Consider the following 71,016-nt stretch of genomic DNA (forward strand, 5'->3'; position numbering starts at 1 on the left):
GAGGCCAGGAATGTACAGAACACACAGTAGGATGGACCTGGTACCTGGACCACCTCCCCATGTGTCAAGAATGGGCCACCGGCTGAGCCTTGGGGAGGGGCAGCCCTACCTCCTCCGGAAGAGCTTCAAAGGCCTGAATTTGTTCTCCTTAGCCTAAGCAGCTGGATGGCAGCAGGTGCCCAAAGTTCAGATGATGGATGCTCCCACCAGCGATTTAGGTCTAGAGTGAATGCCAGCTAGTAGCAGGGCAGGGCAGAAGTCCTGCTGCCTGAGGTGACATCGCTGTCCCTGGCAGCAGAAGGGGGCCCGTGGTGGCATCTGGTGTCCTCACTGATGACCACAGCGTCCTGTCACATGACCTCAGCCATCTTCCTGGCAGCCTGCAGTTCATGCCTTTTTCTTCAGCCTCCCTAGAGTCTGTGAGGACCCATGTTCTGCTCCAGACAGTCAGGGCCCAGGTCCATCGTGAGCAGTGCAGAACCCTGATGTGGGAGGGGGGAGGGAGGGAAGAAGGAAATATGATGGGGTAGATCCTTCTGTGGCATCTGGGGGGATTCAAGGCTGTTTTCCACCCAGTTCCCACCATCCCAAGCAGCCTGGACAGATGGTATCACGCCCCTCTCACTGTGCGTGTGCTCCTGGCATACGTGTCTGCCATAACACCGGTCACCTTGTATTGGTTACACGTCGCCCCCCTTCATTTGCTTGTGGGTGTTTGGAGGGCAGTTCATTTTTCCTCTCCCTGGGCCTTAGTTTTCCCATCTCTGAACAGGAGATCAGATAGCATCACCTCCAAGGCTGTCCCACTGATCATTTTACGAGTTGGTTCACGCATTCAACCAATTAGCCCAATCAGCCCTCCTGGAAGACTCTGGCTGGGTGAAAAACTTGGGGAACCTTAAAGCCCAGAAAGAGGAAAGAGGACTCGTCCAAGGTTAAACAGAACCAGAAGTGCAGATCAGAGGAGTATTCGTATTACTTTAGGACTCTGAATTCTATAAAAATTGATGCCCGTTCTGTAAATAGAGCCCTCTTCTCTTGCACTTAAGCATTTGTTTGCAGATCAATACCCATTAACAATTGGGGGAGATGGGCAAAGACTCTAGCAAGGGCCCCAGGTCTCCCTGCGTGTGTCCAAAATAGCAGGGAATCGCTGTCCGGGTGTTCTGTAAGACAGCAGAGGGGCTGTCACTCCCCCATCCGGTTCTCTGGGACCCCTCACCGTACCCCTCCAGGACCTCATGGTGAATCACTAAACACAGAGGCCCACTTCAGAGGTCACTTCACTTCTCTGTAACAGAGCAGGCACAGTTGTTGACCGAATGAATAAATGAACCTGAATCGTTTCATCTCTAAGTGAGAAGGTTAGACTAGATTAAGACTTCTTGAAATTCCTTCCAGCTCTGACATCATCACCATTGATAAGTGGCTGTGAAACTGGATTATGCAGGGTCCTCTGACCTTATCAACTGTTTTGAACAATCTTATCTTTTTCCCCAGGGAGATAATGATGTGCCTGAGGTCAGGGAGTGGGTGCAGGCCTGCTTCCGTGTCTGTGGATTGTGTGGTGGGCATCTCAGGGCTGGCCCGCGGGGTCTGCCCCTTGCTGTTACCTCTAGTGCCCATCTCACACCCCCTCAGCTTCCCCGCTGACCGAAACTGGGCCGGCCTACCCCCTGCAGGCTTTCACCCCCTCTCCTGTCGCAAGGCTTCTCTGACACCGTGATACGAGTCACATGGACAGCCTGTCCCACTAGCAGGCGTGCACGCTCCAGAGGTAAAGGGCAGTTAGGGATCGTCAGAGCAGCCCAGGGCCATGGCACGAGGGTGGCCGGGCACAAGCAGATGCACATCCCAGAAGCTTCCAGCAGACGGGAGACCAAATCAACGATGTACCCCTGATTTGGCTTTTCCTCCTCCCCCTCACTGAGCTCCCTGAGCTCCCCCGCCAAATAAACACATGCACACACAGCCGGCCTGAAGCTCTGTCCTCAGTGGGACTCCAGACTGAGGCACAGGCCCGGGGGATCTGACCCGGAGCCAAGAGAAGGCAGGAGGGCGGTGGGCTGCCCCCAGGAGGGCTTCTGGGGTGCCGTAGAATCTCAGGCAGGAGAGAGGGAACCTGGTGTGGAGCAAGGAGGAGAAACTCTGAAGCAGAAACACTCGAACACAGATTTCTCTCAGCCAGCCACAGAGGGGCTTCGGTTCATCAGGGTTTCTCAGTCCGTAGATGTCTGTAACTGGACAGTTCCTTGTTAAGGAAGGGCTGTCCCGCGCACTGAACATCTCTGGCCTCTACCCACGAGATGTTAACAGCACCCTCCCAGTCAAGATGACCAAAATCGTCTCCAGACATTGCCAGATATTCCCCGGGGTCTGGGGTGGGGGGAGCAGTGAAATTGGCCCAAATGAGAGCCACTGGATAAATCGGAAATGATTCAAGAAACACACCCCAGGGGGGCAGTTTGAGGGCTATTCACTAGAAAGAGTAGGTAAGCCTGTGGACTCTGGAGTGCCACGGTTTCTTCAATTATAAAATGGTGGTGATGGTTATGGACCTAGCTCATGGGTTGACCAGAAGGCCTTGATAAGATCGTTAATACATGTCAGGACACGCACGACAGAGCTTGGTACACGTAAAGGCCATGGAAGTGTGACATTTCATTACTTGTCTTTCAAGGAAAAGGACCCTAAGGCAAAACAGGAGTGGGAGCTTTCTTTAGGGGGACCTTGGTTTCTCCTCACTGATTTCTCTGTCTAAAGAAAATACGTAGGCAGGGGCGCCGGGGTGGCACAGTCGGTTAAGTGCCCAACTCTTGGTTTCAGCTCAGGTTGTGATCTCAGGGTCACGAGATCGGCCCCATGTCGGGCTTCACACTCAGTGGAGAGTCTGCTTGGGATTCTTTCTCCTTTTCCCTCTGCCCCTCATGCTATGTGCGTGCGCTTTCTCTCTCTCTCTCAAATAAATAAATCTTTTTAAAAAAGAAAAGACGTAGGCAGAGTTAGCAAACACTCAGCAAAGAACAATGGCAGGCTAGTCTGTGGGAGGCAGCAAGAGGCATATGGCCGCTTCTGAAAGTCTGACTGGAGAGACAGCCACAAAGCCGGAGGTGGGCTGTCTGAATGTTCTGGAACCAGAGCTTCCTGAATGTTCAGGGGCTCATGTTTTCCTGGCCAGTCCACACAGCAGCTTGCCCCCAGCCATTACTGGGGCTTATTCAGCTCAGCTTGTGTGTCGTCTGGCCCCCGGGACAAACATAGCCTGCTCTCTTTTCTGAGCCTCCGAAAAGCATGCCCCCCAAAGTAGTGACAAGGCAGGCGTTCCAGACAGGCACTCACTGAGGTCTGGAAACACTGGTGCATAACTGACATGTGGGTGGGGCTGGAACAACTTATAGCAGGATGTCCCACAGTGCAGTTTCTAGAAAGAAGCTCCTAGATCCCACCCCGTTTCAGGGACCCCTTTCTTTCCAGATCTTCCTCCTATCCAGCCTGGAGCTCTGACTTCACACTCTTCCCTTCCAGGTTGCCTGAAATTCAAAAATCCCTGTTACTTAAAATGCAGGACAATTTATCTCCCATGAGTCTGGTCCCTCTGTCCCCCGCAGTGAGGTGAGGGATTAGAGGGGAGTTTGCCTTTTGTGGCGAACTGGGGCCTTAAAGGTGGCATCCCAAAGGAGCAGATCTCTCTGTCTCTTTGAGAGAAGTTCTGCCTTCCTCCTAGCCCAGGTGGCTCAAATTATAGCCTGTTTTCAAAAATAATGTATTTCTTCTCCTCATTAAAGAAACATCATCATGTACCAATAGGAAAGAAATGGAATCTCTAAGTGGTGAAGAGCTTTCAGAAGAGCAGAGCTCAGGCCCCAGCTTACGGCTTACGGGTGTTTAACTGTGGCTTCTGCGTTCCTATATCCTGGAGGCTGACATCCAAAGGGTTGGAAAAGGCCTGGCAAAAAGGAGCATCGCAGGCATCATGGAGACCCATCCTGAGCCCCCAGGTTTTATACCTGCAAAGCTTCCCAGAGTGCTCAGAGCCATAAAGGGAAGCCAGAGGCCCCTCTCCTTTCCCACCATCCCCTTTCCCTATCCTCCTCTGCCGCCCAGCTCCCCCTGCAGTACTGCTACCCCCACTCGGCCTCTGGTGGCTCATCCCTCCATGGCTCTGGCCTTTAAGAAGCGGGATTTTATAGACTAGGAAGCCAAGTTTAAATTGGGGCCATCCCAGAATGTCCAAGCTGTGAAGGCCCGTGAATGTCTTCAGCTGTAACCTCAGTGCTCGGAGCAGGAAATGGGAGCAGAGAGGGCATGATGATGATTAAGTCAAAGGCGTATGGGCCCTTTAGGGACCCCGGGGTCCCCGCAGGATGCAGAGCTTACCTCCGACCCCAGCCACGGCCTCGAGTACCTACCTGCTCAAGAGGGTGTGTGGCGGAGACCACCCTCCATCTGCTTCTCACGTACAGGGGCCCCAGTTTACGGATCCCGAAAGGCTACCACGCACCACACAGCCACCACCTTTCGCTGGGGGCACCACGTCCTGACCCCGCGCACACAGCCGCCAGCCAGCATTTGCCAATTTCAGTGCATGCCTTTCTGAGAGGGTTGGGTCAACAAGCTTTTTCTTTAATGAAATGGAATGGAATTAAATTCAAAATATCAGATATCATCCCATGTTGTAAAGGTAAGCCTCGTCTCTAAATGCTTTTGTTTCAGTTATGGATCTATAATCTATATTTAAGTGGGTCTCTACTGGGTCAGATTGTACAACCCTGCGAAAAAGCCGGAAAGCTATTGCCTTAGACCCACGTGACAAGTCAGCCACCCAATAAAAGCTTTCGAAAATGAGTATTCGCCAACCGAAATCGATGCCTTGAGCCAGGAAGAAGTCTCCTCAAGGGCCCTCCCCGTAGCAAGAAAGGGTGGAAGCCAGATTCCCACTCACACCGCACTGAGCTCGGCAGCCCCTAAAGCACCGTCCGCCACATGACTTGGTTTGATTCCCACTGTTAGAGGATCAGTGTTCTTGCCTGAGAAATGGGCAGATGGAGGACCTTCCCGGAAGGGTGCCAAAGACGTCAGAGGCAATGAAGGCGGAGAGCCCCGCCCCAGCCAGTGAGCATTCAACATCTGGAGGGCCGCTGGCGGGTGAGGGGGCCCAGGGTCAGGCAGAAGGAACTCCAGGGTCTTCTGGGCTGCCCAGGATCCTCCCCTGCCCAGGCCAAGTAGGACCTCTGGGCAGGAGTGTTTAAGACCAGGCTTCTGCCTCAAGAAAGCGCCTTTGGGGGCTGAGCAGGAAATACGGTCGTGTCTTCGGAGCATGCGCCACAGTGGGACGCCCTCAAGGAGAGAGGGCAGAGCCTTGGAGTAGGGTCAAAGGTGGGGACACTCAAGTGGGGACCATGCAAGAGACGCCCCTCAGGGTCAGTGCCTAAAATATACTCGAGGAGGGAGGTGTGGGGCACACTCCTTCTATTTTTCTTCTCCTCTTTTCCAAAACGCCCTGACTGCCTCTGCGCCGCCCCCCTCCCCGCCCCCGGTCAACAGCTTGATTTGAGCACCTGAGGGGATGCTGTCCTCCAAAGTGCATTACGGAGGCCTGTGGTGAATTTTTCAGTAGCTGCTTGTCTTGCTAATGGTCTGGGAAACCAGTGCTGGGCCTCCACCCCTGCCTAAGTGCCCAGGCCTCCCCCGCCCCAGCCCTACTTGGGCAGAAAGCCCGGCACTGCCCCGCAGCCAGGCCCACCACACGGCCATCGGCTCCCGAGTGTCCTCTGCCAAGGACTTGGGCCTCTGCCGTGGCGCCTGGCATCGTATTTTACCCGTAATTGTACCTGGTCCTTGCGTGATAAGCCCGAGGAAGTGAGAAGTTGTGTCTTATTTCACCTGGAGAACCAGTCACATTCCGAAGTAAACGCGGCTTGGGAAGACATCCCAGGGCTCCAAAGTTGATGGGAACAGGAAACTGGCCTTCCGGGCCTGGAGACTCTGCGCTGTCACCAGGGCCGCAGTCAGGATGCCCGGCCCTAGGCAGCTCTGGCTATTCCTTCTGCCACCACTACACTGGCCTCAGGGGGTCTTCACCACGCTCTGCCTCGCCAGGCCCCAGGCCAGAGACCGGGCTGGAGTATGTGGGTCTCCAAGCCCATTGGCCTGTGACCCCCAAAAGAAAGCACCCTTGCTTTCAAGGCTGAAATCATGGTAAGTCCCTACCACCGTCTATCCAAAGTTACCTGCCCCACCCCCACCACCATTTCTTTAGAGTGTTTCCCAGAAGAAGACCACCTGCAAGGGCTTCCGAGTGAGGCCCTTCCTCCAGCATCTGGTCTTGCCATCACGCTGCCAATGACCACATGAGATGGCCATGAGCCCACTTGTGCAGGCCTGGCTCTGTCCACAGAAACCACTGATGCCCCCCCTTGAGGGGAAACAGGATCCCCGAGGGCCCATAGCACAACCAGGCCCAAGTGTCTCTGGGCAAAATGTCCCGCAAAGCTTGGAGTTAACCCAAGTCCAGCACTCTGGGCTCACACAAGCCTCGGGAGGACCTTGCCACTCCACTCGTCAAGCCCGTGCCAGCGTGATTCCCTGGAATGTAAGGGTGGACCAGGGGGTGGGGGAGAGCTGCAGCTCGATCAGTAGGAACTCTGAGTTTTCAGGCCAATGCTCTCCAGGCCCAGAAGGGAGCTCCTTGCCCAATGCTGAGGTCCCCTCATTTCCCACCCCAGGGGAACGACCGGCTAATAACAACATCCATTCTCAACAGCAAGAAAACCACCCAGGTGTATGGTCTGGCCTGCACGCTAGCTGACTTAAGAGTGACAAGTATGCACCTTAAAGGCACGCTTTCCGTCCTTCGTGTGAACAGTTCCAGAGCACCAGCCAAGCACCAGGCCCTGGGTCTGGGAATGGAGGGATGGCCCGGGGCTCACAGGTGAAGTGGACGTGAGCCCCACTGCAGGGGGGCCCAGGCTCTATGCGGCCCCATGCCCACACCACACACACACACACACACACACACACACACACACACACACACACACGGCAGGGCATTTAATTACCGGGGGGCACAGTGTTGGAGCTGGCAGTCGTGGGGAAAGGGCGCGGAGTCAGCATGGGGCAGCCTCAGGCTGAATTCTGGTTCTCCTACAGCCAGCTACGTGCCGGGGAAATTCACCGCACTATCCAAACACACCTCACTGTCCTTTCCTATGGAATGAGGACGTTGACCCAAACCAGACCATCTGTGCCTGGAATCGACCTCTCTGGTGTCCCTTCAGTACCCCTGGTGTCTTCTGCACAGCAGGGCCTAGGCATGGGGGGGTGGCAGCAGATCCATAGTTGCTGGTCTCCTGCCTAAGCCGGCTGAGAAGGGACTGTGCAGAGCAAAAGGAAAGTGGTGGGCCTCTCCCTGTGAAGTCCTCAGAGGCCTTAGGCAAAGTCAGAAGTGACAGGGGCACCCCATCCCCCACCAGCCGCCATCCCAGGGCACCCAGCCTAAGGCCAGCTACATTTGCATGTTGTTTGCATAAATTTGCATAAGCACTGTATACGTGTATCTTGTAGCCAATTATTTCATTCAGGCATCACCGCATTCCAGGAAAGGGCACCAGGAGAGATATGGCCCCAGGGGCTTCAGTGTCAAAAGGGCACCCAGAGCCCCTGCCCCATCCCCCCCTCTTCCCGCACACACCGTCTCCCCTGGGCCTGCACCTCCCCTCCCCTAGCACCTGCTGACCCTGAACCCTTCTCAGGAGCTACTGCCTACTGCCTTTGGCTGCCACCACCAGAAATTCCAGTTTCCTGGGGAAGGCAGTCTTGACGCCTCCAGTCCTCTCCTACTCTTTAGGAGCTCTAATCCAACCAAATGGGAGTCCTAGAGGTGAAGGGGACTTTTGGGGTGTCTAACACAGGGATGGTCAACCTGATCCCACCTACAGATAGGCAAGAGGGCCCCTGCTCTAGATAAGGGGTGGGACACACCCCACCCTTGATCTAAGCCCTCACCACACAAAGGCATCCGCAGAGACCTCAGGCTCCTTGGGGCCTTTGCGACCCACTGGATTTTACCTCTGGGGGAATGGTCTGAGGAGGGGAAGGGTCTTGGCCAAGGTCATGGTGGCTGCAGCAGAGCTGGAACCAGAACCCAGGGGGGCTGACACCCTCATGCACCCAGCAAAAGTGGAGACCATGCCCAGGAGCCAGCAGGCCTCACGGAACAACTTCCAGAATCAGAGCAGCCAAATGGGTCTGGAGCAGAAGTGGGAAGACAGGGGTTCATCCTCCCTTGTACCCTGGGGGAATAAGGGTTTCTGGAACTTCAGGAAAGACTATGACCCTGAATGGGAGAGTGGAGGGGAGACTGGACCTTGCTGCCACCAAATCAGGCCCTCCAGCCCAGGCCAGCCCAAGGGACAGAGTGTACCCAGGGGGGTAGGTAGGGCCTACAGTCTGCAGTCCCACCTTTGGCCTAGGCCCAGGGAATTGACTGTGGCAGAGGACAAGCAGCCGAGGGAATCTAGGTGAGGGGATGTAAGGACTTAACATGAGTACCATCTGTACTTAGCTTACTGCTTCTGCCTCATCCTCCCCATCTCACCGATATGTTGACCGACAGGAGTGGGAGGCCCAGCAAGGGGAGATTTGATGGTCAAATCTTCTGGGACAGGGGATACGGGAGGGATGGTAGGCATTCATTGCTTACTGGTTCCTTGCCATGAGGTCAGAGGAGAAAGAGTTCCCCGAGCACTTCTCCGAGGAGAAGAGGATGGAGATCAGGGTGCAGGACAAAGGAAGAAGACTTTTCCAAGCGGGAAGAAGGGGCCTGCCAGCAAGTATATTTCTCATAACTGGCTTTTTCGGTGGGCTGCCTTTCGTCCCTGAACACACTTTCTTTGGCTCTCAGATTGGCGGGCGGCATTTTCATGAATACCCACTAAGGGCCGGGCACTTTCCTGGCAGTTTCTCACTTAATTCTCACGCCACCTGAGTTGGTTTATTCTCTCAGACTACAGCGGAGGGGATTGAGGTTCTGTGGGGAGACCACATTTGAACCCAGGGCAGTGTGTTTCTTCACCCTACAGATGCCTCCGGAGACCAAGCCCAGGCCCCTCCTCCTCCTAGGAGACCCCGTGCCCGGCTGACTGTGGCTCCTGGCCTTTGGCACAGATCGCCACTCCTGGGCCATCATCCACCTTATCCTTTCTTGCCAGGGCCCAGCGAACATTCGAAGGTGGCTCTGAGGATGATGACAGAACTCGCGTGCATGCCAGTGAAACCAGCGGCACACCAGAGAGAAGCAGGCTCTGGGCAGCCTACCTGGCCCTCCACAGACCTGCTCCAGGCTCTGCAAACCTCAGGGGGACAGAGTCGTGGAGCTGCACGGAGGAGGCTCCGTGGAGGCTGGGGACAGCGGCAGGAAACTGCTGGAAACTCACCTAGGCACACCGGGAGGAGTGTTGGGGACAGAACCCCACTCCGTGGCTCATGTCCCCTCTGGTCACACCACACAGACTGTCCCTGTTCTGACCCCCCACCACATTGGCCCCAGTCTTGGGCGCTAATGGGGGTCACCAAGGATGTGCTGGCCACTGTCCACAGGAGCCTTCCACTTAGTGAGGCAAAGGTAGTGGAAAGATCCAGGAGTCAGGCCTCTGTCATTTCCTCAGTGCACGAGGCCAAGCAGGTCACTGTCCCCATCTGAAGAATGGAGCCGATCCCATTCACCTGGCGGGGGCCAGTGAGGCTTATGTGGGGTGATTGAAACGTGGCACAGTGCTGGCCTCAAGGTGGGCCCTCAACAAATGTCACTTGCCTTCCCTCACCTTCCCTGGAGAGCCAAGACTCCTGAAACAGAAGGGAGCAGGTTGAAACCCAGGGCGGGTGGGGGGAGGGGGAGGGGGAGGGCTTATCTCAGTGCTTACCACAGTGTGTTTGTAGATGAGCCCAAGGTCAGTGACCCCACCTCTGCCCCGCAGAGCTGTGACTGCCATCTGTCCCTCCGAGGAGTCAGGAGGCGTGAGCAGCCTCAGCTGACTCTGTTCTCCACCCGCCCCCTGCCCGGAGAGAGCCGGGCGCACAGCACCCGGCAGAAGGGGGAGCACGTGGAGAGATGGCGGAGGCCTCCGGTGAATGGGATCCCTCCACCCCAGGCTGCAGGGAGTCCCCTGGCATGAAGGACAGTACCTCGCACCCCCCATCAGGTGAGACGGACGTGCGGATGGACGGAGAAGAAGCAGGGAGGGGCACGGTGTGAGCACCTTATCACTATCTCCCCCCATGTGACCCCCTAGCTGGCTGGATTTCCTTTCCTCAGGGAGGCCTGGCTGAAGTGCAAGGCACATCCTTCTCCAAATTCCAGCAGAGGACGTGCCACGACCCTGCTCTTGCCAGGAAAGGGTGATGGCCGCCGAGGGGGAAGAGAGGACTGGCCACGGTCGCACGCAGACGTTTCCTATTTAGTTTGCTTACACAACTGGTTTTTCCAAAAGCAACTTACGATAGCTTATGGTGAAAGTTTAACGACAAGGCTTATGGTAAACTTGACACCAAAAAGAATCATGCGCTAGGGGAAAATAAAGTAGAACTTAAATATCTTCAATAAGGATCACAGAATCACGACTATGGGGCTGAGTATCCTAGTCACCAGGGTAAAAAGAGAAACAAGATCAGTGACTGGAAAGGAGGAAGCATACTAATATTCCATCTTTCTTCTTGGAGCTTTGTATAATAGGCATTGAGTGCTGGGAAGGACAGAGTCACTTACTCCCTATTTATAAAGATTCGGAAGCAGACTAGGTCAGGCCCGTTGGCTCATAAGAACCCTGAGAAAGCAAGGGGCACAGTATTAAAGTGCCACCCAGGGAGGCTGTGTGTGGCCTGGTATAGACTCCCCATTGTCAGCCGTGGCCCAGGTGTTCAAGGGGTCGCTGCTTTCATGTGTACGGTAGACCAGGGCTTCTCAAACTTGAACGTGCACAGAATCTCTGGCGGATCTTGTGAAAATGCGCCTCTGATCCAGGACACCTGGGGCGGGGCCGAGACTCTGTGATTCTAAACCCTCCCTGAGGCCACCACAAGCACCGCCTTTGGAGCAAGAGATTAAAACCCAGGCTTCTCCAGTCGTGTGCCTTGGCAAACGCCCCCAGCTGAAAGGGAACGTAATGCTACCATAGCCCAACAGGGAGGACCCGCTTCTGGGCTCACTGAATGTTCCCTGGACGTACTGGGCCAGCTTCCTACATTCTCATCGGCCACCGGCGGTCTAGTCACAAGCCAGGACACTTGATGTTACACAAAGAGTTAAGCACCTACTATGTGCTAGTGAGAGCCCTTAGAGGAGTGGTTGCTCCTACCCACCCCATCCCCCGTCCATTACCCACACTCCCCTTTTAGGGCTTGCCTTTAGAACCTTCTCCACACTCTCGTGCCGGCCGCAGTTAAATCTCCTGGGGAGGCACAGTTCATTCCACCAAGCTCACAGAGCTTTTCCTCTCGGGAGGGCTCATGTTTCCACAGAGGACTAGAAGAACGGCAGCCTTATGCCCGAGTGCTGAGCTCTGAGGTGCGGGGGTGGGGGTCCCAGTGCCCTGGAAGCCACCCCTTATCATGTCATACAATACTGGCTCGAGGTGAGGTGCCAAGTGGAGACAGTTTGTAAACTTCAATCCCAGGCCCCAAGCACACTTTTGCCAGCTTGTCTCCCCATTCGGTGGCTCTTCCTCACAAACTGTTCCCACCGTCCGTCGCTACCTCAGCTCTGGGTGGTTCCTACATGGTTTTACCCGGTGGGTCACACTGTGGCCGAGAAATTCCTCCATTTGCCCAGATCACCACCCTGAATTGCAGCCTCGTTCCCTCCCTCACGAGAGGGAGCAGCTCCTGGGGGCCCAGAGGCCTGGAGCCCCTTCCCTGGGGCTGGAAGGCCAGCCCAGCAGCACCGGATCCGGGAGGCCTGGCTCCCAGCCACCAGTGTACACAGCACACGTGGCTTCTCGGGGCCGTCTCCTCATGGTCAATTAGGGGTTTATTCTGTGAAATGATGTCCTCTGTCTTAGCCTATAAATGCTGGATCGATCCAAGAAGCTGAGAGTGCACAACGTTCTTCTCCTCTCTGGCCCAAGAAGGAGGTGAACCCAGATTCTCTTCCAGGACGCTCTTGTCTTCCTAGCCAAAGGGCTGCCCTGTCTTCAGAGAAAAGGGCAATCTCAGGAGGCTGACACCAGGGGCTTTGTAAACAGAATATTCAGCATCTCTAGGCCCAGACAGCCAGCAGAGCGTGTACCGGGCACTTCCTCTGTCCCAGCACCACGCTGGCTCTGGGGCAGGTGAGCAAGGGTAGCAGAGGTGGTGAAGAGCCATGGGGGAAGCTTCCCAGAGATGCTGAAGGAGGTAGGGTAAGTATGGGGTACATTCACTCAACTGTGTGCCAGGCCCTGCTCTGGGCACTGGGAATACAGAAGCGAACGACGCAGAGCTAACTCCCAGCCCTGGGGGAGCCGACAGTTAATATGCAACAAAAGGGAAAAGTGTGTAGGAAAGAAACGCCTTTAAAAAGCAGAAAAGAAATAGGACATAGGTACCTGGATGAGGGATGGGGGATGATGGGGTGGGTCTCCCAGAGATGACGATATTTCAGCAAGGACCCGAAGGAGAAGGGAAGGCCACAGGGACGCCGAGGGCCCAGGCAGAGGGAAACAGCAAGGGCTGTGGCCTGAGGACCCTGCCTAATCTATATGAGGGAAAGAGAGGAGGCCAGCAGGGGAGGATGGGGCGGGAGGGGGGTGGAGAGGAGAAGTAACACGATCTACCAAACATCTTGAGAGGACGCCTCTGACTGCCCTGCCCTTGGCCCGATCAGACATGAGGCTGGCACACAGATGCTGTTTAGCCAATGTCAACGCACTGTCCTCCCCCTAGATCAGGACAGAGCTCCTCTGCTTCCAAAAGCCTGGCCCTCAAAGGATTCAGGAAACATTTCCTGAGCCCTCTCCCACACCAGACCCCATGCCAGATAGGCTTCTCCCAATCCTGGGGGACAACAGACCAGCAAAGCGACAAGGCCAATGGAGTACGTGGTGCTCTGTCCACTTAAGTTCTTGGCCTTCAGCAGGGCATTCAGCGATCTCCCTCCCTGTCTCCTTCGGGCCCCTGGATGTTCTCTTGCAGAAGTTCATGCTCCCCTTAGGACGTTCCTCCCTCTATAGTCAGGCCAGCCTTCATCTCTCTCTCTGCATCTCATGGGGAGCCCCACAAAGAGGCCCAGCAGGTCTCTCTGGAAGGATGCTAGATGGATCCAAGGGTCCTTTCAAGAAGGCTGGAAGACCTCTCAGTGCCTCCATTTCTCAAGCTCAGTCTCCTTGTGCTGCTCGCTAGCATTGCAGGAAGGATGCTCAGAGATCACCATCAGCCAGAGATATTTAAAGAGCACCCAGTGTGGTGGGGGGCACCCAAGGGTGCTAGCAACTAGTTCTTGTCTTCCTAAAATTTACAACCCACTGCAGCAGCAACCCATCATCCAAGGGCAGGGACCAGGCATTGGGCACCTGGGACCCTGACCCGTGGAACGTTGTGTGGTATGGCAGGATTCCCTGAGTGGGGAGCTCAGAGAGGGTGTTGCCCTGGGGCAGAATGGAACAAAAGGAAGTAGGAGAGGAGCTGGGCCTTGGGGCCTGGCAGCAGAGAGCTGGGGACAGAGGGTATTCTAGGCAGGAGGAAACCTGTGGAGGTGAGCAAGCATAGGGTTCATGGGTGGATCTCAGGGGGGCAGGGTAGGAGTGGGGAGAAGAGACCCTCCACAGCAGCAACCCCACCACCACGGGACAAGGTCAGAACTCTGCCTCCTCACCCCCTATTGTGCTCTTTGGGGTCCATTTGTAGGGCCCAGTCCCCTGAGTCTGGCCTCAGGGCTCAGCTAACCCCTCCCTAGGGTTTATCTCCCCTGCCCAGCTGGGCTCCCTAGAATAGTCTGAAACTCCTCATCGGGGGCTGGTGGAATATGCCCCCCAGGCATTTCCTAGATGGAGTCCAAGGGTCTGGAAACTTCCAGTCAGTCTCCCAGAAGATGAGGGACCTTAATGCCAACGGTGGCCCACCGAACCAGAGCCCCTCCTCACCTGTAAAGGGAGGGGAAAAACTCAGCAGCACTTGCTGTGAGGTTGTAGGTGAGAAAGGGCTTCAGATGGGCACACACACTTCTAGAAAGACACCCCAAACATATTCTCACCTCACTGCTGTGCTGTGATGCCACCCGCATGGGGCAAGGAAGGGCAGCAGGCAGTGTTGGGGGCCTAGGAAATCTAGACAGGAAGGCAAGCTCCATTGTCCCCAGCAGCTCTTCCCAAGAGCCCTCCACCAGCTCCCAGGCCTCCAACCTGAGAATTATGGGCAAGGATCAAAGGTTTACCCGATGCGTGGACAAGGGACAGAAAGTAGCAGGACCATAGTGCCAGGGATGCTGCCTTGTTGAGAAGGGGCCTCTGTTGCCTGCTGCTCCTGCCGCAGAAAAGAAGGAAGCAGTATCCAGTCTGACACCTTGGCCTCTTAACCATCCGTGCAAACCGGACCTACCGCTTACCCTTGGTGATAAAATGGCAGTGGATTTGAGGTTGTCCCTCAGATTAAGGAAGTCACCCTGGCCTCCACGCCCTCATTGTCCCAGCTAAGTGGCGGGCCCAGAGTTCTGCACACTTCAACCCGGGTTGGAGGAGGGGACGCGGATCAGGAAGTGGGCGGGCTGGCTCTGAACGTCGGGCCGGGGGCGGAGGGTCGTCGGTCGCCGCCGCCGGGGCTGCAGGGCCAGGCGGGGATGGGGGACCCTGCAGCTCCCCGATTGCAGTCCGGGGGGAGGTGGCCGAGGCGGATAAGCTGCGGCGGGCTGGCGGGCGGCCACCTCCCCCGCAGGTCCGTCCCCGCGGGCGGGCGGGGCGCGGGGAGAGGAGGAGCCTCGGGACCCGGCCACCGCCTCCAACGCGGACCTTCAGCCGCCGCCGCGGCTCTGAGCGGCGGGCCGGACTGGTGAGTGACCCCTCCGCCGCGTCGCCGTGGGGCTATGGGCTGCGCCCCGCCCGGGACCCCCACGCCACCGCCGCTCCGAGGCCCGGCGCCGCCACGGGTCTGCAGGCGACCGGGGCCGCGGGGATCGAGCCACGTGCGCCCAGCGGCAGAGAACCCGGATCCCCGGTCGCCCACTCTGCGCGCCTGCCTTCCCCGGGGACGCCGGCCGCGTGCGCGGTGCCGGGAGGCAGGGCCGGGGGCGCCCTGCGCGGGGCGGGACCAGGGAGAGCGGGCGTCTCAGACCGAGGCTGCAGCCTTGCCGACCCGCCGAGGGCACGGGTCCCGGGTCCCCGAGGCTCCGGCACGGCACGCCCGTCTCCGGGGAGGGCGGGGAGCGGGGTGGAGGGGGGGGCGGGACCTTACCGTCAGGCCTCCCAGCCGCTTGGCAGCCCCAGCAAAGCCCGCGACAAGGGCGGGGGCGCCCGACCTTGAACTGGAAGAGGCCAGGCTGACCATTGCCCGCCCCAGCCCCCCGAACTCTTGCCTGGCAAACTTAACCCTCCTGACCATTTCCCCGAAATTTGGGGTCAAGGTTGCCCACAGGGGTGTGGTTGGAACTTTGGGCACTCAGGGTAGATGAAGGGGAAGGAGCTGAGCGAATGTCGTTTTAGGGGCCAAGAGGCCGAAACCAGGGAGAAAATGCGGGCAGGTCCTGCTGGAGCCCTGGCAGAGGGCACCGAAAGGCCTCCCAGGTGTCCAGGGCCGCGTCTGAAACAGGCTCCAGAAGTGGGGTTCTGGAAATAGCCCCAGGGAAGTATTTCTGTCCATCGGAGTGCAGTGATGATATAATTAATAGCAGACATTTATTGTGCATTTATCTGTGCCAGGCAGCTTGCTTTGCACACACTGTCCCAGTTAATCCTCAGGGCAGGAAGGCACCGCTATCGTCTCGTTACAGATGGGGAAACTGAGCCTCAGAAAGCCTGGGTATTTGGCAAAGATACACAGGTAGCAAGTTGCCGAACTAGGGAGTTGTGCCCAGATTCATGAGACTTGGGAGCCCAGAGGAGCCTGCTGGTGGGACAGACAGGACATGTTCTCAGAGGTGGTAGCCCAGAGAATGCAATGTGGGGGTCCAGGATATCCACAAGACCAAAGAATCTCACATGGGTGTCCCTTCTGTCACCTGCATGGTTTGTTAAAAATACAGATGCCTAGATCCTACCCATGGCTGGCTGAATCTGAGTCTCCGTGAGCCTTCCCCCACCCGCCGCGCCGCCCACCCCCCACACCAGCCAGGAGCACTTGGAGGGCTAAGACCGTCTTACTCATCTCTGTGCCTGTCGCTATCCCTCCTAGGCCCACAGGGATGGGGGGAGGGGGGGTGCGAGGACAGCTTGGAGCAAGTGCTTGGTCATCGTCTGATGGATAAATGGCCGTAGTGGGTCAGGGGGCATCACTAGGGTACAGAAGATTTCCTGGAGGAGGCCTTGAATGATGGGCTGGTGGCCTCAGCCAGGCAACCTGGAAGGAAGGCCTCAGAGCCGGCCAGGAGCTCAGGCCAGGCCATCTGTTCACTAGAGGGTCAGACAGCCAGTCCCAAGCCTGCTGAGTTCCCCAGGACCTGCGGGCACTCTAGGACCACAGGTGTGCCCTCTCCAGCCTAGAGATGCCAAACAGGGACATTGCTCTCCAGTTCATGTTTCCTGTCCTTGCCCCGTGGCCCTTCCCTCCTTGTGCTCATCAGAGTATTGGGCAGGGCTCCAGATAGTTAAAAAGTGAGAGTTCATGACGATAGTGCAAAGCTGCAGGGAGCTGCCTGAGGAGGTGAGGGCCCCTGGCTTCGCAGTCCGATGGAACCGGGTCGGAACCTCAGCTCTTTCCCATGTGACCTTGACCAAGTCCTCAACTCTGCACTCACTTCTTCATCTGTAAAACCTTGCTAAGGACGCTGCACCTGAAATCTCTATAAAACAGTGACAGTAACGCCCGCTGGGGGGATTAGCTGTGTGAAGGGCTGAGTTTTAGGAGTGCAATAAATTAAATATCAGAGCCCTCCCTCTTCCCCCGGGATTTGAGTGTTAATCAGCTGGGGACCTTCTAGGCTCATGGCTCTTCTAGTCTAAGCCCCTCAGTTCCCTAGAGAAGGTAGCTAAGGCAGAGAGTGGCTTCTTCTCCGTTGCAGAGCTGGCCGTGGGCCCAGGCCTCGGGGCTCCCTGCTTGTTTTCCTGGCCAATGCCTTCCAGACTGGGAGAAAAGTCTGTGTTCCTGCTGCGTTCCCTGGCCAGCCTGCAAAAGAAGCCCTCAATGGCCAGGGTGATTTTTCAGGTGCATTGGGAAGGGCCAGGGAAGCAGGCGACGCAGTGATGTCCGGGCCCCCTGAGGCTAGATCTACCCCTTCTTACCCTCCCCACCAGTGTAGTGGCTACGACTTCCTTGGCGGGGTGGGCCAGGCTGGGTCAGACGAGCACTCCATGAAATTGCTTTCTAGCATCTGGACCGAGAATGCGCCTCTTGATTCAAAACAAGGAAGCTTGCCTTTTTAAGCCGTTTTTTTTTTTTTTAAAGATTTTATTTATTTATTCGACAGAGATAGAGACAGCCAGCGAGAGAGGGATCACAAGCAGGGGGAGTGGGAGAGGAAGAAACAGGCTCATAGCGGAGGAGCCTGATGTGGGGCTCGATCCCAGAACGCCGGGATCACGCCCTGAGCTGAAGGCAGACGCTTAACCGCTGTGCCACCCAGGTGCCCCATTTTAAGCCGTTGTTAAAACTGAAGTTCAAGCTGTCTCTTTTCTTCCCTCCTGGGGGTTGGAGGGGTGTGTGCCTCTTTTTTCCACTCATATTCTGTCCTTGCCAGCCCAGCCCCAATCCAGGAGACCGCGGAGTTACGGAAGTTGGAGAGGGGAATTAAGGGGTGGGGATGGGCCACTCTAGGTGGTTTTCAACCATTCAACTACAGAATTCTCACTTCCTCCTCCTGCCGTCTGCAGCTGGGCCCGCCAGCTCTCCAGTGTAACAGGTAGGCGCTAACTGTCCTGCAGTCAGACAGTAACTCCTTCCTACCTCTCTGTCCCTCTTCCTGGGAGCCAGGTGGGATGTAAGCAAACACATTCTTAAGCCTTCCAGATCTATCAGATGAGGAAATTACAAGATACAGCCCCAAGATGATAAATGCAGTCCCAGGGAAATGTAAAGGCATTTGGGGACTGGTGGACGGGTGGTCTCCGTTCCCGGGGGACAGCAGGTCTCCCAAAGCCGGTGTGCGGGGTGTCTGTGCTGGATGACCCTTGACTGTAACATCTGCTGTTTGTGGTATGGCCGTCAGGCTGTGGGGTGGGTGGGGTCGGGAGGTGCCAGCGTGCCCGGCAGCCGGGGTGAGGGTCATTCAGGGAATCATTCAGGGAACACAGCGGGAGGGGTTGGGTGTGACATGGGCCCTACGGATGCAGCGTGCGCCAAGATAGGGTGACCCACCGCATCGCTAAGGTGGCCTTTTGGAATGCGAGGGGCCTGAGCTGGGGCACGGTGACCAGCCAGGCCTCTACGTGGGCCATGGTGGGCCAGGGTGGGGAAGCTGGTCACCACTGTCCAGTGAATCAGCCCCGACGAGAGGTGGGCCGAGAGGTGGAACAAGGCCCCCCCAGTGGTTGGTCGCTGCAGGTGGCTTCAGGCTGGCCAGGAATAAGGCGGTGCCCGGAACTGGAAGGGAAAGAAGAGAACTTGTGCTGGGCGGGGCAGCCAAGGATTGTGTTAGGAGTTAGGGACTTCTATCCAGGAAAGCCCTGCCCTCCCGGTGTTCCTGGATTGGAGGGCTGACAATAATCTGTTGTGTGTCGCCTGTTGGGCCTGCCTGTCCTCCTGTAACCTTTGCTACAGTTCTTCTTGAATGTTCTGATCTAGCATGGCTGTGTGTGGCGAAGGGAGGGGAGGAGCTCAGTGCACAGCTGAGGGCTCATTGAAAACCCCAGAACACGGGGGATCACAGCCGACCTGGACATGGGCGCACCCCTGTCCACTCATACCTGGAGGGTTCGCTTTCATGAGAAAGGGTGAAGTCCTGGGACGCCTGGGTGGCTCAGTCAGTTAAGCGGCTGCCTTCAGCTCAGATCATGATCTCAGGGTCCTGGGATCGAGCCCCAGGGCTCCCTGCTCAGCTGGGAGCCTGCTTCTCCCTCTCTCTCTGCCTGCCACTCCCCCTGCTTGTGCACATTCTCACTGACAAATGAATAAATAAAATCTTGAAAGAAAGAAAGAAAGAAAGAAAGAAAGAAAGAAAGAAAGAAAGAAAGAAAGAAAAAGAGAAAGAAAGAAAGAGGTCCTGACAGGACAGCTTCTCCAAGGGGATGGGAGACCACCCAGAAGCTTTGATAGGGACAGAGAATGCTGAGTCCATCCCAGCTACTGAATCAGAGGCTCTGGGGGGCTCTGGGGCTGCCTGGAAACCTGCAGCCTAAGCTCCGCCGGGATCCCATGTCTGTTACTGTTTGAGGGCACTGTCTGAGTGCCCATGGGCCCCAGAGGCACCTACGGGTGTCCCAGTGAGCTGAATACCATGAGCAGGGCTGTGGAGATGCCTAGGGGTGCAGGGCACCAGGTCCCTGCCTTTGGGGAGCCTGTAGTCCCACTGGGAAGCTGAGTGATGATACAAAGTACCAGCCGGTAGCAGAGGGAGAAGATACCAGGACAGCAGGCAGTGAGGTGTCCACAGCAAAGCATAGCACTGTGTGAACCAAAGCGGTCCAAAGATGTGCTTTTGGCGGCTTTCAAGTTCCCTGTTTAACTGGGTCATCAGAACAGAGAAGGAAAGGCATCTGCTCGAGGTCACACTGCCCTCTATGTGCAGTGGCCTCTGCCGGCCTCAGGGGATTCAAGAGTACCACTGCCCACGGGAGGTCTCTCTCCGGCAGAAGAGACAGGACATGGGCTCAGCGGTCAGACGACCATGCAGGCCCTGTTCTGCCCCTTGTAACAACAGAGTGAACCTGCCCAGAGCCCCGTGCGGTGTATTCTGGTTCTCGAAATGCACAGGGTTACTCAAAACTACCATTTTCTGAGATCACCGGTTTTCAAACAAGCTGAAAACAGTTGAATATACTTGTCCTAAGACTGGACATGGTATAATTAACTTCAATGGTTTAAAAAAAGCCTCCAAACCTCTGGCCTCCCTTTGGGCTGCCAGCGTGGCCTCCAGGGTCACTAGAAAAGCTGTCGGCAGCAGGCAGGCACACGCCCATCCAGGCTTCGCCCTCGTGACAGGGTTGTCTTCTGTCTGTGGGTCCTCCTGTCTGTCTTTCTCCTTACTGTGGGCACTGACTAGCAAATAAAGACGACCACAAAGCCTTTGTTGGCACAAAAATGCCGGGCAAATGATCACGAAGCCGATGACAGCCACGGTGATTGCAATAAATCGCCCCCACAGCCATTGATAAATTGCCACTTTCTGCAGCCATTATGTTTGGTATTGTAACCCGAAGAGTAAACACACCTCTCTCTCTCTCTCTCCCTTTCTCTTTCTCTCTCTCTCTCTCTCTCTCACACACACACACACACACACACACACACACACACACGTGGGGAGGCAGCCTCTGCCCTGCCCTGGATGACATTTATTCACTTTATGCGTCCTGGGTTTTGCTGGCTGTCCTGCCTCCGTTCCTGGGAGTCTGAGCCACTCATTAGCACCAGTGAGGTTTCCTCCCCAAACAGGAAGTGTCAACCAGAACGGCTCTCTGTAACCGAGCATCAGTCACTGCTCCCGGTCCAGCAGCCGGTCCCTGGGGCCAGAAGCTAGAGTGTAGGCTGAGGGGGCAGCAGCCCAGCTACCCACGCCTGGCGGGTTCCCTCGCTTCTGAGGGTCAGCCTGAGCCCTGACTTCAAAGACAGAGTCAGGCTGCCCACACATCAGAGGGAGCCCCGAGCAAGACGCAGAGGCCGGGATCACATTGGGGTTGTCGAGGGGACTCATGCTTCAGACGCTGGCGTCGGCCAGATGTCACAGCAGCCCGCCGTCGGTAAGTCTGGGGAGGGCACAGATCCATGACAGCCCCGGTGGGGGGGCGTGTGAGCCTCTCCCACCAATGCCGCCATCCCCTGGCCTGCTTCCATGCGCCCCAGCATCTCGGGGAGTCCGAAGAACTAGAGCGTCATGGCCGGGGTGCAGGCACCCCTACTTTGGAACTGGCAGCAAAAAGCGCGGTGTAATGGAGTGCTTGCCAAAGTAAAGTGGGAAATATGATCATCTGTACGTTAAGTCGGGAACCTTTTGCAAAGTAAAGGGTTCGAGGATTTATGGCACATGGTGCTTTCGGTGAGTGAGAGCAACGGCTTTGTGGGTTCTGGTGTATTAAAAAAAAAGATGTTAATGTTTACAATGCAGGTCTGTGGAAGGCTGGACCATTGGGAATTGTAAATTTTACTTATTGGTCACCATTTCTGGGTTGGTGTAGCACAGACCTGCTGCTGTAAGTAATCGAACCGGATTTTTCTAGAATGATTAAAAAATGTAGATGTTTGTAAAGAGCCCTATAAATTATTCATTCACTGTATTTTGCAAAGTGGTGTAGTGCTAGACCTCTCTTTTCTGTCCTGCTACACTTGCATGTGTGGGTACTTGTGTGTGCGTCGGCTTGTGTGTGTTTGTGTGTTTGCCCAAGCTTTTTGTGTTCTCTTTTGTAGGAATTCTTCCTTTCTTTTAAAAACATAATGATTTTTTTATGATGTCTAAATAACGATTCCAGGCAGTATTACAAGAAATATAACAGTAAAATGTTTGTAAGAGTCCATCAGAAAGGGAAAATGCCCACAGAGAAAATAGAAATGCACCAATTAAGATGTGTGTGGCTGTAACCCAGCTTTTAAACCCAGATTTGAGACTGGCATCCTCTATCCTGTCCCCCCTCAGGTCAGCCTGTGAGGGATCAGAGGGCTGAGTGCATGGACTCCAATGGAACCTTCCTCTTGCCCCCTGAACCCTCAGCCGGAGATAGGGTGGGCCTGGGACCCGTGCTGCTGTGGTTTGGAATCTAGGATAGAGGGCGGCCCCGGATTTGCAGAAATAGCTGAGAACGAGAGGCTGGAAAGTTTGAGTTTGGGCGGCTCAGCAGGGCCGAGGGAAAGCGGGGCAGAGGGGAGCAGACCACCCCAGAGCCGCATGTGACCAGGTGACCGGCTATTACTCATACCCACAGCAACGAGCTGCCCGCCCTCAGCACCCTGGAGGCAGCTGGAATGCTGGAACCGGATGGGACTAGGGCCAGAGCCAACTTGGGGACCTTATGGAAGTCCTAACTGGACCTCAGTTTTCTCATCTGTAAAATGGAAGTAACGATAGCTTTCCCCAGGTCACATCCCGAGCGTGCAAGTCCACGGTCAGGATCTCCATAGTGTGAGTCTGGCCACGCCTCCCAGTCACTGCTCTTCGAAGACTGCGCATGTGCCACCGGTCAGGCACTGTCTAGGTGCTGGGATGTGGCCGCCCAGCTGCCCCTGTAGGAGGGCGGACCTCGCAGCCCCGGGGAGACCCAGAATTTCTACACGATGTGGCTTTAGGGGCAGTCGTTTGGAGGGAAGGGGGAACCAGGGGACTTCCTTTAAGCTGCTTCTCTTTGCATAGCCAGTAGCCAGCTTTTTACTTGAATTGTTTCTTTCAGATTCATACAACGGGAAAGGTTTTACAGAAGCTGTTATTCCTTTTATGGGCCTGGGAAATGTGAATTATTTATATCAAAGAGTATTGGTTTTAATGTCAACAGTAGCACCTGGGGCGGGGTGATGGAGACTAGGGGGGGTCAGGGACCTCACCACCATCCACCCCTTGGACCTCTAAGAGAAAGTACCCACCATTTTATGCTGGTCCCATCCTGGTACCTGTGCTGCCGAGTCCAGAGGACCGGGGTGGGGGTGGTGGGGTTAAGTCTGTCTCGAAGAAGAAGTACTATGAGGGCTTCACAGAAAAGGTAGCCTTTCTGCGGGACCTTGAATTTTATCATTTGGGGGGAAGGGGCCTTCCAGGCAAAAAGATTAATTCTGTGTCCAGAGCAGAAAAAAGCATGCGGTCTGGGTGTTATGGCCACAACGGGGCCTCATGGACCATTTCAGATGGTTGTCCCCCCCCAGCCCCCCCCCCCCGAGTTCAGAAGACCACAAGCCCTGGAGCCATTGACCCAGGATCCCTGAAGCCCTCCTCCGTGGGTACCCACATAGCAGGCTGTACCCTGATAGGTATCACAGCTGGTGTTTGATTTTCCACTTTGGCCAGAGCTGCATGAGTCTCTGTGTTTTTCTGTTTATTTTCAGTGTTTAAACTCATCTGTGCATAAATCTTCTGTGTGATTAAGTGTATCAAATAGTGAAATGCCTGGCCAGGTCTAACAACACAATCAGGCTGTGGGGTAGGGTTTAGAAAGTCCTAGTAGTGTTTAATCACCACCGAGTGTAAGAGGGCCCATTAAGTTCTGAGGAGAACAGCCAGGACTCCTAAGTACGCTCTGCCCTTAGGCACAGAAACTAGCCATTAAGTCGTTCAAGCCACAACCATTCACTGAGCACCTAGTCAGTGCCAGGCCCCAGGCTAGGTGCTTCCAACACAGAAATGAGTACTAAGTGGCCCGTGTAGACAGAAGAGCAATCCAGCGTGTGCTGTCAATGGTCACATGCCAAATGCAAAGTGAGGCCAGGAGTGTAAGATCCCCTCTGTTTTAAGGGTCTGGGAGGAAGTCAGGAGGTCTCCCAGGGCTGCCGGGACCAGCCTTTTGAACTCTAAGGGATTCTTGCAAAAGTCAGAGAGGTCTGCATGGAGCTAGCCCATGGCGTGTGGGTGGGAAGTCAGTACATGACCCTACCCACACAGATCATTTGGAGAGTAGAGGCTGACTTCCAGTGTCCCTCGGAGGCCAGAGGAAGATGCTACGGAGGGTCTGGGAGGGCCTCTCAGAGGCTTCTTTGAAAAAGCGGCCCATCGGCTAGGCAAGGCAGGGGAAGCATGCATCCCCAACCAGGCCCAGGAACCAGGCCAGTGAGGCAGGCTGAGTTCCTTGGCAAAAGCCCCTGGAGCTGCCCTGGTTTGTCTTGGCTGCTTCTGCCCCTTTCTCTGCCTCCATACCTTCTGCCCAGGAATAGGGGGCTCTGATCCCTGATTCTGCAATCCTACACCATGGCGAGGGGAGGGGGGTCAGAGGCCGCCACAGCCCATGAGACCCATCTGGCCCTGGGCTTTGTGGCTGCAGGTGTCCCTGGAAAGCAAGAAGGCACCCAAGCACAGACGCTGAGACTGCAGATTCAGCAGCCGCCGCCTGATAGCCTCCAGCCTGGCTGGATTAACCAGCCCATAGGGAGCTGGCTGCCCCCACATGCCAGCGCCCTGACCTCGCTGGGTAGAGATAAGCCACTCCCTGGCTCCCACAGCGCCTGGGCATGCCCTTGTGCAAGCACTCTTCTCACCGCAGGCTGTAGCTGGCCTTTCCCCAAAGAGCCCCCAGAGGATAGACCATCTTCTGGCTACCCGCCAGAACACCTACTGGGTACATAGTAGGTATTCAGGGAATAGCAAATGAGGAAATATTTCAGGATTGGTAGGACCAACTGTTGCATAACATTGCACAGGGTGTGAACGGCACAACTCCAGAGGTTACTATTCACGTGGATTACAATGTGGATGGTGACCCCTGGGATTGTGCAGCGTGAGGACCCTAAGGGCTCCAGCATCTTCCTTGCTTCAAGCTGCTAGCCTTGGTGCTGACCGTGGGGACTTCCCTTTTCCCCCTCCTAACCAGCACTGACCACCATCCTGCCTCTGTGCTGGCCATGGGTGGTAATGAATTGGTCCCGTGAGCACTTGCTGTCACCTGGTGGTAGTGGAAGAGCCCCAGATGCCGAGTCAGGCCATCTGAATTCTTGGCCATCCAGGAAACTCAGTCCTCCTGGAAGATGACCCCAGTCAGGGGGTTGGGGGCTCCCGGGTTCCCAGTATCTGTATGGGGACAGCCCAGTGCTGCCCCTCTCTTTTCCCTCAGGCTGCAGTGGGTCTGGTGACCTTTGGGGGGGGGCATGGGAGCACCTAGTGGAGAGTTTGCCTCACCAGCTCAGGGATTAATGTTGCCATGGCCCTGACCCCCTTCTCCCCAGAAGGACCCAGCTCTGGCCGGCCAAGGGGTATGCAGGGATGGGGCACATGCACCTGATCCCCAGGACTGAGAGGAGCATAGGGAGAGAGCACTGATACTAGGGGCCCTGGAGGGCAGGGAAGGCAGGGAGGAGGCAGGCGAGGAGCTGGGCCTGACTGTAAAAACCCAGGAAAAAAAGTCAAATCTGTGGGGCGCCTGGGTGGCTCAGTCGTTAAGCGTCTGCCTTCGGCTCAGGTCATGATCCCAGCGTTCTCGCTGTGTCTCTGTCAAATAAATAAATAAAATCTTTAAAAAAAAATTCAGCTATCAAAAAAAAAGTTGAATCTGGAGTGGTTCACCCCTCGCACAGCACCTTTTGCAAGCATCTCTTGTAGTGGTTTTCAAAGTTGGTCCTGGGAATAGCAGCATCAGAAATCGTGGGGATGGAGCCCAACAATATGTTTTTTTTTTTTAAAGATTTTATTTGTTTATTTGACAGAGAGAGAGAGAGAGATAGCCAGAGAGAGAGGGAACACAAGCAAGGGGAGTGAGAGAGGAAGAAGCAGGCACCCAGGGGAGCAGGGAGCCCGATGTGGGGCTCGATCCCAGGACCCTGGGATCATGCCCTGAGCTGAAAGCAGACGCTTAACAACTGAGCTACCCAGGCGCCCCCCAACAATATGTTTTAACAAGCCCTCCAGATGACCCCGGTGAGGCTCAGGTCTGACCTGATACGTGTCTGGTGCTAAGCTAAGTGCTGGGCTAACAAAAGTGAGTTTGACTCAGTTCCCATGCCTGAGGAGCTTAGAGTCCGGGGAGAAGGCAGACGGGAGAGACAGCAATGCTGTCAGTGGGAAACGGGCTGCTCTCGGGGCTGTGGAGGCAGAGAGGCAGCTGGTGCCGGTGTGAAGCGAGAGCTGGGCGTCCTGGTGAGGAAGGGTGGCCTGGGGACACCAGTGGCATGAGGACCGTCCCTTGTAGGGAGCCAGATGTTGGGACTAGCAGTCCTTAGAGAGCTCAGGGGGCCCACTGCCCAGTCCCAGACCACCCTGGCGCTCCACTCCTGACCACCAGCCTCTCCCTCCTATCCCCCCACCGTCCCTCTTCCGTTGCCCCCCTCTTCTTCCCACTCCCTGAACCCCAAAGAGCCGCAGGTCCCTCCCCGCAATTGCCTTGGTGGGAAATGTGTGCATGCATCCAGGCCATTATCTCAGAGCACATTTTTAGAAAATTTCAGAGTAAATTTTTCCGTTGAGCAGAGAATACCATGTATTGATTTAGGTTCATCTATTTCTGCTTTACACAGACAAAAGGTTTTTAAAAATCCTAGACAGAGAGGAAGAAAATGAAAAGGGAGGGAATTCAGGCTCAGATCGTGGCACTTTGCTGATCCCATATAATCCTTACTACGTCTCCTTTAAGTAGGGAACATTACTCTGTAGTACAGCAAAGGAAACCGAGGCTCAGAGAGGTAAAGTGACCTGCCGAGGCCACCCCGCTAATAAGTGGTAGGGCTGAAATCTGACCCCAGCTGCCTCCAAGCCTGTGTTCTCGCTGGCCTGCCTTGTAGTTTACCAAGGCGACTGAACCTGAGTAAGTCCGGAATATCCGGATGTTTCCTGAGCCCCTGTTCTGATGGCTGAACTCAGGGGAGGCAGCCTCGCCTGGCAGGACAAGCTCCCAGTGACCACGATGGCTCTCAGGGTCTGACCCTCTGCCTCATTAAGGAGGGGATGCGTTTGGTGGGGAAGGGGGAACGACTCCGAGCTGATGCCAGCAGATTCGTGGCTGTGGGCTGGTTTCCAGCTGTGTGTCCTTTTATAAACCCTCTGCCATTTGCGAGAGTAGCAGACGATGCTTCCTTTCCCCCTCTCGTCGGAACGCATCTGCCTGTTCATTGACTCATCCCAGGAGCCCGCAGGGTGGGCCTCCGACCTCAGCACCTTCCTTGCATGCACCGTAGCCCTCGATGGCTGACTGCTTGCATGGGAGGGAGCACAGACCAGGAGCTCCGTGAGCAAACGCTGCAGGGTCCACTCAGAAGCCAAGAGGACTAGCCCATGGTACCATGTCCCCTACGACAGTTGTTACTAGTGCTGACTACACACTCACTTCTAGAGGCCATGGGGCTTAGAAACTCAGATATATGAGAAACAGCCAGGGAGTAACGGACAGCCACCAGCACTGATGTCACAGAAGCCGGGCTTTAAGCTCATGAGGAGGCCTTGGACTCCCACCCGAAGCAACTTTACTCTTCATTCACGCACATCAGTAACACGCATCAGGCTGTGCTATCTCCATTTTCTTTTCTTTTGTTTTTTTTTTTTTAATTTTACTTATTTATTTGTCAGAGAGAGAGAGCACAAGCAGGGGGAGCAGCAGGCAGAGGGAGAAGCAGGCTCCCCGCTGAGCGGGGAGCCTGACGTGGGACTCGATCCCAGTACCCTGGGACCATGACCTAAGCCGAAGGCAGACGCTTAACCCACTGGGCCACCCAGGCATCCTTCAATTTCTTCTTTTTTTAAATAGCAACTTCGTTGAGCTGTAATTCACATACCATACAACCCCCGCATTTCAAGTATACAACCCAGTGGTTTTTAGTGTATTCCTGGAGTTGTGCAGCCATCCCCACAATCCAATTTAGGACCATGTCATCACCTCCAAAAAGAAACCCCGTACCAACGAGCACATTCCATCCCCCCCACCCCAGCCCCCTTCAAGGCAACCACTAATCAACTTTCTGTCTTTGTAGACTTGCCTCTCGTAGGCATTTCATATAAATGGAGTCATACAGCGTGTGGCCTTTCGTGACTGGCTTCTTTCATTTAGCATAGTGGTTCCAAGACTCAGGGTGCTGTGGCCCTGTAGCCGTGCTCCTTGCTCTTTGTGGCTGAATGATACTCTGTTGTGTGGCTGGACTATGTTTGGGTTCGTTCTCCAGTGGCGGACACTGGGTTGTCTCTGCATTCGGAGTATTACGAATAATGCTAACAGGAACGTGGGTGTACACATTCTTGTGTGGACAATGTGTTTTCAGTTCTCCTGGATATACTCCCAGGAGTGGGATCGCTGCGTCCTATAGAAACTCTCTCTTACACCTTTTGAGGAACTTCCAGACTCTTCCACAGTGGGTACACATTTTACGTTGTTGTTATGCCAATGCTGGGTGTGGGTTCCAATCAATGTGTCTACACCCTCACCAACACTTACTGTGTCTGCCTTTGTCGATTAAGCCATCCAAGTGTGCTGTGGCATGTCATGGTTTTGTTCTGTGTTTCCCTGGGGGCTTGGGACGTTGAGCATCTTTGTGTGGTCTTCCTGGTGATTTGTGTATCTTGGGAGAAACGTCGACTCAAATCCTTCGCCCATGTTTATATAGGTTATTTGTCTTTTTAATACTCAGTTGTAAGAGTTCTTTATATATTTGAGAGCAAGCCCCTTATCAGATAAATGATTTGCAAAATGTTTCTCCCATTCTGTGGGCTGTCCTTGGGCTTTCTCAGTGGTGTGTGGCCTGTATTTCTTGTCCACAGCAGGACCTGGGAGGGCTTTCAGAGGCAAGCAGGCAGAGAGCTGTGATAAATGTCCTGACCATGAGGGAGGAGTCAAACCTATGAACTTATAAAAGGGTTTTATAAAAATAAGGACAAGACCCAAGGACATCCCCTCTTGCGGTTCAGGGTGATGCCAGGGTTCTCAGGGAGGATCTGACTGCTTCTCTTGAAATATGCACTGCATTTTGGAAGGATTTTTGGTCCCCAAGGGTAAGCAGAGTAAGTTGTTGGTTTTTTTATTTTTTTGTTTTTTAAGATTTTATTTATCTATTTGACAGAGAGAGAGGCAGCGAGAGAGGGAACACAAGCAGGGGGAGTGGGAGAGGGAGAAGCAGGCCTCCCGCTGAGCAGGGAGCCCCATGTGGGGCTCGATCCCAGAACGCCGGGACCATGACCCGAGCCCAAGGCAGACGCTTAATGACTGAGCCACCCAGGCACCCTAGCAGTGTAAGTTTTGAAGCTATAAGATCCAGGATGTTTGCCTTCGTTCAGGAGTATGCATGAAACCCCTCCGATGTGCCCCGCACAGAGCTGGGTTGCAGAGTTAACAGCCGTGCAACCGAACGTGGCAGTCTCTGCCTTGTCAAAGCTGACAGGAGGGTAAAGCAGCGCAATGAACACAGGCGCCACCAGGCGAGGACTCTGAGACGTCCCCAAACACTGAGCAATGCCACGGGTGCGTGTGGCCCCCAACTGCCCCAGGAGGGAAGCTGGGCAGATAATTGGCCCGTTTGGGCTCAGGTCTCCAGGATGGGTATGGACCTCCCAGGGACTGTAAAGGATCATTCCCTGGGGCCAGGAAGAACACTTAGAACTTTAAAAAGTTTAGCCTTATCCTTTTACATTTATCTACGTTGACATACATGTTAATATATGGCTTATTCTGTGTATAACATTATACAGCACAAATTACAACGTTTTAAATATATTTAACTTATAAGTAAAAATAGTGGTAATAGGAATGTGCCCCCCCAAATTTAATTTTACTGACCAGATGAAACTTAAACAAAGTTAGAAGATAACGGTGGGCCTCGAGAGTAAGAGCTGTACCGTAGTCCCCTCTCAGTCCCTGGGGCCAGAAATGTTAGCACCAGTCGACCTCTGCATGGGAGGGGGTGGAAGGCACCCCAGCTGATCCACAAGCCACCCCTCCTCCACCCAGCTGCAAGGTGCCACAGCCAGCCACCCCACCCCACCACCACATGTGACCCCACTCTGACCCCCTTTGTGGACGGGGACTGCCCTAGCCACGTGAGACTGAAGGATTGTCCACTGCCATCCCAGAAGAGGCTGTAAGGCTGTCCGTGGCGTGACTGGCCACCATTAGTGGCCTGCCTGAGAGCGGGCGGGAGCGGGCAGGAGCGGGCAGGCCGGCCAGTGGGCCCCACATGGCTCCCAGCCACAAACACAGCCCGTGTCATGACCTTGCCAGGAAGTGGGAGGGACCAGGCAAGCCTGGGCAAACACCCAGAGAGGACTGGGACCTGTGGTTTGTGCCAGTTCCCGCACAACGGAGCGTCTATGCTGTTTTGTCTGCAGCTTGGTCCGGGGGTGGGAGGGTGGGGGCAGGCAGGTGGGCAGGTCCGTGCGCAGCCAGCAGACCCGAGCCTGCCACCCCCACTCCAGCTGTCATTTGATCCCTTCCCTCCTCCCTCCGCCAGCTCTGTAAATAGAACCACCAGGGAGCCAGAGCCCAGCCAGGATCAGTCACTGTCTCACCTTAGGGCCACGTAGACAGGCGACAGGAACTTCTCTGGCCCCACCTCCCCTCCCCCCGGGCCTCCAGGACTTGGACCACCTGACCTCCCTTCTCTGGCCTTCATGCCCACGGCAGACCTTGTGCTGGGCACTGGGAGGGCAGAATTTTGAGAGGCTGCCGCGGCCCGTGAAGCCCCTCAGAGAACAGTACGTAGACACGTACAAGTACACGCATGTGCACACGCACGCACACGCGGCGGTCAGAAAACCTGGCTCGGAGCTCTTGCACCCATTAACTCATTTCATCCTCAGAGCAACCCTTGGAGGAAAGTACAAGTAGCACCCCCATTTAAAGGAGGGGCTCTGAGGCCCAAAGGGATCCCCCCTAGTAAGTGATGCAGGGCCCTGATTTGACCCCAGGCGCCCCCACCACCCTCCACCCTCCCCTGGCCGGCTGGTGGCTCTGTCCCTGCATCAGAACTTGTAGAGGCGGGAGCTGCCCCTGGGGTGGGAAGCCTCACAAGGCAGCATTACAACCGGCATTTTCCTGTCCCGAGGACCCAATCTTGGTGGCAAGAAGCACTTAGGGGTGCTTTGTGTAGTTTCCATGCGGCCTACGACAGAAAGCAGGCCCCTAGTGTGGGACCATAAATACACTGGGAGGGGCTCGCAGGTGATCTGGTGCAGGGCTGGGTTAGAGAAGCCACCCACGGAGGCTCAGCGACACTCCGACGTCCCACTGCCAGGTGCAGGCACAGCCAGGACCAGCCCCAGGTCCCTGCAGCCCCTGCCCGCGGCTTCCCTATGCAGCAGCTGCCTCCACCCCGGCCCCCCGAGTCAGGTTCTGAGCAAAGAGCCTCAGGAGCCAGCCCCACGTAAGTCCTGCTCACCTCCACCTTGGGATGCTCAGTCTGGGGTTCAACGTGGACAAGATTCAAAGTCTGGGTGTCCCCGACTTCCTCCCTTTGGTTCAGTTTGCCGTGAGGCTGTAAACCACGGGGGGTTCTCCAAGAGCAAGCCAATGCCACACGTGCCCCGAAGCTCTCCCTGGCTTCCCCTTGGGATATGGTGTCTCCATCCCCTGTCGCTCTGTGTCCAGTCATGGGTGAACGCGTCTTATCAAACTTGTCCGCCACTGCACACGTGCGCACACACACAGTTGTAAACCATCCAAGAGTGGGGACCACGTCTTTCTCATCTTTATTCTCTTTACACTGTTCAGCACACGGTAGTTACTCCAGCGTTGGGAGTAGAGAGCAAGGGAGATGCTTCTGGCCAGGAGGGACCTCCTTGGGACCCTCTGAATTGCTAGCAGACATGGAGAAGAGGGTCTGGGAGCTCCAGGGTGGTTACTCCCCCTCCCTGTAAAGGCAAGCCTCACCCCAGGGCTGGTGTCTTCAGGTGACTGATTCAGGGATGGGGGAAGGCCCCCGTGCATCTGTCCCAGCCTTGACTGACCGCAGGGAATGCTGGAGTCCCCGTGGAGGAGTTTATATTCAACTCGGCCCAAATCCGCCACGCAGGCCACGCAGGAGCCCGAGGCCACTGGCAAAGCCCCTGTCATGACTCTCCCCACTTTCCCAGGGCTAAAGAGGGGTTGGCAGGGGCTTCTGCTTCCTTCCTTTGCCTTGTCCCTGCTACTGGTACATGCTGGCACCAATATCTGCTTACGATGACCGACCGACCCCCACCAAGTGCTGAGCTGTTTTAAGTGCTTCATATATATTGACTTATTTATTCCCACAACCTCCCCTTGAGGAAGGTGCTGTGATTGTCTCCCCTTGATCGCTGGGGAGACGGAGGCACTGACAGGCTCATAGCTACAGCTAGCGAGTGGCTGAGTCAGAATTAGAACCCAGGCAGAGCTGGGCACCGAGGGTGGCCTGCCATGGACATACGACTCCAGGTCTGCTCTCAAGGCATCATCAGGAGCCCCAGTTGCATTTGCAAAGGCTAGCGCATCACCATTCGGAAAAACATCCTTGTCCCCAGAACCAAGCAGAAAACCCTCTCCCATTTTGCAGGGAGGGACTGTCCCCATCAGAGCGTACAGTCGAGTCCCACGGGAGCAGGATGGGGTACCGGCCACGATGCATGTCCCCTGACTCTTGGAATGGACAGTCAGGGCGTCCCCTTCTACCTTGACCCCCTCTTATCAGCCACAGGGTCCCGGCTCTGCCACTTACGAGGGGATCTCTGAACAGGTCGTTTGTCTGGGCAGTAAGACTCTTGGTGAGGCTCACTGTAGAGGCTGGCAGACCTGCGTCCTGTTTTCCTTTCCCCATTACCCTCTGCGCTGCCTGCAGCAAGTTCCTCAACCTCTCTGAGCTCAGTTTCCTCCCCCTTTAAGTTGGGGAGTGTCCAGCACATGGTAGGCATGCCGCCGCCTTGTCAAATGTCCAGGTCACAGTTTTCAAAACCTTTTAAGATTGCATGATTTGTCACCTTGGAGCTGAGATCAAGACCTGCATTTGCAAGGGTGGAAGCTGGGGCCCAGAGAGGCACAGGGGCTTGTCCAAGGACACACAGCTGGTCCACGACAGAGCCGGGGCACAGCCTCCTGGTCCTCCTGCTCCCCCTTGCATTAGACCCTGAACCCACCACACACACACACACACACACACAGCCCTCACCCAAGACACTGCTGTGGAAAGTGGGAAGAGGGGGTTAAAAGCCATGCCTGCTTCTCCTTTGGTTATGGTAGTGGGTCTTACCCCTTATCTGAGTAGGATTCCCATGGCCCCATAGGCTGGTGAGGCCTCTGGACTTCTCAGAATAATGCTCTTACAGAAAGGGGACCCTCTTACCCTGTTGGTGGGAATGCAGACTGGTGCAGCCAGTCTGGAAAACAGAATGGAGGGTCCTCGAAAAGTTAAAAATAGAACTACTGTAGGACCCAGCAATTGCCCTACTAGGTATTTATCCAAAGGATACAAACATAGAGATTCGAAGGGGCACCTGCACCCCAAAGTTTATAGCAGCGATGTCCATAACAGCCAAACTATGGAAAGAGCCCAGATGTCCATCAACAGATGAATGGGTAAAGAAGTGGTATATATAACATTAAAAAAAATGAAATCTTGCCATTCGTAACAACACGGGTGGAACTAGAGGGTGTTATGCTAAGGAAAATTAGTGAGAGAAAGACAAATGCCATATTTCACTCATATGTGGAATTGAAGAAACAAAACAGATGAACATAGAGGAAGGGAAGGAAAAATGAGATGAAAACAGAGAGGGAGGCAAACCATTAGAGGCTCTTAACCCTAGGAAACAAACTGAGGGCTGCTAGAGGGGAAGGGGTAACTGCGTGATGGGCATTAGGGAGGGCACGTGATGTAATGAGCACTGGGTGTTATATGCAACTGATGAATCACTAAATTCTACCCCTGAAACTAGTAGTAATAATAAACACTTCTAATGTCAAGAAAGAAGATGTGAGTTGAAAATAAAAAGAATAATGCTCTTACATGCACAAAATAATATGGGGTTACAAAGGAGACCGATTATAGTGAAACAGTTCCCAAAATATGTTTTTAAATGTTTCTTTATGAATACATTAAATAACAACATCTGGGGGCTGGTCTAATATTTACTATAATCTTATTTTTTTATTTTCGCCCACCCTTACTGAGGTATGATTGACAAAACTGAATATATTTAAGATGTACAGTGGGATGTTTTGATACACAAGGGAGGTCATGCAGGATTTGTTGTTCTGTGTTGGCTTGTTTCACATAACATGATGTCCTCCAGGTTCATCCATGTTGACACAAATGTCAGGATTTCCTTCTTTTTTTTTGAGGCTGAATAATATTCCTTTGTGTATATATACCACATTTCCGTTATCCGTTCGTCAGAGGACACGTCCATTCCTTATCTTGTCTACTGTGAACAGTGATGCAGTGAACACGGACTGCAGCTATCTCTTTGAGATAGTGATTCTATTTCCTCTGGATACATACCCAGAAGGTGGATTGCTGGATCATATGGTATTTCTATTTCTAGTATTTTGAGGAGCCTCCATGCTGTTTTCTATAATAGTTGCACCAACTTATAGTCCCACCAAAGGGGCACAAGGATTCTCTTTTCTCCTTATCCTCTCCAACGTTTATTATCTCTTGACTCTTTGATAATAGTCACCGTAACAGCTTTGAGGAGATACGTCGTCATGGTTCAAATTTACGTTTCCCTAATGACCCTTGATGTTGAGCATCTTTTCATGTGTCTGTTGGCCATTTGTATGTTGTCTTTAGAAAAATGTCTGTTCAGGTTCTTTGCCCATTTTTTTTTAAAGATTTTATTTTTATTTATTCGACAGAGAGAGAGACAGCCAGCGAGAGAGGGAACACAAGCAGGGGGACTGGGAGAGGAAGAAGCAGGCTCCTAGCGGAGGAGCCTGATGTGGGGCTCGATCCCACAACGCCAGGATCACGCCCTGAGCCGAAGGCAGACGCTTAACCGCTGTGCCACCCAGGCGCCCCCTTTGCCCATTTTTTAATGGAATTATATGCTTGGGGTGGTTGTCTTGTTTTGTTTTATTTACTATGGAGCTGTATGAGTTGTAGGAGTTCCTTGCATATTTTGGAAATCAATCCTTTATTGGATAGATGGTTTGCAAATATTTTGTCCCATTCCATAGGTTGCCTTTTCATTTTGTTTATTGTTTCCTTTGCTGTGTGCAAGCTTTTTAGTTTGATGTAATCCCACTTCTTTGTCTTTATTTTGTTTCCTGTGCTTTTGGTGTCAAATCAAAAAACAAACAAAAAAATCATTGCCTTGATCCATGACAAGGAGATTTTCCCCATGTTTTCTTCTAGGAGTTCTACAGTTTCAGGTATTACATCCTTTTTGAGTAAGTCCTTCATCTGTTTTAGGTTGATTTTTGCATATGGTGTCAGGTGAGGGTCCAATTTCATTCTTTTGCATGAGTATATCCAGTTTTCTCAGTACCATTTATTGAAGAGACGACACCTTTCCCCATTGAGTATTCTTGGCACCACTCTTGAAGATGAGTTGCTCTTGTATGCATGGGTTTCTTTCTGGACTCTGTTTCATTCCATTGATCTGTGTGTCTCTTTTTATGCCAGTACTATGCTGTTTTGAGTACTATAGCTCTGTAATCTAATTTGAAATCAGGAAGTGATGCCTCCAGCTTTGTTCTTCTTGCTCAAGATTGCTTTAGCTATGTGAGGACTTCGCAGTTCCATACAAATCTTAGGATTGTTCTTTGTATATCTGTGAAAAATGCCATTGGAATTTTTATAGAGATTGCTTTAAATCTATAGATCACTTTGGGTACTATGGACATTTTAACAACTTTAATTCTTTCGGTCCCTGAGCGTAGGATATCTTTCTATTTATTTGTGTCTTGAATTTCTTTCATCAGTGTTTCATAGTTCTCAGTATACAGGTATTTCACCTTTTTGGTTAAATTTATTCCTAAGTATTTTATTCTTTTCAATGGTATTGTAAATGGGATTGTCTTCTTAATTTCTTTCTTGGCTAGTTCATTGTTAGTACTTAGAAACACAACTGATTTTTGTATGTTGATTTGGTATCCTGCAACTTCACTGAATTAGTTTCTTAGTTTTAACAGGGTTTTTTTTGGTGGGGTCTTTAGAGTTTTCTATATGTAAGATCATGTCATCTGCAGACAGAGACAAATTTTACTTCTTCCTTTCCAGATGCCTTTTCTTTCTTTTTCTTGCCTAACAGCTCTGGCTAAGACTTCTTGTACTATGTTGAATAGAAGTGGTAAGAGGGGCATCCTTGGGGCGCCTGGGTGGCACAGTGGTTAAGCGTCTGCCTTCGGCTCAGGGCGTGATCCCAGCGTTCTGGGATCGAGCCCCGCATCAGGCTCCTCCACTATGAGCCTGCTTCTTCCTCTCCCACTCCCCCTGCTTGTGTTCCCTCTCTCACTGGCTGTCTCTCTCTGTCAAATGAATAGATAAAATCTTAAAAAAAAAAAAAAAAAAAGAGGGGCATCCTTGTCTTGTTCTTGATCTTAGAGGAAAAGCTTTCAGCTTTTTACCATTGAGTATGATGTTAGGTGTGGGCTTGTCATATATGATCTTTATTTATGTGGAAGTGTACTCCTTCAATACCAATATTGAGTTTTTATCATGAAAGGATGTTTAATTTTGCCAAATGCTTTTTTTTATGTGTTGATATGATCACATGATCTTTTTTTTAAGATTTTATTTATTTATTTGACAGAGAGACAGCCAGCGAGAGAGGGAACACAAGCAGGGGGAGTGGGAGAGGAAGAAGCAGGCTCCCAGCAGAGGAGCCTGATGTGGGGCTCGATCCCATAACGCCGGGATCACGCCCTGAGCCGAAGGCAGACGCTTAACGACTGAGCTACCCAGGCGCCCCGATCACATGATTTTTATCCCTCATTCTTTTGATGTGCTTCATATTTATTTACTGGTTTGCATTTGTTGAACTGTCTTTGTGTCTCAGGGATGAATCCCACATGATCGTGGCATAGGATCCTTTTCATGTGCTGTTGAATTTAGTTTGCTAGTAGGTTATCAAAGATTTTTTCACCTGTGTTCATCAAGGATATTGGCCCTGTAATTTTCTTTTCTTGTAGTGTCCTTATCTGGCTTTGGTATCAGGTAACACTAACCTCATAAGATGATCCTGGAAGTGATCCCTCCTCTTTGATTCTTTGGAACAGTCGGAGGAGGGCTAGCGTTAAATCTTGAAATGCTTGGGGGAAGATTTCTTATTACTGATTCAGTCACCTTACTCATTATTGGCTTGTTCGGATTTTCTATTTTTTCATGATTCAGTCTTGGTAAATTGTAGGTTTTTAGGAATTTCATTTCATCCATTTCCTCTGGGTTGTCCAATTTGTTGCCATATAGTGGTACATAGTAATCTCGTATGATCTTTGGTATTTCTGTGGTATCAGTTGCACCTTTCACTTTTTATTTGGAGTCTATTTTTTCTAGCTGAAGTTTTGTCAATTTTGTTTATCTTTTCAAAAAAACAGGTCTTAGTTTCATTGATCTTTTCTGTTGTTTTTCTAGCCTCTATTTCATTTATTTCTACTCTGATCTTTGTTATTTCCTTCCTTCTCCTAGAACTTTGGAATTGTTCTTTTCCTAGCTCCTTGAGGTGTAAAGGTAGCTTGTTTGAGATCTTTCCTTTTTTGTAAGATACACATTAAGCTACAAACATCCCTCTTAGAGCTGCTTTTGCTGAATCCCATAAGTTTTGGTATGTCGAGTTTCCATTTTCATTTGTTTCAAGATTTTTTGGATTTCCCTTTTGATTTCTTCTTTGGCTGATTGGTTGTCCAAGAGTGTATTCGTTTTTTGGGTGTTGAGTTTGAAAAGTTCTTTATAGATTTTGGATACTAACCCTTTATCAGTTGTGTCATTTGCAAATATCTTCTCCCATTCTGCAGGTTGCCTTTTAGTTTTGTTGATTGTTTCCTTTGCTGTGCAGAAGCTTTTATCTTGATGAAGTCCCAATATTTCATTTTTGCTTTTGTTTCCCTTGCCTCTAGTGACGTGTCTAATAAGAAGTTGCTCTGAGATCAGAGAGGTTGCTGCCTCTGTTCTCCTCTAGGATTTTGATGGATTCCTGTCTCACATTTAGGTCTTTCATCTATGTTGAATTCATTTTTGTGTATGGTGTGAGAAAGTGGTCCAGTTTCATTCTTCTGCATGTTGTTGTCCAGTTTTCCCAAAGCCATTTGTTAAAGAGACTGTCTTTTTTCCATTGGATATTCTTTCCCGCTTTGTCAAAGACTAGTTGACCATAATGTTGTGGGTCCATTTCTGGGTTTTCTATTCTGTTCCATTGATCTATGTGTCTGTTTTAGGAGCCAGAGTGTATTATGTCAAACAAAATAAGTCAGGCAGAGAAAGAAAATACCGTATGATTTCACTCATATGTAGAATTTAAGAAACAAAACAGATGAACAGCACATGGGGGAGTGGAAATGGAGAGAGGGAAACAAACCATAAGAGACTCTTAAAGATAGAGAACAGACTGAGGGGTGATGGAGGGAGGTGGGGGGGGCTAGATGGGGGATGGGCATTAAGGAAGTCACTTGTTATGATGAGCACTGGGTGTTGTGAGTGATGAATCACTGAATTCTACTCCTGACACCAGTATTGCACTGTATGACTCACTAGAATTTAAACAAAAATGTGAAAGAAAAAAAAAAGTGTATTACTTAATTTCCACATCCTTGTGAATTTTCCGTTTTCTAGTTACATCCCATTGTGATCAGAAAAGATACTTCCTATGATTTCAATCTTCTTAAATTTCTAGGACTTGTTTTATGACTTAATGTCTGATCTGTCCCGGATGTTGTTCTGTGGATGCATGAGGAGAACATGTATTCTGCTGCTGTTGGATGGAATGTTCTGTATATGTCTGTTAGGTTGGTTTGATCTCAAGTACAGCTCAAGTCCAACGTTTCTGTGCTGCTTTTCTGTCTGGGTGATCCATCCATTGTTGAGAGTGGGGTAGCGAAGCCCCCTATTATTATTGTGTTCCATCTATTTCTCTTTTCACATCTGTTGATATTTGCTTTACAAATTTATTATATATTTATCCTGTCTACCATAATTTTAAGTGAGTGCTAAGGGTAAATCGTCTTTGAAGCACTCTTTCACAATCAGACTTGGGATATGGTCAGCACTGACCACCCGTACTATTGTGGTCTGCAGCTTATATTCATACTTTGAAGGACATGGCACATTTCAGTTTGAAGCTGGTGACGAGGCCAGCAGAATTTTTCCCACCCAAGTTTACTGTGAACTCCCGGCCCAAGCCCAGGTTTTCCAACATGGCCACTCATATGCCTGGCTCAGTAAAGGAGATCCCATGGCACCCACGCAATCTCAGGGTCCCACTCCCTGTCATGTCCCACCCCGATCCTACCCTCAGAGAGCAGGATGTCAGTGTTCCTTCGTTCACTCAGCGGACGTTGAGCACCAGCTCCGTATCGGGCCCTGGGATAAATGGTGAGACCCAAAGTCACATAAGACAAGGCCCCTGTCTTCAGGCCGCTCATGGTCTGCTCAAGCAAGAGCATGGAGGTATCTTCCCAAAATGCAAAATGTAAACAAGCACAGTGACGTGTCACCCTTCCTCGTAATCAGATAACACCCAACGGTGGTGAGGTCGGGTCGCTCCTGGACAGCAACACCGTCATCCAGCTATCACATACTCCTTTGAGAAGCAGTATGACGCCACATAGCGCTCATAGCGGAAGTTGTTGTTTCTTTTTTTTAAGCATTTTTAAAAAAGATTTTATTTATTTATTTGACACAGAGAGAGAGCACATGAGAGAGAAAGCATGAGCGGAGGGAGGGATCAAGGGAGAAGCAGACTCCCCACTGAGCAGGGAGCCCGACGTGAGGCCCGATCCCAAGACCCTGGTATCATGACCTGAGCCGAAGGCAGAAGCTTAACTGACTGAGCCACCCAGGCGCCCTCATCATGGGAGTTCTAGACATTTCTTTCTCAGCACTTTTGCAAATTTGCACATTTGTTCCAAGGAAATAATTCAGGACAAAGGGCAGAGGGTGGAGGGCAGAGGTCCTTCCCCCTCTTCCTGAGTCTGTGCCCTCCTTCGGAAGGTGCTAGGTCTCGCTCAGCCTGTCATCCAGCTGTGCTGGCACCTGTTATCACCCGTGGGGGTCTGCTGGGTAAATGTCTGACCACCGTGAGGTTACAGTGGACGAGCAAGAGGAAGGTGGTGTGAAGGACAGTCTGGGAGCACTCCACTGATCAAGTTCCTGCTTTCTCTCCAGCCACGCCAATGTCAGGAGAGATGGACAAGCCGCTGATCAGCCGCCGCCTGGTGGACAGTGATGGGAGCCTTGCCGAGGCCACCAGTGATGCCCCCAAAGTGGGCATCCTGGGCAGCGGGGACTTCGCCCGCTCCCTGGTCACACGCCTGCTAGGCTCTGGCTTTAGCGTCGTGGTGGGGAGCCGCAACCCCAAACGCACGGCCGGGCTGTTCCCCTCGGGGGCGCAAGTGACTTTCCAGGCGGAGGCAGTGGACTCCCCTGACGTCATCTTTGTGGCCATGTTCCGGGAGCACTACTCCTCACTGTGTGGCCTCAGCGACCAGCTGGCTGGCAAGATCCTCGTGGACGTGAGCAACCCCACAGAGCAGGAGCACCTCCGGCACTGCGAGTCCAATGCTGAGTACCTGGCTTCCCTCTTCCCCACCTGCACAGTGGTCAAGGCCTTCAACGTCATCTCCGCCTGGACCTTGCAGTCCGGCCCGAGGGATGGGAACAGGCAGGTAGGTGCCGGGGGAATGCCAGCCACCCAAACAATAAATATAAATGGTTAATTTTCATGGAGGGCCCTCAGTGTGCCAGGCTTATCACAGGACTGCAGAGCTCCATTTTACAGAGCAGGAAACTGAGGCTCAGAGATGTTAAGGGACTTACTTACACCAGGTCCCACAGCTGGAGAGCTGAGATGTGAGCCCAGTTCATATGAACCTCAAATCCATGTTCTTTCTTCTGTGGTAACTTGATTTCCGAGGGGGCAAGGAGGAAGAGGCTTTCTTTTTACTACCTGGAGTCAAGAAGAGGAGAGACCCTGCTTGGAGAATGGGCTTAGAAAGAGGAAAGTAACACATTTATGTGCTGGGTCCCGAGGAAGCAGGCAGGTCCCAAACTTCAGCACTTGGATTCCAAGAGCTTCCCAGAACTGAGTTGGTTTCCTAGAATAGTCAATAGTGGTTTTTTTCCTGGGGATGGAAAATGGCTCCAGGAAATGGCCAGAGCTGCATACAGTTCTTGGCAGTCGGGGCTCCTATGAAGACGATGTGGCTTTAATGCTGAGAGGCCACCTGCGTTTTCCTGGAGGAGGGATGTCAGGCTCTACATGTGTGAGAACTTTCACCAATTCATCCAGCCCAGATGCCTCCTCTGTCCAGCTCTGTGCCAGGCTGTGGGAGAGCACACAGGGGTCTCGCTGCCCCTGGCTGGAGGGCCCTACATGTAGCCTGCACCGTAGGACTCCCGTGTGTGGACAGGTAAGGAACAGCGTGTGAGGGCTGGGTGGCAGAGCCTAGAAGGAAACAGAGGTAGCAGCTGGCTAGGGAAGACTTCAAGGTCAAGCTTTGGCCTGGTCCCACTTCATGTTGTCAGGTACAGGGAGCGAGGAGGACATCCTAGTTTGCAGGGACAACCTGCAAAGGTACAGAGGTGAGAAATGATGCTGCTAGACCTCAGTTTCCTCACCTGAAAAATGGGGCCGTACCAGCCTGCAGGCTTGTGGCAAGGCGGAGGGACTGCGTATGTAAAGCCCAGCACATAGTAAGTGCTAAGTCAGTGTGGGTGGACCAGACCGACCACAGCAGTGTGAGCAAGGCTACTGTGTTCAGAGATCCGAGGACGCTGCCCAGAGCTCATGGTGGGAAGCCGTGGGCTGTGAGGCTGGGGCTGGCTAGTGTGTTGACTGAGGGCCATGGGGGGCAGAGGGACGCCATCGAAGGGAACACTTGTGGACTGAAAGATGGCCTGTTCTGGGCCACATGCAAAGTCCGATTACTGAGCGACCCCCGGAGCAGGCCACCGTTTTCAAAGCACCTATTCCAGGGGTTCCTGGGGGCTGCCCAAGTGGCATGTTGCTTGTGGCTGCTGATGGCAGTGAACTGGACAAAAACGCTCACTGTCGAGTGAGCCCTGGGTCCTCTCTTTGCATCGTGGGCGTGCTGGACCAGGGGCTGGGAGGCTCTAGGGGGCCGAGGGACGACCCTGGCCTGGGAGTCAGAGCCACCTTCCGCGCTGTGGCTCCCTGGCCTCAGCGACCTCAGCCGCTTGGCGAGGAGTTTGGCCGTGACGCCCTCTGAGGCCCTGCCCGCCCCCGTGGCCCGCGAGCCCATCTGATCCCCCCTTCCTCCGCACAGGTGCCCATCTGCAGTGACCACCCGGAAGCCAAGCGGGCCGTCTCGGAGATGGTGCAGGCCATGGGCTTCATGCCCGTGGACATGGGGTCCCTGGTCTCGGCCCGCGAGGTGGAGGCCATGCCACTGCGCCTCCTCCCGGGCTGGAAGGTGCCCGCCCTCCTGGCCCTGGGGCTCTTCGTCTTCTTCTATGTCTACAACTTCATCCGGGACGTCCTGCAGCCCTACGTGCGGGACGGCAAGAGCAAGTTCTACAAGCTCCCAGTGTCTGTGGTCAACACGACGCTGCCGTGCGTGGCCTACGTGCTGCTATCGCTGGTGTACCTGCCCGGCGTGCTGGCGGCCGCGCTGCAGCTGCGCCGCGGCACCAAGTACCGCCGCTTCCCCGACTGGCTGGACCACTGGCTGCAGCACCGCAAGCAGATAGGCCTGCTCAGCTTCTTCTGCGCCGCGCTGCACGCGCTCTACAGCTTCTGCCTGCCCCTGAGCCGCGTCAACCGCTACGAGGTGGTCAACCTCGCCATCAAGCAGGTACGGCCTGCGCGCGCAGCCCACCAGCGGCTCTCGGCGCTTCGGGCCCCCGGGGGGAGGGGCAGTGCTCCAGACGGGACAATGCCAGTGCTGGCGGGCACACAGCCCAAGGCGTGGGGGACAGGCACGGTACAGCTGCGAGTCATAGAGCTCTGCGGGAGGTCCCAGGTGGGAAGGAGGAAAGCCAAGCAGGGGAGTGTGGTGGAGCAGAGTCTAAGAGGAGGTCAGGGCAGAGGCGGAAGGAGGTGAGAGTGGCCAGTGGCAGCCAGCCCAGGGAGCCACAAGAGCAGAGGCTCTCAGGTGGGAGGCCGCAGGAGCCCAGGGAGGGGGGGTGGGCCAGGCCTGAGAAGTTGAAGCCAGACTCAGGGAGGCCCTGAAGGCGGAGGAAGAGCTTTGGCCTTAGGCTCTGAGTGAAACAGGGAGCCAGTGAAGGCTTTTGAGGAGGGGAGAGCCTCTGCCTGAGGTTTTAGCTGGCTCACTCTGGCTGCTGCGGGGAGAACAGGCAGTAGGGGTCAAAGGCATGTGCCGAGAGACCCATGGGGTGGGCGGGGAGTGGGGTGCACAGGAACCCGGACGAGAGGCCACAGGGACCTGGAGTGAGGTGGGAGCCGCAGAGGGCAAGAAAGTATTGCAGGCGTATTTTGAAGCCAAAGGACACAGAATTTTGCAATAGGGAGTCTGCGGGTAGTCAAGGATGACTCCGGGTTTGGGGCCCGAGCACCTGGACGGAGGCATAACATCAGCTGAGGTGGGGAAGGCCGCAGAAGCAAGCTGTTCTGGTGGGGCGTTGGGGGGAGGTGTTAATGATTTGTTGGTTTAGGAAACCCGTGTGGTCCTCTTTTGCCAGCAGGATTCCCGGGGAATCGAAGGCCATGAGGCCAAGCCAGGTAGCAACATAGGCAGCACCAGCTGGCACCTGTACCCACAGAAAAGGGCCCCCTGATGCCCCCTCCTGGTTGACAGAGCTCACAGGCCCTGATTCTGAGTCCCAGGCTCAGGTCAATAAGCCACGCTGCCTTTCTTTACCCCCACGTGCTGAATCCTACTCCAGTCCCCAGCCAGGACGTGGGTCCTTCCCGCCGCAGGACACTAGGCACGCACTAGAGTTTGGCCCAGGTGCCAGAGAGACCCTCATTCCAGTCCAGGTGGCCCCTGCAGTGTCTGTTCTTGCTTGGGAAGCAGGAATCTCCCCATGTGTACCCACCATGCTGCCATCCCCTCAGAAGCCCGGCCACCTCCCAGAGCAGGACCTGGAGGCAAGGCCGGGCCGCTTCCAGAGAACCACAGACCTCAGCCCCCATTCACTCGTGGGGCTCCCGCTCCCCTGCTGGCAGCTTCTCAAGTGCCCTCGTCCTTCCCTACCCACGGACACCTGGCATCATTGTGTCTGTGGGCTTAGGCTTTCCTAAGAGAAAGGAAGAACCCCAGACTTCAGGCGGAGAAGCAAGACGCCCACTGGAAATGAGAAGAAGGGGAAAATAATAGGTACAAACCCTTAAAAATCACATGCTGCGTTCCAGGTACCATTCTAAGCGCTTCACGTACTCCCCATGAATTCATTTAACCCTCATTCGTCTAAGGCACATGCTGTGCTACCCTTATTTTACAGATGAGAAAATGGAGGCACAGAGAGGTTAAGTAACTTGACCAAAGTCACACAGCCAGTAAGTGGCTGAGCTGGGATTCAGATCCGGCCAGTCAACCCCAGATTCATGCTCATATCCTTATTGCTTTCTATGGGGGAAACTAAGTCCAAATTAACAGTTGAGTAAATGATCCCAGAACTCAGGTCATTCACTCACTCACTGAGCACCTACTCTACCAGGCCCTGGGGCCCCAGAATGGAATAAGACCATCTCGTCTCTTGCTGTCGCTGATTCTGGGGTGAGAGTAGGGGTGGCATGGACGCCTGAAGGCCAGAGCCCTAAACTCTTGTCCTCCAGCATCACTGATTAGAACAAAGACCTTGACCTTCAGCAAGTCACAGCCCCGGTTTTGTCCTGAAGGCCCTGTTATAGAGTGAGGCCTCTCCCACTGCCAACATTTGTGATGCTCTTTGACGATATTTTCTTACTTCTCGAAACGAGCCAGCCCGCTCAGCAGGAGGCTCCGCGTGGCTCCTCAGGGACTGGCACAATGTTTGCTGCCCAGGAGGTGGCAGATCTGGGAGGCAGGTGTTTCAGGCCGTGGGTGGAGAAGAAGGTAATGCCTCCTCCCCGCTAGAGCACAAGGCAGACCCCTGCGCCCTCCCTTCCCCCATCCACCCTCTGATTGCCATTCTCTAAATTCTCTACCCTGCCAAGGCTCTGCTTGATAGGATGTTAACCCAGTTTTGCCATGATGCAAATACTCAGAGCGCAGAGGGGCGAGTGCGAGGTAATTTTCCCGGAGTTCCAAAGCCCTGTAGGGCTGCAGGCGCCCCCCCACCACGGATGGACGTTGCCAGGCAACCATCACTCCCACAGGACAGGATCACTTGGAGACAGTGAAGGCCTGTCATGCAAAGGGGCTTTAACTTGTCCTGCAGAGTTCTGGAGGGTAGAGCCAGGGCTGAAGCTAGGGCTGCCGTGAGTGTGTCCGGGAGAGGGAGGGGTTAGAGGGATGGGGGAGGGGAGGCTAACACAGGGCAGGGCAGCCTGGCCGTGGTGGGTCGCCTGAACCTGGAGGTAGAGGCTGGGGTCTCTGGTCCTGTCTCGGGTCCTGAGGCTGGGGGGTAGAAGCTGGTGTGCATTCAGCCCCTAGTATCAGGCTCCTGCCTGACGTGTGACTTTTCCAGCCTACCCTCGGGCCGTCCTCACGGGGCCTCCAGGCAGATAGACACTCACCACCCTGGCTGCCCTGCTGGGCCTTGGGGGAAAGGGACCACATTAGCCCGGGCACTGGAAACTCTCCATGGTTCCCTTCAATCCCCCGAGCCGCACAGCTGCATCCCAGCTATAGAGAGTCTCTGAGACTGTGTGTATTGACGATAGTATCATCTACAACCTAATGTTTGTAGTGCTTTCTGATTGGCTCACGTGGCTCCCTAGAAATGCATTTCAAGATCAAAATCCAAGATCAAAAACAAGATCAAAGAAAATGTTTCACCCCCACAGTGTTTTCTCCTTCCCCTTGCCCCACCCTTGTCTAGGCTGTTGGAGAGTCTAAAATTTGCATCTTACCATGTCCCCGCTGAGAAGCGCTCAGTGATCCCCCCACCATCCTCAGGGTAATGAGAGACGCTTCACAGTGCAGCTGTGCTCTCCCCCCACCGCTCCTGTGACACTCGGGTCCTGGGTTGTCCTCTGAGCTGCCACAGCTCATTCCTCCCGGCCCGGACCCCCCCACCCTGGGACACCTTGACAGACTGACAAACTTGTATTTCTCTTTTACTTTTTAAAAAAATTTTTATTTATTTATTTGAGAGAGAGAGGGCACAAGTGGAGAGAGAGAGAGAGAGAGAGAAGCAGACTCCCTGCTGAGCAGGGAGCCCGACACAGGGACTTGATCCCAGGACCCCGGGATCATGATCTGAGCCAAAGGCAGACGCTTAACTGACTGAGCCACCCAGGGGCTCCCGTATTTCTCTTGTAAAACCCTGCCTCTGTTAAGCTCCTCCTGCCTGGCTCGCCCATTCCCCATAGCCACCTCTGTAATCTGCTGTATTTTGTCCATGCTTCTGTGATCTTTATTATGGAGCCCTTTGTAATCCCTCGTTGACGGGTCTGTCTTTGCCCCAATTCAGTGCCGTGACTGCTCCTTCCACCCCTCTGTCCATGGCTCCTGACAGACTCCCAGCGCACATTCATGGAGCGGCTGTTAAACTGGCCACCGCAAAGCCAGTACCAGCATCCCTTAGGAGGAGTACCTGCAGAGCTTAGGGCAAGAACTAGTCTAACTTCTAGCTGCCGTTAAAAACAGCACCAGCCATGTACTGTACTAATCACCTTCTGTGTGCCAGTCACATGCGGCTCGTTGCACAAACATCGAGGCCCCGTGATGTTGATGATCCCGCCCCACGCCCCGCCCTGCAACCCGTGATAACAGCCAGAAAGAGACCCGTGGTGCAATTAGCCAGGGAAGGGACTGCCCAGGGTCTCGTGACTGCCCCCTCGTGGCCGCGTCGGCAAAGAGCCCAGCCTTGACCGGAGCCGTTGTGCCACGACCAGGGGCTGCCTCTTCTACATCCTGTGTCCCCCCCTTCTCTGGGCTTGCCTGGGGGTCAGCACCACCCTCTTCCTTCCCTCTGTCCACCCTTGGGACAAGGAGAGGGGCTCATGGCCCAGCCTCTCTGGTCCTCCCGCCCCTGGCTTCTTCAGGCTGTAGCCTGCAACCCACGGAGAAGGAAATCCCGCATACGAAGGCCACTCTGCCGCCTCCCGCTGGCGAGCGCTATCTTTGTCATTCTCAAGGTGGCCAACTGGATTAGCTGCGATCGTGGGAGAACTACCAGGGGAATGAAGAGCCGTCAAATCGACAGTCCAGGGAGCTGTGTGACACTGGGCACTGGGGAGCCCCAAGTCCGGCACGGTGGGCCGGCCGGGTGGTGAGAATGCCACGGGCTGCTGAAGGTGGCCCCAGGCTGCATTCCTCACAGGTTCCTCCCACCCATCGCTCCCCTGCCCACCTCACCCCACCGCTTCCCAGAGTCATTGCGGAGTGGAAATATTAGAGGAAAAAACCAAGACATTTTGCAAGCAAATGTGGTGTGTGTGTAATCATCCAGAGCCTGACTTGTGACATTAACTGCCTGATCTTAGCGAAATGAGAGAGGAATGACTAATGAAGGCTCTCTGAAGAACAAACAATTTGCAATGAGATGACTTACTTAGTGGCACTTGTCAACACTGCGAAGGGGTGAGTAAGACATGGAGCCAAGTTACGCAGGAGACCTCTCCGCCCTCTGCAGGGCAGTGTCGGTCAGAGCCTTCCGGCTAATGCCCACACATGCTCGGTACACAGGCCCAGTGATGCTATCACAGACATCAGCTCTTCCAGCCCGCAGCGGAGGCCCGGAGCCGGCTTGCCCACAGTCACGTACGACTTGCGGTCAGAATGAGAACCCGAGTCCCCAGACTCCCGGTCCTTTTGTGGCTTAAGGACACCAGTGTGAGCCAGGTTGACCTAAAATAGAACTGAGGCTGCAGTGTTTCTCAATGGCAGGAAAAGTACCCAGTGGATGGCATTTTCTCAGTTTCTTTAAACTTCGTCTCATCAGCTTTTCAACCATTTTGCTCAGCCCACCAGACTCATTTTTAATATTGGATCTGGTAACTGGGCCTGAGTTATTTTTTTTTTCCTGCTGAAAGAGTTTGTCACAAACTTGTGTGAGTCATTCTGTTTTGCAAAGCAGAGAACTCCCTGCTAAGGCAGGGTTACATTTCCGAATAGAAAATACTGTTCTTTGATCTTCTGCTAGAATGAAAGTCCCAGCATTTCAGGGTGTTTCTCAGAGAACACCTTAACTTCCAGGAACTCTGCTACCTGTCTGGTTGGCAAATGACGGTTGCAATGGAAGGACCTTCATGGAAGCTTCCTCGTGTGTGCGCCGTACGAGGGAGTGCTGGCGGGGCTGGGAGTGAGGAGGCGGGTGGTAGAAATCTCTGGGCCTGCGGGGGCTCCCTGATTTGTGTCTGCCTCTAGCTCAGTGGGGGATCCCAGAGCTCTGGGAGGGCGGGCACCCTGGCTCCCCGCAGCCCGGGGCGCAGCACACAGCAGGTGCTCCGTAAGTGCTCACGACTTGGCGATGGTGATAGATGTCCGTCTCTGTTGCCTGGCAATGGTTGAGCCAAAGCTATATTCTTCAGGTGGAAATGGGGAACTGCGTGGGAAGTTGGGAGCTGGTGGCTTTGAGTCAGGAAACGTGGAGGGGTTTTGCTCTCGGTGTGTCTTTGTGCGCCCTGAGTGGTCTGCATGTCTTATTGTGCTGCTTGACCGGCCCCAGGAGGATTCGAGAAAGCCAAGACCCAGACTGCCCGGGTCTCAGCCCCAGCTCTGCCATCTACTACCCTGTGTGTGACCTTGGGAAAATTACTTGATCCTCGTGCCTCGTTTCCCTCATCTGTAAAATGGGGATAATAGTGCCCCCGACCTCATGGGGTTGTTGAGGATTAGATGAGCTGATGCCTGAAAAGCACTTAGAACAGGAGCCGGCCCACGTGGGACGTGGTGGGAATGTAGTCATCACGGTGTTTCTCCAGGCCTGAAACACCCTGTCGCCCGCACCCTGGGGCACCAGCCTCTGCCGCCGTGCTCATGGCATCTCCTCCATCCACCCCAGGTCTTGGCCAACAAGAGTCACCTGTGGATCGAGGAGGAAGTGTGGCGGATGGAGATCTACCTGTCCCTGGGAGTGCTGGCCCTCGGCACGCTGTCCCTGCTGGCCGTCACGTCGCTGCCCTCCATTGCGAACTCGCTCAACTGGAAGGAGTTCAGCTTCGTTCAGGTACAGTAGTTCTGCCTCAGCTCGCGTGGCGTGGGCCCTGACCGGCCTGTGCAAGCAGCTTCCCCTCCGTGAACCACCTTGTTTTTCGTAATCTGTGCGACAGGACCGCTCCGTCCCACGCCGGCGCCTGCCCGAGCCTTGAGGGCTCCCCCACGTCTCCTGATAAAGGGGCTGCGGGACAAGCTCGTCCTCAGGACATCTGAGGAAGCCAGATGTAGGCATGCGAGAAAACGAGACATCAGAACAGTGAACCCTGGACTACACATGCTCCGTTCCCACAGCTCTTGGGCTTCCCAGACAAAAGCGCATGAGGCGCCTATGTCACTGGGCTAGCTGGGAGTCCGCGAGCCGGTGAGCGAGCCTTGCCCACCGCCCAGCAATCCCCTCTCGACCGGCTCTGTGGTCCCCTTTCGCCCCTTGATTCATACAGGGCCAAAGAGGGGGTGAGCACTAGGGTCACCAGTTGGACAGGGCCACACCATAGCAGGTCCCAGAGGCTACTGTTCCTGTGAAGCATCCGGAGAAAAGGGCGTCTGTAGCCAAATCGGTTTGAGATGAGATTTGCCTTCCCTAAGAGAAACACAATGCACTTTGGCACGTCAGAGAGTCTGGTAGCGTCTGCCATAAACCAGCCTTGTTAAGCAGACTTATTTGGGCACGAGCGCCCTCCCCCCCCACCTGTGGGGGTTTGGTTTCTTGTTTTGCTTCTGTTTTTCAGAGAACGGCTACTGCACGCCACCAAACACAGTTTAGGAAATGCTGCTAAGGGCAGGGGGTCTTTACGCAGGTACTCACGCAGGGAGTGTTTATTGAGCACTTACTGTATGCCAGGCATCGCGTTACGGCTCCAATGTGATAGCGGGCAAGACAGGCACAGCCACGTTTCAGTGACAAGGATGACTGAGACAGGGACAGTTTCTACACGGCTTTGGCATCTCCCACTGTTCTCTCTACAAAGGACGTGGTCAGCCCCCAAGTGTTGGCGGATTAACTCATCCCCTCTCTGGATAGGTGCTGACTAATACTGGATTCTGCCATTGATATTGGATCAGGGCAGAAAACAGCTCTCGTCTCCACCCCCAGGATCAAGAAAAATCTGTCACATCTCTTGTCTGTGTGCTGAGGACACAGTATGGGATTCTAGAGGGACACTGACCGTGCAATGAATGCTCTTATGTAATCCAAATTAATTGTCCCCGATTGGGGACGTTTACATACCCTAGAACAAAACACAGTGGCAGTTGTTTTGCGTTTTGTTTGTTTTTTTTGTTTAGTATGTCTGTTTCTGAATCTCACTGGCTCTGCTTATCTCAGAAGGTCTCCGGAGGAGTGCTCAGGGCTAACACATGCCAGCAGCAGAGAGGGGAAAAAACAGAATTTTATTTATCTGCCGCTAAGCCCCATGTGTCGCACACCCAAATCTAGGATTTTCCTGTTCCTGCTTGGGGTATCCTGGGGTACATGGTTTATCCACAATTAAAACAGACTGCAGGTCGCTCCCCTCACTGAAAAGTTGCTCTTTTAAGCAGCTGTAGATTACAGGCCCGGCTCTGGCTGCCGGAGAAAGCCAGAGGATTTGACTTTGTTAGCGAAAGCGGACTGGAACCTCAGGAGCCGAGCTCGACTTTACATATTGAAGAGTTGAAATGTAAATATGGAAGTCCCTCGGCCACTGCAAGAGCAGGGGCGGTTGCAAGGCCGGGAGATGGGTAGAAAGGCAGGGTTTTACTTGGGGAAGTCAAAACGCCCACATTCTGTCCCCGAAAACAAATGCTCTGTCTCCCGAGCGTGCTAACAGGGAGGAAGAACTGTCAGCGCCCAGGGCCCGGGGTCCAGCTCTGCCTCCCCCTGTCCCAGCTCTGGAATCGCGGGCAGGTGATGAATGCCCCCCGAACCTCACTTTACCTGTAAGATGGAGTTAATGCCTGCAGAGGTGTCGTGAGCCACCGTGAGAGATGACAGGTGGAAGGAAGTCAAAAGCATTTTGCTATTGTTCTTTGGGTATATGGCCACATTTCCATTATTCCTGACTAAGCTACCAACCACCCATTTCTTTCGTGTTTTTTTTTTTTTTAAGATTTTATTTATTTATTTGACAGAGAGAGAGGCAATGAGAGAGGGAACACAAGCAGGGGGAGTGGGAGAGGGAGAAGCAGGCTTCCCAGCGAGCAAGGAGCCCGATGCGGGGCTCGATCCCAGAATGCTGGGATCATGACCCGACCCGAAGGCAGATGCTTAACAACTGAGCCACCCAGGTGCCCCCCAACCACCCATTTCAGAGTTCACGAGAGGCCAAGAGACTCCAGCCCTGGGCGGGAGAATGGTCCAGGGCTGGGTTTGCAAACCACAGTTGATACTCGCAGGTGGGTCGTGAAATTAATTCAGTGGATCGCAACTGGCTTTTTAAAAATGAAATAGGACAGAATGTTACAAAAATGTCAGAGGGCTTTGCATGTTCTAAGGATAGATTTTTTTTTTTCAATTATACTGATTCGGGAGTTCTAATTACATATGTGGCATACCTGGCTGGGTCCTGGGCAGCGATGAAAAGTGTGATGCTTACCGCGAGCCACCATCTCCCAAGGTCAAAGTCACAGAACTCTTTTGGAGAATTACAGGTACCCAGACCCACCCCTGACCTATGGACTCAGATGCCTAAGAAGTCTGTTTTTGTGAGCTCCTTGGGGGGCAGGTGCATGTGTGTGGTAACGACTGTGGTGGCGGACCCAGATCCGGGTTTCAGCCCCGAGACCGCCGCTGCCGGGACCCCGTCTCCTCCCGCTGCCGCACAAGACCACAGCGGGTCCCCAGGGCTGAGCAGCTGGCTGCGGAGAGCTGTGCTGCTCGTTGGGCTTGGCCTGACTCCTGGGTCTATGGTGATTCATGGAGCTCAAAGCCATCAAAACAGCGTGTTGACTCTATAGTGGTGACTTGTGTTTAGGTTTATCCTTTTCTTCCTGAGGCTGTTTTCAAAGGTTTAAATTTGGGGTTTTGTGGTTATGGGTTTATGGCTTGGTTTGGTCTTGGCTGTGCTAACTGCTTGAAATAAGCCAGTTAAACACTTTTAGGGTGCAGAATCACCAGGTCGGGGCCGCTCAGAGACACTGGGGTTCTGTGCCAGCCGCTCAGTTCTGCCCCAGAGTTAGAGGGACTTCCTGTGACCTTGCGCACTCCAGCCACCTGCCTGAAATAATGACAGAGACCAGCTCCGACCGGTTTCGTGGGCGATTGTCCACAGCCCCTCTGTGCCACAGTAATTGACCAGGAGCAGGAGCCCCCGACAACCCGGCTGTTTCTTGTTTCTGACAAGCTTACATACAATATACATGGCCTTAGCTTGGGGAGTGGGGGGGTGTTGGGGTCGGGGGGCAGTGTGGGATTTTCAGATCGTTGCCAAGGAGAGGGAGTTTGAGGCAAACAAACTCAGTGGAACCATCCAGGCGTCCCGTTGGGATTGCGAAGTCCAAAGGCCCTTTGTTACTGGCCGACCTTTGGCTGCCAGCCCTCTCTGTAAACCATTAGCCCGAGGCTGGGGCTTCCTGCCATCTGTCACCATGGAATTTTGGATGGCAAAAGGATGGGGATGAAGGAATGGAGCCGCATCTCAGTGCCCTCCCAGGGCACGTCCACATTGTCTAGCACAATCCATCACTCCAAATTAGGGGCTGCGGACAGTGGCCCACGTGGGTCAAACACTGGAGCTCCAGGGCATGTCCCTAAGGGAAATTCTGAGGCCTTCCCGGGGGCCACCAGGGCTAGGTCCCTCAGCCTGGGTGGGTTCTCATGGCTTCAGCATCTGGGGAAGCCCCACGACGCAGAGCGGGGGCCCATCGAGGCCTCAGTGCATCTCTGTGGAAGGCACGTATAGGATCGGGTCCATCCGAATCAAGTGCCTAGGCAGAGGAGCACATGGGCTTCTCATCCTGACGCTGGAAAGGCTTGGGCGATGAGAGGCTCCCAAATTACTTGTTCTTGGTCCTCACTACGTATTAGCCTGAGCCCCACCCCAAACCAATCTCATCTGCATTCCGGGCTGGGCTTGGGCATTCATATTTTTCCCAAGCTCCCCACGATGTTAGCATGGAGCCAGATGTGAAAAGCACAGTCTCAGACTCAGGGGTAAAAGGCACTTCCCAGCCATCTGAGCAAAGCCCAGGAAATCCACGTGAGTAAGGGGAGCCACGGTTTGGGGCCGGGCAGCTAGTTGAGGGACATCAGGACAGTTGCCCAGCTTATTCAAGATTTATTCCTGATGGTCAGTGCTGGGCACCTTTCCTTCCCCCTCAATTCTTTTTTTATTGTAGTAAGATAACATAACACTAAATTGAGTCTCTTAACCGTTACGCGTACAGTTCAGTGACACTAAGTACATCCGCACTATCGTGCAATCATCCCCACCACCCATCTCCAGAGCTCTTTCTGTCTTGCAGCACCGACGCTCTGTCCCCATGAATCGCTGGCTCCCCACTGTCCCCTCCCCCCGGCCCTGGCGACCGCCATTCCACTTCCTGTCTCTATGCCTTTTCCACCTCATATAAGTGCAGCCCTACAGTATTTGTCTCTCTCGTGCCCAGCTGATTTCACGTAGCATCAAGTCCTCAAGCTTCGTTCACACCAGGTGTCAGAACTGCCTTCCTCTTTAAGGCTGGATAATAGTCCACTGTTTAGAAATAGCCCACCCTGCTTGCCCATTCTTCTGCTGCTGGGCACTTGGGCTGCCTCCATGTTTTGGCTGCTGTGAATATGGGGTGTGCACCTATCTCTTCAGGACCCTGCTTTCCATTCCTTTGGGTATAGATCAGAAGTGGGAGTGCTGGAGTGCGTGGTAATTGTATTTTTAATTTATTGAGGAACCTCCCCCCTGCCATGCACAGCGGCCGCACCGCCCACAGTGCGCAAGGCTTCCAATTTCTCCACATCCTCTCAACACTCGTTTTCTGGGTTTTTTGACCGTAGCCATCCCCGTGGGTGTGAGGCAACACCTCATTGTGGTTTCGACCTGCATTTCCCTGATGATGAGTGATGTCGAGCATCTCTTCGTGTGCTTATTAGCCATCCGTAGGTCTTCTTTGGGGAAATTTCTATTCAAGTACTTTGCCTATTTTTGAATTGAGGTGTTGGTTTTCTGTTGCTGAGTTTGGGAGTTCTCTGTATGGGCTGGATATTAATCCCAACTATTCCTTCAGTGCTGGAGACCTTCTTAACCCCAGTCCGCAATATCGATAGATGAGAACTTTTAGACCAAGTTGGTGTGGGTCAGAAGTTGCGAGGAGATTTGGAATTCTTGGTAGATTCATCTGGAAGTGATGAGGATCTGGCTGTGACTTGCGGTCCGGGAGCCTTCCATTTGGGGGCTGACCGTTTTCATATGACATAACTGGGTCCTAGCACAGAGCCACCCATGGCTCTTCTCGACAGGCTGTGTGGAGCCAGGAAATTGTTAAAGATGGAATAAAAACAGCTTCGAAGTTATTAAAAGCCAAGAAAACACAGAGATGGCTAAGAAGGTTAGAAACTGGGGGTCATTTGGCAACTAGTATTTTTTAGGGGTCAAAAATGCTATACTTGGGAACCTAAGAATATATAGTATATAGCCATTAGAAAATGTTTTGTTTTTTCATAAAAGTATCGCAGGCAATTCTTCCGAACAATGTTCTTCCACATACCGGGGTTGACCATCCTGGTTTGTACTGGAGTGGGCATAAGCAAGGCGTCCCCCACAGTAGGGAGGAGCGAGAATAAGGAGGCATGGTAGTAGAATCGGACCCACTTAGAACCGTGCCTGAGGGGAGTGCAAGCAAGACTGTCTCTCAACCAAGCCCCCTGGATTGATGCTGACAAGCGGGGCTGGAAGGAAATCCGGGAGGCCCAGTTGTAGCTTCCCTATGGAAAGCTCCAAGCCAACCTATAAAGAGTACCCCAAGATGCCGTCATACTGCCACATTTCAATTCAACTCTTCCAGTGTCTCCTTGGAGAAAATGCATATATGTTCATGGCTTGATGAATCACTGCTATTTTCATGCCTTATGTAATAAACACAGGGCTCTCCTGCCCCAGATCTCTCAGTGGTTCCTCGGTGCTTACGGAATGCAGTCAGAACGGCCCAGTGCCTCTCATCCGTGCCTGCCACAAAGCCCTGCCCCTTGCTGCCCCGAGCTCTCCATCATCCCGGGCTCGTCTGGCAGCCGCAGAATGCCCATCCATACAGCGCTTCCCCCACATCTCCAACGTTCGCTTTGGGGACCCCTGACTTGTCACCGAGGCTCCGTTAGTGGCTTGCCCAGGGTCCCAGTGTCATTCGAGCAGACTCTAGAATGCCTCGTTTGTCATCCACAAGAAACCGCCAAACATTCCAAGGCTAGAGCTACAGATCGGTACTTCCCAGCTCTTTACACGCCACGGCTCCCATAGAAAGTCAGGACTGTATAGCCCTCGGGGCGATGAAGGCTGCTCCTGGCTGGAGGTGGCGCACAGAACCCCCCCCCCCCCAGTGGCTCAAGGGCTGGGACGCTCACCTTCCCGGCAAGATGGCCTAACCTGTTTCCGTTTGGGTTTGTGACTGTCCCGGTCTCCGCCCAGTACTCACTACCCTCCAGGCGAGAGAGGAACCCGGCAGGGTTTCCATCTGAGGTGTTGCTGAGGCAGGGTGTGGGTGGGAGGGGAGGGACCAGCTGGCACCAGAGCATAGATGGGACACTGTAAAGCCGAGGGTGCCCGCAGGCCTCGGAGCCACCCTCCCTGCCGGTGCCAAATCCACACACCAAGGACGCTTGTTACTTTGTGTGTATGTTTAAATCCACTTGAAACCAATTCACTTTTTTATCTGGCCTCCTCTTAGGCCAAATATTATTGGTGAAATTATGGCTTTGGTACGCTGGCAGACACCTGTTCCTCTACGACATTAAACTATGCACAAAACTGGGAAAATGTTTTTATGCTTCGTTGGACTTCCTTCCCTCTGGAGTCCTCTGGCAGCCACCAGAAGGGACGCATAACACAGTTTGGGGAAAAGCAGCATCGCTTTACGAGATCCGCGTGATTCAGTCGATCCTGACACACTGCAGGGTAGAGGCACTATTCTTCTTTTTCTGTTGGGGACACTGAGGCTCAGAGAGTTTGGGTAGGACGAAGAGCCTGCAGAGAGGGGGTGACGGGGCTGGGACTGGAACCCAGAGTCTCAACCCCCAGAGCAGCCCTCCTCCGTCCCCCACGGCAGGGCGGGCACACGAGCCCTCGGTGGAATGGCCGTGCATCGCGACCCCGGCCCTAACTCCAGCTCCCTCTCTCCCGCAGTCCACTCTGGGCTTCGTGGCCCTGCTGCTGAGTACCCTGCACACACTCACCTACGGCTGGACCCGTGCCTTCGAAGACAGCCATTACAAGTTCTACCTGCCTCCCACCTTCACGCTCACGCTGCTGGTGCCGTGTGTCGTGATCCTGGCCAAAGGCCTGTTCCTGCTGCCCTGCTTCAGCCGCAGGCTCTCCAGAATCCGGAGGGGCTGGGAGAAGGATGGCGGCGGCAAGTTCACTCTGCCAATGGACCACGCCCTGGCCCAGAAGACGAGCCACGTGTGAGGTGCCTGCCTCTGGCCCCAGACACCGGACACGGGCAGGACCACGCCCTGGGCCTGCCGGGGCTGCTTTTCTGGATCGTGCGGTACGGTGAAATTGTGCGCAAGCTGGTGGTTTGAGGTCTGAGTTCCTGGGACCCCCATGTATGCGGTGATATTCAGAAGGGCACACACGCGTGTGTGATATATGTGTTCCTGTAGATTTCATATATATAACGGGATTTGCATTTATACTTACTTAGCTAAAAAGTTGAGTCCCTGAGATTTCAACTTGTAGATTTAAAAGCCAGTGCCGGATGTTAGGAGAACAGCAGCTCACCCTGTTGGGATCTCTGCAGAGACGGACACACACTCTTTGCACAGAAACGGCAGTGAGAGGCTTGTACCTTGGTGGATTCGATCTATTTGTGTCCCCACTCCCTTTTTGCTGCTTTCCCGAGGCTTTTGCAGAGCCGGGGCTCTAAGGGGGCAGATAAGAGCTCGGCCTGGAGCCAGACTGGGTGCACAGGGCTAAAGAGTCGCGAGCAGGTGAGCAGAGCAGGGGGTGGCCTCCTCCCTCATTCACCTTCGGCAGCAGCAGGAGGTCAGGTGGGAGCCAGGGCCCCTGGGGGGTGAGCCTGCTGTCCATACCCGGAGCCAATTATCGAGGGGTCCTTTGCCAGGTAGGAGGGGGCAGGGGGTCAGGGCCCAAGCTGATCTCCCCAGTCCTCCCTGAGCTGGGGAGATTTTTTTTTCCTGAAAGTACAAAGTCACCCCAGCGGCTACACACTGATCTCTTATGGGAGTGTGAAGTCTCCTCTGTGCGGGGGCCACTAATGAACCATCTTGAGAACAAGTGTAATTTCTTTCCCTCCTTTAAGTTGGTGATGACCGTTCTTTAAACCACTGTGCCTTCTCACCTTTCAGATCATTAGTTCAGCTATCTCTTAGGAAGGCCCCAGAGCAGGCCCTCGAAAAGTCAGCTCGAGGGGGAGGGGAAAACAAGGCAGACAGCACTTAGCATCCCAGCTGAGGCTCTCCCGGACCCACCCAGGGCACTGAAGGACTGATTGTCTCCACTGAATTAGTCCCGCGGAAAAACACGAGGGACCTCATCAGATGTCCTCTGCTACTGCCGCCCAGAGAAACTGCCAGAAAACCATCCTGGCTCCAAGTTCCCCACTACTCCAGGGAAACAGGGAGAACGTGGGCAATGGGACCCCCCCTCCAGGCATCATCAACCCCAGGCAGTTATGCTTCAAAATAGTTGGGAGGGTCTTTTCTACCAAAGCTACAACCTTGAAGTGCTGCTGCCCCAAAGCACAAGAGGCTGGGCCACAGCCAAGGTCATAGGACACGTGTCCTCAAATCCCATGCCATCCCTTGCTCGTTCCTACTGAAACTGCTTTTATGTCCCCTGTGGAGAAACAGCTGTTTTTGGCTGAGCCCCCCCCAACCCTAGAACGAGGATGATCTGTCACCTCCACAGAGAAGGCACCTTTGACCACAAAGGCCATGAAGTCCCAATGGAAGACACAAGTGAGGCAAACGCTGACCTCTGCTCTGAGTGGAGAGCACCGGTCACGCTTATGTCTCAGGTCTTCCAGGCCAGAGGGGATCTTAGGGACAGAGAGTCGAGCCAGCAAAGGCTGACAAGACTGTGCTGCAAGAAGAGGAGGCCCCTGCCCCCACCCAGGGAGGCTTCACGAGCTCATGTCTGTAGAGCCCATTAGGGTCCTTTAGTGAAAAGGGGTGCGGGGCAAGCCAAGTGCAAGAATATCTCATTAGGCCAGTGACTGATGGAGGGAAGGCGGTGCAGGCGAAGCTGTCTGCTTCCTGCAGATGTTTTCCATCTGCTGCTTCAAGGCTGAGCAGCAGAAGCTTGTCTTCCAAACGGGCCCCGATGGAGTGGCCACTGTGATCCTCGGAGAGGCTCGATGAAGAGGAGATTCCAGCGTTTGCTTCACCAAATGAGGGCCCATCCATTTCCTGCTGATTGGAAGCGGGAGAACAGGGGCAACCGGGATACGCCAGGGATCTCCAAGCCCAGTCGGTATTGGCTGCCTTCCTCCAGCCTTCCCTGGGCCCAGGGCATTTCCTTATACCAAAGATGCTGATATCCAGCAAAATCCAGTATGCTCCCTCCCCTTCCCTGCCCACCTCCCGCTGCAGGTGCTCCTAGGGGAGGGAACTGGTTCTGAGGTGGGTGGCAGGAGGGAACAGGTGCAGCAGAGGACCTGGCCACTGACCGGCTGGACAATCAACTCATGAAAGGCAGGGTGCACTGTGTGCTTGGGCTTGATCTGGTGTCTGCTGCTACCTCACCCGGCAGCTGGCAACAGCATCCCCATGAGAGCAAGTCACTCCCTTTCAGCCTGGTAAACCCTGTGTGCCTCTGGGTACAAAAGTGCCTGAACCAATGTGCTCCAGAAATCCTAAATGCCGTGGCCTGAAGTTGACGTTTCAAATCAATGCCATTGACACAGTCTGTGTATTTTGTGTTTACCTTGTAGAGCTTGTCTAAGATGCAGCAAAAATAAACACCCAACGTTCTGTGAATTTCAGGCTTTGATTTCTGTCCTGACGATCACCTGCCCACTCACTCATTCATTCATTGGCTCAATGAGCCTTCTGATTGGCGCTTGCTCTGAGTCAGGCAATATGCAAGGTGAGCACAGAATGATCTGGGCTACAGCTCACCTCTGAGGAAGGACAGGCAGGCAGACCTACAGCAACAGGCAAGGAAGGACAGACGAGATCCAGGTGACAACATGGTGGAGGCGGGTGGTGGCGGGGATCGATTGTATGTATGAAAGGAGCACCCTAACCAAAGCCCGTGGAGTCAGGGGAAGGCTTCCTGGAGGGCGCAGTGTCTGGGCTGTGGTCGGAAGACTGCAGCTTCGAATGTGGGTTAGAGCAGTGGTGCTTCTCAAACTAGAATGTGCACAGGAGCCACATAGGGATCTTGTTCAAACACAGGCTCTGAGTCACTGATCCGGGCTGAGGCTGAGCCTGTGCATTTCTAATAAACTCCCCGGTGACATGGATCCTCGGACACTCTAAGTAACAAGGGCTTAGATGGCTTCCTTTGTCCCTGCTGTGCTGCACTGCTGCTGCCGTTAACCCTCCCCAGGACATCGGTTCCCTGGCCGCCCTGGAGACAGGCCCGTGCACACTGCAGATGTGGCTGCACCCCTGTTCTCCGAAAGGCAGAGCACCAACCTAGTACGCAGTCAAGCTTTTCTACAGCGCACCTGTCTTACTGTACAGGGGGAAAAAGAGAAAAGAAACCCACGTGCACAAAGCCGTCTAGTGGCTAAAACCCATTTCTTGGGAACAATAACCAAAAGATGGCCTTGAGCCCATGAGAAGAGTCTTCCAAAGAAAGAACCATGGTCAGAAAACAACTCCACTACAAATCATTTTCAACAGCAAAAAACATCTCATGCTTAGAGTTTTGTTTTTCTACTCTGTGTCCTCCCACGCATACCGCTGAGAGAGTTAAGCTTTAAAAAGAAGTGATGAAAGAATGTCCATTATTAAGGTGGTTCACGCAAGAACCAAGGAGCAACCAAAATAACTCATAGAAGTTTAAGAGAAGAGTTGTCACTCGGCTATTTGACAAGCTGAATATTTTCCAAAAGCAGTGACGTGGGCCCTTGGAAGTACAGACGCCTGCTTCTATACTGGGTCACTGCCCTGGTCTCTGTACAAAGAGGAAGCTGGCACCAGGAAAGCAGAAACTCTCAATCCCACCAGACCAGCACCAACTTTTTCTAACAAATAATTTGAAAACCCTTTTTACTCACCTAAAATGATATTTAGAGATAGAACCTACCTATGCATGCACTTTTTAAATCAATACAATAAAGTCTTAATTGAAACATAAAGTAGAAATACAGTAATTTACACTCATATATACAATACTAATAATGAATAGTGATTATGATGAGCAATAATCTTACAGTAATTGGTTTTAAGAGAAATACAATGATACGCAACATTATTGACCTTCTTTATAATTGACATTTTTAAAATAAGGGTTAAAGAAGTGTATGAGTGTGTGTGCATGTACACGTGTGCACTGAGTGTTTGAAACAGTGTTGAATGCTATGGAGACGTCAAGGAAGGTGAAGACCAATAAATGATGATGTCTGTATCCTTTGTAGAAAAGTCAGTGCCATTTGCTACGCATAACCGTGAGGGAAGAAGATTTGACTCTGACAGTTGAAGAGGGAGGAAAAGGTTAAAAATAATTGTTGGAGAAAGTGAAAAGGGAGCTGTCCAGGGAACCTTGTTAGAGTTAGCCAAAAAAAACAAAAAACAAAAAAACAGACAGCTTGTTTATAGCATTTTTTTGTCTAAGGTGAAACATACTAATTTTGTTTAGTGTGCTAAGTGGAGTTTTTGCTCAGGTACATTCTATTTTCCCCCACAAATTTCTGTAATAATTACAGGTACTCTATCTTATTCAGTTTGACCTCTAATAGTTACTCAAAATGCTTTGTATTCATTTTTGTTTTCTCTGTTGAGAAATGGACAGTCACAAATGGAACTTTTGATGCACTTAGCAACCAAAAGCCTCCATGCCAATCCTTCCATAAAGTGAATAATCAACCCCTTGTTTACTGAGTGTTGATTTCATTTACCAGACCAGAAACCTAGCTTATTTCTATAATTTCTATCATATTCCAGAGCCTACTCATAAAAATCTAATTTATCCAACAGTTAAAAATCTATCCAACAGGGGCGCCTGGGTGGCACAGCGGTTGAGCGTCTGCCTTCGGCTCAGGGCGTGATCCCGGCGTTATGGGATCGGGCCCCACGTCAGGCTCCTCCGCTATGAGCCTGCTTCTTCCTCTCCCACTCCCCCTGCTTGTGTTCCCTCTCTCGCTGGCTGTCTCTATCTCTGTCGAATAAATAAATAAAATAAAATCTTTTTTAAAAAAAATCTATCCAACAGTTAAAACAGTTAAAAAAATTATCTAACAATTAAAAATCTAATTTATCCAACACTAACTAGAGAATTCATTAAGGCTTTCACTTCCTGAGGCGTCTTCCTCCTACAAAGCAACTGGTTCCTGGACAAAAGACATACTTTTTAATGTACTACTAAACTCTCAGGAGGTAAGAGAAATCACCAGGGCAGAAAAGAAATGGAAGCATGCATGCACATACAAATAAACCAGAGAGTGCTGTTCCTGGCTCTTGTCAGAGGCAAATTTAAGTCCTTCCTGCCTCAATTCAGACTGACCAAGTGGGAGCTCAGTATCTAAGATCAACAAGCCACAGGTGAGAATCAGCAGAAATACAACTCCCAAAGACTTCATAGAATAGAATTATCAAATAGAAAATAATGATATGTTAAACGATTAAAAAATAGAGTCACAGGGGCACCTGAGTGGCACAACAGTTAAGCGTCTGCCTTCGGCTCAGGGCGTGATCCCGGCGTTATGGGATCGAGCCCCACATCAGGCTCCTCCGCTATGAGCCTGCTTCTTCCTCTCCCACTCCCCCTGCTTGTGTTCCCTCTCTCGCTGGCTGTCTATCTCTTTCAAATAAATAAATAAAATCTTTAAAAAAAAAATAGAGTCACAAAAATAAGTAAGAACTAAGGCACAATGAAAGGACCGGGTATGATGAAAAATGGAAAATTCGGAAATGAAAGACTGTTGGAAACAAACCTACTTTGATGGATTTAATAGCTGATTGGCGAAAATTAGTGAATTCTAAAACAGAGCTGAAGAAATTGCCCAGAATGCAAAAAAAAAAAAAAAAAAAAAAAAAAGAGAGAGAGAGAGAGAGAGAGAAATGGACAGAAAATATGAAAGAGGTTAAAAAAGATAGAGCTTAAGATGAAAAAGTCTAACATACAAATAAGTGGAGCTCCAGAAAGAAAAAAATGGTAGAGAGGCAAATTGTAAAGAGATAATGGCTGAGGATTTTCCAAGTAATGAAAGACTAGACTCTAGAAAAGCAGAAAGTACAATGTATACCTCTGATCAGGAAATCAAATTTGAAAAATGAAACCAAACCTAGACACACTAGGAAGCTCAAAAGGCAGCTGGAGAAAAATGACAGATTATTTACAATTGTGAAATTATAACAATCTTAACAAATCAATGGAAATCAGAAAATAGTGATCTAATATCTTGAAAGTGCAGAGAGGAAATAATTGTCAACTTAGAATTGTAAATCTAGCAAAACTGATTTTTAAGAAAGAAGGCAAAATAAGGACATTTCAGATATAAAAAATTGGAGAGTTTACCAACAGTTCTTATCTAAAGAACTTCTAAAAAGTATACTTCGGATAGAAGGAAAATGATCCCACGGAGGAGCCAAAAAACAAGGAATGGTAAACAAAGAAATAATGACCATGAAGATAAATCTAAACAAGCCTTGTCTATATAAAATAACATTAATGTCTACTTATGTGAGTTTTTTTTTAAAGGGCACACTGAAGGACTGGACAACAATGACATGTAAGGTCATGTAAGGAGACTCTTGCATTTGTTTGGGAGTGGGAGAAATTATGGACTAATTTAGATTTTGTTAAATTAGCCTGGAAAAATGCCAAGGGTAACCACTAAAAACCTAAAAATTTAACATCCAAATCCTTAGGAGAGGAAAAAATGAAATAAGAAAACAAACAAGCAAAAATTTCAATTCTTAAAAAGCAAGAAAAGAGAAAAATAACATAGAAAAAGCAGGAGACATCAAAAACAAAAAGTAGATGTTAGAAACAAATCCACATATATCAATAATCACAATAAATACAAATGGATTAAACTCTTGAGTTAAAAAAGAGAGATTACGAGATTGGATTTTTCAGTATAGTTATATGCTATTTATAAGTGGCATACTTAAAAAGTAAAGATAAAGCAATAGTAAAAAATGTGTTAGACAAAAACAAACCAATTGAAAGTTGAGGTCGCTAGATTATTATATAAAGTATACTTTATGACACAGGACATTATTAGGGATAGAGTCACCATATAATGATGAAGACTTAAATACTTTAGAATTGTATGCATTTAATAATGCAGCTTCACAATATATAAAGAAAAAAAAGAAAGAAATGTACTCAAATTCATCGTTATACTGGGAAATTGCAACAAACAAAAAATTGTGTGTGTATGCTTATAATAACATAACAAGCTTGATATCATAAAGAATAAGGAAATTATGTTCTTCTCAAGAAAACAAAATGAAAGTATATTAGACCTGGGCAAATCTCAAAAAAGTTCAAAGAATAAGTGTCCTACAGATATACTTTCTAAACTTGGTGCAAAAGAAGTTAAAAATCAAGAATACAAGACTGCATTTTAAATGCCCATACATTTTGAAATTTAAAATGTAGATTTCCAAATAAATCACTAATCAAAAAGGAAATTAAATTTTTTTCAGAAATTTAAACTGGAATTAAATATCTCATCAAAAATTGAAGATGCAGCAAAAATTTTACTTAGAAGGAAATCAATAGTCTCAATTATGCACTAAGAATTAACACACTAAGAATCAACCCAGAGAAAGTAAAACAAACAAACAAAAAAACGCATACTAGGGGCGCCTGGGTGGTGCAGCAGTTAGGCGTCTGCCTTCGGCTCAGGACGTGATCCCGGCGTTATGGGATCGAGCCCCACGTCAGGCTCTTCTGCTATGAGCCTGCTTCTTCCTCTCCCACTCCCCCTGCTTGTGTTCCCTCTCTCACTGGCTGTCTCTATCTCTGTCAAATAAATAAATAAATAAAAATCTTTAAAAAAAAAAATGCATACTAAATGTAAGAGCAGAAACCGATGAAACAGGGGTGCCTGGGTAGTGCAGTTGTTAAGCGTCTGCCTTTGGCTCAGGGCATGATCCCGGCGTTATGGGATCGAGCCCCACATCAGGCTCCTCCGCTATGAGCCTGCTTCTTCCTCTCCCACTCCACCTGCTTGTGTTCCCTCTCTCGCTGGCTGTCTCTCTGTCAAATAAATAAATAAAATTTTTTTTTAAAAATTGATGAAACAGAAAGGTCAGTAGAAAGGACTGACGAAGTCAAAGCCCGGTTTTATGGTAAGAAGAAGAAAATAGATCAATCTTCGATAAGGCCAGTCATGGGAAAAAAAGAAAAGACTCTGAGGAATAATCTTAGTTATAAAAAGAAGACAAAACTACAGATGAAAAAATTTAAAAGATAGTAAGAGAATACTACACATGAATTTATGTGATTAAATTGGACAACTTAGAATGGACAAAAATACAACTTACGAAAACTGATTCAGAAAAAGAAAGTCTGAATATTCCTCAGTCATTAAAGAAATTCTATCAATAGTTTAAAATTTTCCCACCACCCTCCCAAAAAAATTCCCACAAAAAACCCAAGGCCCAGATGGTTTAGCAGCAAAATTTTACTGAACTTTTAAAGAACAAATCATTCCATCTTACATAAACTCTTCCAAAAATTATAAAAAGATAAACTATTCTCCAACTTATTCTAGGAGGCAATGAGTGATAATAAAAATAGACAAGAACTAGATGAGAAAGGAAAATTATAAGCCAATCTCACTCATGCACATAAATGCAAAAATCCCAAATAAAGATATCAGCAAATTTAATCTTGTGATATATAAAAAGATTGAATACCATGACTAAGTTTGACATATCCAGGAATACAAGTATAATTTAACATAAGAAACTCTATAAATATTCACTACATTAAATTTTTTTTGAAGATTTATCTATTTATTTTAGAGAGAGAGCAAGCACAAGCACGAGCCCAAGAGGGAGAGGGAGAGAGACTCTCAAGCAGACTCTGCACTGAGCGCAAATCCTGACCCAGGGCTCGATCTCATGACTCTGATCACAATCTGAGCTGAAACCAAGAGTCAGATGTTTAATCCACTGCACCTCCCCGGCACCCCCCCAAAGTTTTATCATCTCAATAGATACAGAAAAAGACATGATAAAATTCAATACCTCGTCATGATTTAATTTTTTAAAAATCTCATAACAAAATAGAAATAGAAGGGAACTTCCTTAACCTGATGATCTTTTAAAAATTTACAGAAAAAAATTCACAGCACATATTACTTTTAATGGTGAAACATTAGCAGCAGTTCACTTAAAATCAAGAACAAAAATGCCCATGATCACCAGTTCTATTTAAGATTGTACCAGAGTTACTAGCCAAAGCAAAAGAAGAAGATAACACATGAAATAAATGTTATATATCTGTATAGAACAAGACAGAAAGACACCAAGCTGATTATTTACAAATAATAATAATTTCTTGGGACACTTGGGTGGCTCAGTTAGTAGCACCTGTGTTCAGCTCAGGTATGATCCCAGGGTCCTGGGATTGAGTCCCACGGCAGGCTCCTTGCTCAGTAGGGAGCCTGCTTCTTCCTCTGCCTGCTGCTCCCCCTACTTGTGCTCTCTCTCTCTCTGACAAATAAATAAATAAAATCTTTTTTGAAAAAACAAGTAATAATAATTTCCTATACTGGAACCCCAAAAGAATGTAGAAACTTTTGTAAGTAATAAGAGAGTCTAGCTATTCTAATTTCCTATACTGGAACCCCAAAAGAATGTAGAAACTTTTGTAAGTAATAAGAGAGTCTAGCTATTCTTAAACATATTTAAAGAACTAAAGGAGACCATCTCTAAATAACTACAGGAAAACATGAGAATGATGCCTTACCAAATAGAGTATCAACAAAGAGACAGGAACTGACCATGCTGGACCTTGATCTTGGACTTTCCAGTGTCCAGAACTATGAGGAAATTAATTTGTTAGTTACACCACCCAGTCTATGGTATTTGTTATGGAAGCCTGAGCCAATTGGGACAACCACGGACACCAGAGGAAGAAAGATGACATACTTAAGCTGCTGAAAGATAAAGAGAGTCAAGCAAGAACTCTAAATCCAGCAAAACTATACTTGCAAAATGAGGGATGGGGAAATCCACTTTCAACATGACACTGACCACTCCCCAGTGAAACTGGTGAAAATTAATTTTGAAAACAAGTATTTAAAGCCTCAAAAAATGGTATTAATGGCAAATAGCAAAAGACAAAACAGATATTTAAGAAAATTTACCCCCCAAATTGGTAAGAAAGGCAAGAGTGTGTTGTATTTGAACTAAGACCACTCCTTTCCTCCTTCTTCCAGCTCGATGAGGTAAAGACTCCAGAACACTGCAGCCAACAACCCAGGGCTCCCTCTCCCCAAGCCACAGGTTGAAGGGCTCTCTTCCTAGAAGAAGCAGAACTTCAGTGTTTCTCATTGTACCCCCAGCTTCCTACTGCTGAAGCTAATTCCAAGCACGTATTGTTGAGTAGTATGGGCTCCCTTCTTCCGCTTAGCCCAAACTTGTAGAACAGAGGCCCTACCTTGGGTGTGGCATGCTAAGAATACTGGGCCCCAGTTACCGTTGTTCCAGCTCATCAGGTAGTGGTTCCATGCCAGGAGAGACAAACAAAGGGATTTCAGGCTGCGGCCATTACTCTACCCCTCACCTGCTAGAAGGTATGACTCAGAAGGTTGTCACTGTTTCCACCTGCAGCTCTAGAGCCTTCGCTTAGATTAGCCTAAGTGGAGAAGGAGGCTACAAAATAAATAGCTCCTAATCTCTTCCCAAGGAACTGGCTTCATTTTGAACAGAGCATGGGGAAGTTCAAACCGAAGGGCACTGTCAAGAACACTAGGGGTTTTGGAGAAAGGCAATGGGGAGATTCGTGGATTAAAAAAAAAAAAAAACCCTAGAGTGTCAGCTGGATAGTTCACAAGAGAACCATGGAGTAAGACGGCTGGGAAGAACCCTCCTAGCATCAGAACAAATATCAAACACAGACCTAAGAAGCCATTCCTTCAAAGGGGGGGGGGGGCACACTTTGATTGGATTAGTCTGTAGAACAACTCATGCCCCAGGGCATTACTGGAAACAACAGGGCAATCAGCTAGCAATTAGTGGAGTTTAACAGCTAGGTGTGGTCAGGGAAAGAAAGAGAACTCTACCAATACCACTGCGGTCCCAAGGACTATGGGTATTTCCAAATTAGCTCTCCCTGAGGAGCAACATCAGAAGCTTAACACTGTAGACGAGGGAGGAAATCAATGTCATTAAAATAATCCAGTTGCTAAAAAACAAACAAGCAAATAAAAATAACAAACCCTGGTGGGGAGGGAGGGCAGTACCCAGAGTTGCTACAATATATAATCTAAAATGTCTACTTCCCAACAAAAATATTTGAGGCATGCAAGAAACAGGAAAATACAACCCATACACTGGAAAAAAAAAAAGGCAACAAAAACTGCCTGTGGAAATGACAAGCTATCAGATTTCACAGAAAAAGCCTTCCAAATACGCATTATAGATATGTTCAAATATGAAAGAGAAATGAGAACATTCATAGATAAGCAAAAACTAATACGATTAGTTTATATATAATTACATATATTAATTATATATAATATAATTAGAGATGATTTCTCACTAGCAGACCTGCTCTTACAGGATAAATGAAAGGGAGTTCTCCAGGCTGATTTAATAGGACACTAGACAGTAACTCAAATCCCCATGAAGAAATAAAGAACATTGGTAAAGGTAACTACAGAGGTAAATATGTAAATATATAAATATATAAATGTATTTTTTTTTAAGATTTTATTTATTTATTCGACAGAGATAGAGACAGCCAGCGAGAGAGGGAACACAAGCAGGGGGAGTGGGAGAGGAAGAAGCAGGCTCATAGCGGAAGAGCCTGCTGTGGGGCTCGATCCCATAACGCCGGCATCATGCCCGGAGCCGAAGGCAGACGCTTAACCGCTGTGCCACCCAGGAGCCCCTATAAATGTATTTTTTATTTATAACTCTTTCTCCCATCTTGTCACCACCCAGACTGCAAGACCTGATTTAGTGCTCACCTGCTTGTACCCACTGACTTCTGTCCCACATTTTTCCTCAAGCTCTTCTTCCCAGCTTATCTCTTAACTCAGACAAAAGACCCTAAGGACATAACATCCCGGTGATGGAAACCAAAACTATCCCTCAAGCAATAAAGATTGCTCAGAGGAAGAGCCCTAGTGGTCCAGACCAGTTTGAGCTTAACCCCCAACTCACGCCAGTGCAGTTGGACCAGGGAGTGACCCATGGAGTGACCAACAGTCATCTTTACCTCATTGTAATACTAAAATCTTCACCCAATGAGGAACACAAGCCTCATTTACATAATATAAAATGTATGCATAGGCCTTAAGGTGCACACACAACTTACGCTTGCCTATACGTATGAGGACAAGCTCCCCTATCTATATATTCATCCTAACCCTAAATAAAAGGAACCCATTCACCCTTGCTCAGGGACTCATGGCTTTGGAAATTACTCCCTATCATCTCCTTATTAGCTGCAAATAAAGTTTCCTTTGTGCAACACCTCACCTGGTATAGTTTCTATCTGTGACTAACGAAGGAATAAACTCATGTTAGTTCGGTTACAATCGAAAAGAAAACACAAAGCAATAATTACATATCTGTGTGTATGGGCACAGTGTATAATGATGTAATTTGTACAATAACAGCACAAAGGAGGGAAGATGGAATAGAGTGAATAGGAGCCAGGTTACTGAAATTAAGTTACTACTGAAATTAAGTTGGTATTAATCCAAACTAAATTGTTGTAAGTTAATATATCAATTATAAGTCCCAACATAACAATAAGAATATGAGTTAAAATATATAGTAAAAAACATGACAAGGGAATTGAAATGACACACTAGAAAATGTCTACTTAACACAAAAGAAATAAATAATGGCAAAATTGAGGAATAAAAAAAAGAAGAAGATATAGGGACGCCTACATGGCTCAGTCAGTTAAGCACCCAACTCTTGATTTCAGCTCAGGTCATGATCTCAGGGTTGTGAGATCAAGACCCGTGTGCAGTTCTGCCCTGAAGCCTGCTTAAGATTCTATCTCCCTCTGCCCCTCCCCCTTCCTCTCTTCAAAAAGAAAGAAAAGAAAAAGACATAGAAAACAAATAGCAAGATGGCAGTCATAAATCCTACCTTATCAGTAATTACATTAAATGTAAAAAGATTTAATACTCCAATTAAAAGGCAGAGATTGGCAGAATGGTTGTTTTGTTGTTTTGTTTTGTTTTGTTTTTTTAGAGATCCAACTATGTGTTGGCTGCAGAGACACACTGTAGATTCAAAGTCACAGAAAGGTTGAAAGTAAAAGGATGGGAAAAGATATACTGTGCAAACAGTAACAAAGGAGAACTATATCATAAAAGACTACATGATAAAAGACTAATAGACTTTAAGATGATATTTGTTACTGGAGATAATATTTTATAACAATAAAAGTGTCAACCTATCAAGAATATATAACAGTTATAAACATATATGCACCTAACAACAAAAATACATGAAGTAAGAGCTCTTGGAATTGAAGAGAGAAATAGACCACTCAACAATAACAGTTGGAAATTTCAATAGCCCATTTTCAATGACAGGTAGAAAAGCTTGACAAAAGATCAATAAATCAAAGATTTGAACAACATTAAAACAACTAAACACACATCTATAGAATACTCCATCCAACAACAACAAAATATACATTCTCAAGTACACATGGAACATTCTCTAAGACAGACCATACAGTAGGCTATAAAACCAGTCCCAATACATTTTAAAAGATCGAAATCATACAAAGTATGTTCTCCAACCACAATGGAATAAAATTGGAAAACAATAGCAGAAATACATTTTGGGAATTCACAAATATGTGGAAATTAAACAACACACCAGTTGGTCAAAGAAAAAATAACAAAGGGAAGTAGAAGATATTTTAAGATGAATGAAAACAAAAACATGATATACCAAAGCCTGTACGATACAACTAAAGCAGTGCTTAGAGAAAAATTATAGCTGTAAATACTTATATTTAAAAAGAAGAAACTTCTCAAATGAAGAACCTGAAAAAACTAAAAGGGCAAAGGCAAATGAAACCTATAAAAAGCAGAATAAAGGAAAGAGTNAAGACTAGAGTGGAAATACGGAAAACAGAAGAGAAAAACAATACAGAGAATTCACAAAACAAAAAGTTGGTTCTTTGAAAATATCAACAAAATTGACAAACCTTAACTGATCAAGAAAAACAGAAACCTTAAATGAATAAAATCAGAAATGAAAGTGGGCACTTTGGGGCTCCTGGGTGGCTCAGATGGTTAAGGATCTGTCTTTGGCTCAGGTCATGATCCCAGGGGCCTCAGATCA

The 71,016-nt window shown here is 51.1% G+C and overlaps 1 protein-coding gene across 1 annotated transcript; it reads left to right on the forward strand.

Moving 5' to 3' along the window:
* The first annotated feature begins 14,762 nt into the window (after window positions 1-14,762).
* On the forward strand, window positions 14,763-59,313 carry STEAP3 (STEAP3 metalloreductase). The gene is made up of 5 exons (XM_040645793.1): window positions 14,763-15,012; window positions 40,132-40,631; window positions 42,252-42,779; window positions 49,039-49,203; window positions 56,498-59,313. Exons 2-5 carry the CDS (start codon window positions 40,140-40,142, stop codon window positions 56,777-56,779), a joined length of 1,467 nt encoding a protein of 488 aa, XP_040501727.1. The 5' UTR covers window positions 14,763-15,012; window positions 40,132-40,139; the 3' UTR covers window positions 56,780-59,313.
* Window positions 59,314-71,016: the final 11,703 nt, after the last annotated feature.

The sequence above is a fragment of the Ursus maritimus genome, unplaced genomic scaffold (genome assembly GCF_017311325.1).
Source record: "Ursus maritimus isolate PB19 unplaced genomic scaffold, ASM1731132v1 scaffold_1, whole genome shotgun sequence".
NCBI classification, from domain to species: Eukaryota; Metazoa; Chordata; class Mammalia; order Carnivora; family Ursidae; genus Ursus; species Ursus maritimus.

Bases quoted from the DNA above. Each gene is read 5' to 3' on its own strand.
- STEAP3 (XM_040645793.1), top strand. From the start codon at position 40,140: ATGTCAGGAGAGATGGACAAGCCGCTGATCAGCCGCCGCCTGGTGGAC. The intron at 40,632-42,251 runs GTAGGTGCCGGG...TCCTCCGCACAG, and splicing joins CGAGGGATGGGAACAGGCAG to GTGCCCATCTGCAGTGACCA. The intron at 42,780-49,038 runs GTACGGCCTGCG...CATCCACCCCAG, and splicing joins TCAACCTCGCCATCAAGCAG to GTCTTGGCCAACAAGAGTCA.